At 43.3% G+C, this 72,089-nt stretch overlaps 2 protein-coding genes across 2 annotated transcripts; one reads left to right on the plus strand and one right to left on the minus strand.

Annotated features, from left to right (window-relative positions):
* Nucleotides 1-8,371: 8,371 nt before the first annotated feature.
* MAD2L1BP (MAD2L1 binding protein) lies at nt 8,372-23,706 on the plus strand. Its single transcript, XM_060244522.1, has 2 exons — nt 8,372-8,900; nt 21,313-23,706. The coding sequence occupies exons 1-2, from the start codon at nt 8,400-8,402 to the stop codon at nt 21,850-21,852; spliced, it is 1,041 nt and encodes a 346-aa protein (XP_060100505.1). The 5' UTR covers nt 8,372-8,399; the 3' UTR covers nt 21,853-23,706.
* LOC132575820 (epoxide hydrolase 1-like) lies at nt 23,697-38,812 on the minus strand. Its single transcript, XM_060244512.1, has 9 exons — nt 38,655-38,812; nt 29,657-29,867; nt 29,136-29,316; nt 28,771-29,001; nt 28,548-28,677; nt 26,343-26,557; nt 25,391-25,499; nt 25,029-25,154; nt 23,697-24,056 (listed from the first exon to the last, which is right to left on the minus strand). The coding sequence occupies exons 1-9, from the start codon at nt 38,681-38,683 to the stop codon at nt 23,855-23,857; spliced, it is 1,434 nt and encodes a 477-aa protein (XP_060100495.1). The 5' UTR covers nt 38,684-38,812; the 3' UTR covers nt 23,697-23,854.
* Nucleotides 38,813-72,089: the final 33,277 nt, after the last annotated feature.

A 72,089-nucleotide genomic window follows, 5' to 3' on the forward strand; every position in this document is an offset into this window, starting at 1 on the left:
TTCAGATATGCAGTACGTTTGTATATGCTGCCACAGTCATATAAATGCAAAATAAAAGGGTGGCCTAATAATTAAAGCAGCTGAACTACATATCCCATCATGCCATAAAAACATACAGATTGAGTTCCTTCCACCCTCACTGCTAGTGGGCGGCTTTGTTTTCAACATAGTCACATCTTCAGTATTTGTTCTGGACCCTGTCCAGTGTTCTGGCTTATTATAGATGGCAACATATTGCATCAGTTGGAAAAGATTGCTCTGATTAGTAAATTCATTGCATTAGTCTGATGCAATGAATGTACTAAACAGAGAAATCAGTGCTTAGTCTCAGTACAAGACTTTGGTTGCAATTACACACACAAAATAATGCACTTTCAATCCACTTGCAATGTACTTTCCAAATGAATTTTACTGTGTGAACTGGCAAAATCCAGCTAGAATTTGAAAGTGGACTGAAAGTGCATTATTTACTGTGTGTGACCTGCAGCCTTTCTCTATGCTGCTCAGTAGCCAAAACTAAGATGCCGACTATGTTTGTAGCTGCCACCAATTCCTGCAGCAACGAATTCCACGTGTTACTCTTTGGGTGAAGATGTATTTCTCTTTGTGTGAAGATGGGGTGAAAATGTATTTCCTTTTATCGGTTCTAAGCCTAGCCTTCCCAACCCTCCCGCTCTGGCGGGGGATGCCAGGTTTTCCACCCTCTTCCCCCGCTCCCCCCAAAAACAGAAGCGGGGGGAGGGGGAGAAACGGCGGGCACCCCATCCCAGAGCGGGCGACGCTGCCGCGCTGCTGCCGCCCCCTCCCTCCCCGCAGCTGCTCCTCCGAGATGGGCCCAGGCTGAGCCCATCTCGGAGGAGCAGCCAAAGCAGAGAAGGGGAGGGTGGAGGCGGGCCAGGAGCATGGCGAGCCACGAATCCGGGCCCCTCTAGGACCCGGACTTGCGGCTCGCCACGCTCCTGGCCCGCCTCCACCCCCCCCATTCCAACCCAGAGGCTGAGCGGAGCGCGCGACGCTGCTGCGCCGCCCCCCCCCCCCGGCAGCTGCTCCTCTGAGATGGGCCCAGCCTGAGCCCATCTCGGAGGAGCAGCCAAACCAGAGAAGGGGAGGGTGGAGGCAGGCCAGGAGCATGGCGAGCCACGAATCCGGGCCCCTCTAGGACCCGGACTCGCGGCTCGCCACGCTCCTGGCCCGCCTCCACACCCCCCCCATTCCAATGCAGAGACGGAGCGCGGGACGCCGCTGCGACGCCCCCCCCCCCCCGGCAGCTGCTCCTCCGAGATGGGCCCAGCCTGAGCCCATCTCGGAGGAGCAGCCACGGCAGCGCAGCGACGCTCCCCGGCGCCGTTTCCCCCCCTCCCCCTAGCTCCACCCCAGTGTCTCCTGGCTCCACCCCCAAAGTCTCCTGGCTCCACCCCCAAAGTCCCCAGATATTTTAAAAATGGGACTTGGCAACCCTATCTAAGCCTACTGCTCAATAATTTAATTGAGTGCTCATGTATAATTTCTCTGTCTTCTCTACTTGTGCATAATTTTGTAAGCCTCTATCGTGTGACATGTCACATGACAATAATCATTTCTCCAAGGTAAAGAGCCCTAACCTCTTTAATCTTTCTTCATAGGGAATGTGTTTAATTCCCCTTAATTATTTTAGTTGCCCTTTCCTGCATCTTTTCCAATGCTATAATATCTTTTTTGAGGTGCAGTGACCTGAACTGTAACACAGTATTCCAAATGAGGCTGCACTGTAGATTTATATGGGGCATTTATGATACTGATTTATTTGTATTCAATTCCCGCCCTAATAATTCCCAGCATAGCATTTGCCTTTTATTATTGCAGTTGCACACTGAGTTGGCATCTTCAGTGAGTTATCTGCCACATCTCCCAAGATCTCTCCTGGTTAGTTACCACTGCTTTGCATCCCATCAACTTATATTTATAGTTGTAAAGAACTCCAGCAGCCAGGAGCTAGGTGAAGTATCTCTTTGCTGCCTTGAACTCTCTCAGGGCTCTTTTTCTAGCAGGAGCTCCTCTGCATATTAGGCTGTGCCTCCCTGATGTAGCCAATCATCCTGGAGCTTACAGTAGGCCCTGTACTAAGAGCCCTCTAAGCTCTTTGAGGATTGGCTACATCAGAGGGACGTGGCCTAATAGGCAGAGGAGCTTCTTCTAGAAAAAGAGCCCTGATTGCATTAGTGAAGTCAGGTTATATTAGGAGCTAACGATCAATTCTTTTTTGCTTTACATTTTTTAGTGAGGCAAAAAATCCTGATAGTGCCTGATAGTGTGGCAGTATAAATAATATATTTTTAATGTTACCTCTGCTTCAAGAAGCTCAAGATAATATCCATATACACCCTTTGCTTTTTACAACAACCTTGTAACTTACTTTAAGATACTGGTATTGAACTTTAAGCCTTGTGTAGCCTGGGACCAATAGACCTGAAGGACTGCCTCTCGTCATATGCCCTTGGAGAGCCTTGTGCTCTGCCGATCAAGATCTGTTTGTGGTCCCTAGCCCAAGGGATGTCCGCTTAGCTTTGACCAGGGCCAGGGCTTTTTCCTGATGGAACATGGTCCAGTCTGAGATCAGAGCCCTGCAGGACTTGTAAAACAGAGCTGTTCCACCAGGCCTTTGGCAGAGGCAGTGAACATCCAACATTGAAGTTCAGGGGCCAGAGACCTTTTAGTATTGACGTTTAAAGCCTTGCGCGGCCTGGGAACGACATACCTGCGGGACCGTCTCTCCCTATATGAGCCCCGAAGGCCATTGCGATCGGCCGGCCAACATCTTTTGACCATCCCTGGCCCATCCCTGGCTATTCTGCCAGGTCTATGGTTGAGGCAAGTGGACGTCCTCACCCTACTACACCATCCAACTGGCCTCCCAGCAATGACTGCCACTTCATTCGGGGCCAATACTGTTAACATCTTGGGGCAACTTAGGCTGCCCATGATAATTACACCTCAAATGCTTATACCATCCATGCCATCTTAAATTATTGACTTAATGTATTGGTTTAATTGTTTTAATTAATTTTTTTAATTCTTTTGATGTTTTATTGTTGGTTTTAATGTTTTAGCTTGTTGGAATCCGCCCTGAGCCCTTCACAGGAAAAGGCAGCTATAAATGTACAAAATAAATAAATAAATAAATAAAAACCTGCCATCCCCTGCTGAATCTCACCTTTACATGTTCCAGATCAAGAAGACCTTAGAAGTCCAGTGGCACCAGCTTGTAAACTATGTACATATACAAATAGTGTGACCTGTTTTTAAATTATGTTGTTTTAAATTGTTTTTAACTACCTCATTAATGCTTGTTAGGGTTGCCAAGTCCAATTCAAGAAATAGCTGGGGACTTTGGGGGTGGAGCCAGGAGACATTGGGGGCGGAGCCAGGCGCAAGGGTGTGACAAGCATAATTGAACTCCAAGGGAGTTCTGGCCATCACATTTAAAGGAACCGCACACCTTTTAGAATGCCTTCCTTCTATAGAAAATAATGGATAGGGGCACCTTCTTTTGGGGCTCATAGAATTGGACCCCCTGGTCCAATCCTTTTGAAACTTGGGAGGTATTTTGGGGAAAGGCACTAGATGCTATACGGAAAATTTGGCACCTTTACCTCAAAAACAGCCCCCCCCCAGAGCCCCTGACACCCGCGGATCAATTCCCCATCATTCCCTATGGGAATCGTTCCTGGAGGTGCATAATGGCTGTGGGGGTGGAGCTTCCCCTGCCGGCCAGCTGGCTGGGGGAGGGGGGAAGCCTGTAAAACCAGGGGATCCCCCGCTGGGACCTGGGGATTGGGAAGCCTAATGTTTGTATTTTGATTTGAGAATTTATTCTGTGATCTGCACTGAGCCCACTCATGGGGTGGGTGGAATATAAATTGAAACAAACAAACAAATGAAAGGCTGAGAGACTGTTTCTGGCCCAAGATCACCCAGTGATTGCCAGCCTCCAGGTAGGGCCTGGAGATCTGCTTTTACAACCAGCCTTCAGCTGGCAGAGATCAGTTCCTCTGGAGAAAATGGCTGCTTTGAAGGGTGGACTCTATGGCATTGAACCATGCTGAGGCCCCTCCCTTCCCCAAACCCCAACCTCTCCCAGATCCATCCCCAAAGTCTCCAGGTATTTTCCAACACAAACCTGGTGACCCTAGCCCAGTCAAATTTATGGAACAAAGTAGGTATAAACCAGGTCTCCCTGGTCTAAGGCTAGTCATTACATCACCTTGGTTTCCTAAAACCAAACAATGGTTTTCAATAAGCAAAATAACTGCTAACCTCCCACCGTGACCATCTAATGAAAACTTCTCCAGGCTGCCCTATCTCTAGGGATCCTACGTGTGGAGGAGGAGGGTGTAATGTGCCTGCCCCTATCTGTGCATGCAATCCTGAGCAGAGTTATACTCTTCTAATTCCATGTAAGTGAATGGGTTTTAAAAGGTCTAACTCTGTTCAGGATGATACTGTTGCAGAACAGTGTTAAGCAGGTCTACATGGAATCCCTCAGGTCTGCTCAGTGGGGCTTGTTTCCAGGAAAGTGTTCTTAAGATTCACTTGAACAAAGTTCAAGTCCTCTGGCACCTTTAAGACTGACAAAGTTCTATTTATGTATAAGTTTTCATGTGAAATGGAAGTTGCCAGTCCATACATATATGTAGAGGCTGAGCAGCAAATTAATATACAGTATAATAAAGTTGTTTGACAGATGCAAGGACCAAACTGGAATGACAAGCTTAGTTTATATGGTCACCATTTGCCTGGATTTAATTCTGGGGGAAACTATAGTGAAGGAAATAAATATATAAAAATCAAAGATTTAAAGCCTTGACCTGGCTAGCCCAGGCAAGCCCAATCTCATCAGATCTCAGAAGCTAAGCAAGGGTTAACTCTGGCAAGTACTTGGTTGGGAGAACTCCTTGGAATATCAGAGCCCCACAGGCAGGCTTTATTCAGCTACCTCTCTGAATATCCTCCATGACCCCAGTAGGGGTCAGTCACCATAACCTTTCAGGTTCACACACACACATAAAAATACCAAAATATCAGCGATTGATGGGCAATGTACCCTTCTTATTTCTGGCCTGCTGAGAGTAATTAACTGACCCTGCTAGCATACTCCATCCGTCTCCTTTCAAGCATAAAGGAAACCTTAAAGCCAAGGGTCGTTTTGTAGAAAAAAAGGTGCAGAAGCTCAGTAGCATATCTCATTTGCATATGCCCTGGGATCTGTGTGCAGTGGGGAGAGAACTCCCCACTGCATGCAGACGCTGGCTGGAGGTTCAGGAGCTGCACTCCTATGAGCTCTTGCTGAATTCAAGCCCTGCTTACAGCATCCTATTTGAGGCGGGGCAGTTGGCTGTGCAGTGTATCTCATCTGCCTCTAACCAGAAAAATACATTCCAATATACCATTCCAAATTACATTAAGAACATAAGAGAAGCTATGCTGGATCAGACCAATGGCCCATCCAGTCCAACACTCTGTGTCACACAATGGCCAAAAAATTTATTTATATATACATACATATATATATATATATATATATATATATATATATATATATATATATATATATATATATATATATATATATATATATATATATATATATATATATATATACACACACACACACACACACACACACACACACACACACACACACACACTGTGGCTAATAGCCACTGATGGACCTCTACTCCATATTTTTATCTAACCGCCTCTTGAAGCTGTCTATCCTTGTAGCCGCCACAACCTCCTGTGGCAGTGAATTCCACATGTTAATCACCCTTTGGGTGAAGAAGTACCTCCTTTTATCCGTTCTAACCCGACTGCTCAGCAATTTCATCGAATGCCCATGAGTTCTTGTATTGTGAGAAAGGGAGAAAAGTACTTCTTTCTCAACTTTCTCCATCCCATGCATTATCTTGTAAACCTCTATCATGTCACCCCACAGTCGACGTTTCTCCAAGCTAAAGAGCCTCAAGCATTTTAACCTTTCTTCATAGGGAAAGTGTTCCAACCCTTTAATCATTCTAGTTGCCCTTTTCTGGACTTTTTTCAATGCTATATCCTTTTTGAGGTGCGGTGACCAGAATTGCACACAGTATTCCAAATGAGACCGCACCATCACTTTATACAGGGGCATTATGATACTGGCTGATTTGTTTTCAATCCCCTTCCTAATAATTCCCAGCATGGCGTTGGCCTTTTTTATTGCAATCGCACACTATCTTGACATTTTCAGTGAATTATCTACCATGACCCCAAGATCTCTCTCTTGGTCAGTCTCTGCCAGTTAACACCCCATCAACTTGTATTTGTAGCTGGGATTCTTAGCCCCAATGTGCATTACTTTGCACTTGGCCACATTAAACCTCATCTGCCACGTTGACACCCACTCACCCAGCCTCAACAGATCCCTTTGGAGTGCCTCACAATCCTCTCTGGTTCTCATCACCCTGAACAAAACTTGGCCACTTCACTGCTCACTCCCAACTCTAAATAATTTATGAACAAGTTAAAGAGCATGGGACCCAGTATTGAGCCCTGCGGCACCCCACTGCTTACCATCCTCCACTGCGAAGACTGCCCATTTATACTCACTCTCTGCTTCCTATTAATTAGCCAGTTTTTGATCCACAAGAGGACCTGTCCTTTTACTCCATGACTCTCGAGCTTTCTAAGCAGCCTTTGATGAGGAACTTTATCAAAAGCTTTCTGGAAGTCAAGGTAAACAACATCTATTGCGTCTCCTTTGTCCACATATTTGTTCACCCCCTCAAAGAAATGTAACAAGTTAGTGAGGCAAGATCTTCCCTTACAGAACCCATGCTGAGTCTTCCTCAATAACCCATGTTGATCAATGTGCCTACTCATTATGTCCTTGATAATGGTTTCTACCAACTTTCCCGGTATTGAAGTCAGACTGACTGGCCTGTAATTTACATTTACATTATATTCTACTATTCATTACATTATAATCTACTATTCTAATACACAGTTCCAAATTAGAAAAAAAATAAAGAGGATGTATAACTTTTCTGGGGGATTTTATTTATCCAAACTTTTAATAGGGTATCTTGGAGGGGTGTGTGTGTTATTTTGTTCATTATAAATTGAATTTATTTTAATTACAATTTGTAAGCCGCCATGAGAAAAGGTGGGTTGTCAATATTTTAATTAATAAATGAATAAATAAATACCAAAGACCATAAAGTAATTCTGAGGCTGAGGACAAACTTGAAAGCAGGTCTCATCCTCTCCTCAATAAATTCTCCAGCCATTCCATTTTGTTAGATTGGTCTACTGCACTTGATGGACTGGATCTTGTCATTTTGTTGCACTGCTCAGAACAAGGCTTTGGAGTGACCAGTACTGTCCTGTATTGGTTTTGGGCTTCTTAATCTCAGATAGATGACAGAGAGTTCCTTTTGAAAGGTTAATTTAGCACCAGTGAACAGACTTGTGATGGTTTTGAAGGCCTGGTGCTTTTGCCTGGTTATAGGAGCCCTATGGAAAAGATCCATCACCCCAAACTTTGTGGTTGGATGTCATCAATATGCTGATAACACAAAGCTATACATCTTTCTCAAAATCCACATGCTCCTGTTTGTCACATGCTAGTGTTTGAAGGTAAGGGTTAACAAGTTCAGGATGAATCCACATAAAGCAGAAATGTTGTTGACTGGGAAAGCTGATGTTCTTGAGGGAATTATCCTACCTCTGTTAGATAATCAACCCTGTCTGATTACGTGAAGAGACTGGGGGTGCTCCTAAATTCATTTGTGAACTTTGAAATGTAACTTTTTATGATCAACAGTGCTTTAAGTTGCATCTGGGGCATACTATTTAGGGTGGTTCAACGTCGGGGGTTTTTTATTTTTTTGTGGGGGGGGGGGAGACATGCAATTATCCGTTTATTCAGTGAATGTTTAAATATAATCCTTGTGAGATCCGCCCAAACAGAAGCTCTCGGTTCGAGAATTAGCGAATGTCGCCTTGAATGACAGTACCGAGTTTGAGAAGATACCATTTGGAGTGTTCCAGATCTCTTTTTGAGGTGCAGCGCTTTTTAAGGATCATTAATACCCGTGGTTATATTGGCTAATAAGGAACAGCGAACTTGGAACCAACTTCAGCCTCGTCCTAAACGATAAATAAAAGCAAATCCTATTTGTGTACGGCAGAATTCAAATACAATATGCAAAACCTCTTGAGACTATCATTTTGACTAGACAAAAAAATAAAGAGAACGAGACCTCATTCTGGGTCAAAGCTAAACTCCGCCGACCGGGGAGCGGGGGGGGGGGGAGAGAGAAAAACATTTACTTCCGCCTTAGACACCTACGGGGGCACGCCGGAACAGTGTCTGGAAGTGACGTATGCACATTCCCATGATGCTCAGGGAGGGCGGCCATTCAAATCGGAGAGAGTTTGAAAAGCAGAAAATGGCCGCTCAGAAGGCGAAGCCGGAAGAAAATGAGACCGAGAGGAACAATGGGGGCCCTGGCTGTGTCCTTTCTCACCCCCCCTCGACCTGCCCGGGCCCGCTGATCCCAGTGGGTCCCTTCTCGGGTCCGACGGACGACTCAGCTTCTCTCTCCGCTCCTTTTTCAGCCGATCTGCCCTTCGTGGCCGAGTCAGCCCCCCAATCTGACTCCGTTGCTATGACTGTGGCGTTAGCGCCCCCGCCTGTGGCTCCCACAGCGGGCGGTGCAGTCTCAGTGTCCGTGGCTTTTCCTGGCTTGGTAACTCGCGAGGGCTGTTTCCATTTTACTTGCGAGTTCCTGAAGCATGTCCTGTACCAGAGGCAGCAACTGCCCTTGCCTTACGAGCAACTTGCCTGCTTCTCCCGGAGGCAGCTCCTCGGGGCCTCGAGCCAGGTAAGAGACAGTGGGTGGTAGGAAGCTGATGCCGTGTTACCCCTCGGCAGTGCAGGGAGACATTGAGGAGTATGTTGGTTTCATGCGGCTCTATCGGGCATGTGGCCTAAATGTCCGTTTGTGTTTTCAAGTATCTCTTCGCTACCAAACGAATCGGACATCATGAACAACAACCACGTAAGGCCTGGTCTATGCCTGCGGGAGTGGGATGGTAGAATGGGTTGACCTCTGATACATTACAGGTGGTAGGCCATGTATTTAAATGTTCATCTATGGGGGGAGGGAATCTCTGAAAATAGTAAATTTACAAAATAGGTAAGGAATTTGGATGGAACCTTAATCCGCTGGGTTTATTTTATGAAGCCCTGGGTAGGTTTTGTTACATTAGGCAGCTTTTGTTTGTGATGTTTTCCAGTTCTGTAATCCTAGCCCTACTGCATAGTTTACTAGAGATCTTTCATATCTCATTGAATTGCTCAAAATGGGTAGCCGTGTTAGGCTGTTTGTAGCAGAAAAAGCAAGAGTCCAGTAACATCTAAAAGTCTAATAACATTTGTGGCAGAGTATGAGCTTTTGTGAGCCACTGCTCACATGAAAGCTTATACCCTGCCACAAATCGTTAGTCTTTAAGGTGCTAATTGACTCTTGCTGTTTTCTACTTTGCAATCAACCTCAAGCCTCAGTGAGAAAAGTGGGTTAAATATGAAATAAATAAAAGTTCTAGGGGAGTAAGAAAAGGCACTAGGGAAGAGAATTTCCCCATTATACCCTTTGGTATGTGGAGTCCACCAAAAGGCTATTCTCTCTCCAATGTTATTCAACATTTATCTCTGCCCTCTTGCTCAGTTGGTGCAGAGCAGGGACGACCAAACCTGTTTAATGTAAGAGCTGCATAGAATAAATGTCAGATGTTTGAGAGCTGCAAGACATGAACAAATATTACACACATGTCTTTATTAAAACTCTTAATAGTTTCTTTGCGCAGAAAGATAAAATACACTTTACAACAAACCATACTAGAAGGAAACTTTAAAAAAGAAGAAGCTGGGAGTAACAGTCCCAATAAGACTAATATAGGGAAAGGTTAGGGGATTATTTTTGCACCAGTTTGAGAAGGAAACACATATGTACCATATAAATCACTGGCCACTTTTTATCTCTCTTTGCCTTGACAGCAAAGTTTATTATTGACTGTGTAATATTAATACTCATTAATTTAATTGTTTGTGGGATTTTATGTTGTGAGCTGCCCTGAGCCTGCTTCGGCGGGGAGGGTGGGATATAAATCAAATAAATAAAATAAAATAAATTATACCTGTCTGAGGTCCCACCCCTCCTCAAATCCCACCTCTCCAGGCCCTCTGCTATTATCAAAAGTTGTGTTAAATGTTGCAAAACTGTTCATTGGCTTGGTCACCACTTTCAAAGCAGAGTTTTAAAGGGCTTTGTAACAGAGTTAAAATGCATGCGTTTTGTAGGGAGCTAGCAGTTTATGCTGAAGAAGAATTGCAGATTTATACCTCGCCCTTCTCTTTGAATCAGAGACTCAGAGCAACTTACAATTTCCTATATTTCCAGGGTTCACAAAACCTGTTAGTAATCCCCGGGCCAAAGGAGGCCTGCCTGAAATCCACCAGGGATCGGGCCTTCTCGGTAACGGCGCCTTACTGGTGGAACCAGCTGCCGGAAGAGGTGAGGGCCCTGCGGGACCTAGGGCAGTTCCGCAGGGCCTGTAAGACAGCCCACTTCCGGCAGGCCTACAACAACTAACTAATACTGAGAAATTTTTTGGATGGAACTAGAATGCATTTAATAGACCGCTGGTTTTTATGTCTTATTAATGTATTGTTTTAATCTTTATTATGTAAATGTTTTAAAGCTAAATTTATGTAAGTTTACTATGTTGTAAGCCGCCCTGAGCCACTTCGGTGGGAAGGGCGGGATATAAGTAAAAATATAAATAAATAAATAGTAAATTCAGCTCCTAGAAGAACTATGAAACTAAGGGGAACGAACTCTGCACCACCCTGTTTAATACAGTCCCTCCTTCCAGTGGCTCCCTCAGCTCTTCTGTTCACTTTCCCCTTTCCAGGTGTTTGAGTGACCTCTGTGGTGGAGAAAGTATGCGTGAAAAAGCTGCATGTGATTCTTGAGCCACAGTTTGGCTACCTCTGGTGCAGAGATTTACACTGGGTTGTCACTAGTGTTCCCTCTAAGCTCCACATCATTGTGAGCAGGAGTTCTACCTCATGAGCGTAAAAGCTTAGTAGCTTTAAAGTGGTGAGCAAGTCTATTTTTGACTATTGCATAAATTAGTTTTTAGATTACTTCCCTAGCCTTGTAAAAATCTCAAGATAAATTCTTTTAAATTATATTTAAATAATATTTTAAGAATAATTAAAACATTATAAGAGAAAACAGAATCAAGTCACACCACACCCTTTCCTTTCCACTATATTGGTAGACCTCGCACCTGGAGAACAGGTCTACCCACCTCTTTCCACTATATTGGTAGACCTGGTCTCAGACTGTTGCCCTGTAGTTTTTTAAATGAAGTATGACAACCGGCATTATAGGTCAAATATAACAGAGGAGGAACAATCAGAGTCAGAACCCTGCCTAACCTAAAAAGCCAGGAAGTTGTTTAAATATTATCAACCTGCCCAAACTACTTATTTATTCAAATATTTATATTCCACTTTTCCCTGTGACTCAAGACAGCTTACAAATAATACTGAAAAGTATAATAGGGGGTGTGAAAAAATTGTGTCCCCCTCCCCCCGCTCCATTGCAGCCTATCAGGGCCAATATAGTCAGTGGGCCCCGTAGGCTATAATGAATCTGGGGCTCGGGGGAAGGGAGGCTGGTCTTTGAGGTAGAGGCACCAAATGTGTAGCATAGCTTCTGGTGCCTCTTAAAAACCTCCCCAAGTTTCAAAAAGGTTGGATCAGGGGTCCAGTTTTATGGGCCCCAAAGGAGGTGCCCCCATCCTCAATCATTTCCAATGGGCTGAAGCAGTATCTGTGGGCAGAAGCAGAAATCCCTGAGCTACTTGTTAAAATTTTGTGTGCTAGTGCCCCTATGGCAGCTTAGTTGTGGTTGTCACCAGCATGCTGATGATACCCAGTTATATCTATTGATGGATGGCCATCCGGGCTCCACCCCTGAAAATTTGGCAGAGGGTTTGGGGCTGCATTGGCGTGGTTGAAGCAGAGTTGGCTGAAACTAAATCCAATAAAGATGGAGGTTCTGTGGTTGAACCTGGGAGTCCAGTCAACTCAACTCTTGATGCAGCACCTTTAACAACAACTCTAATGGTGAAGAGTCTGGGCGTGACACTGAAAGCCTCCCTTTCGGTGGAGGCTCAGATCACAAATGTTGCCAGACTGGCATTTCTACATCTGCGTCAAGTCAAGCAACTAGCCCCTTTCTTATCCCACCCTGACTTAGCCACAGTGATCCATGCAATGATCATGTCCAGACTACACTACTGTAACTCGGTCTACACAGGGCTTCCCTCAAGACTGACCCAGAAACATCAACTGGTTCAGAATGTGGCAGCACAAGTCCTTACTCGAACTCCAACCAGAGCACATATTTGGTGAGTGCTCTGCCAACTGCACTGGCTCCAGATTGAATTTCAGTTCAGGTTCAAGGTGTTGGTTTTAACCTTTAAAGCCCTACATGGTCTGGGAGCAGCATACCTTTAGGGGGCGCCTCTCCTGGTGTACCCCCACAAGAACATTATGCTCTCTGAACAAATATCTGATTGTTTGTGGGCTGAGAAAAATTTGGTTAGTTTTAACTAGAGCCTTCTCAGCTCTAGCCCCAGCCTGTTGGAACACTCTTTGAGCTGAGATCTGGGTTCTGTGGGACTTCTCACAGTTTCTCAGGACCTGTAAAACAGAGCTGTTCCACCAGGCCTATGGCCAGAGCTTTTGACTGAGGAGAATTACAACTGTCTTGATGTCTGCTCCCTTTTCCTCTCCTTCCCCCAATGTGGATATGACCAAATTCTCCATGATGAAATTGTATGTACCATCAGTATATTATAATTAGTTTTAAAATTGTTTTTATCATTATTAAAAATGTTTTATAAATATGTTGTTACTTGTCCTGAGACCTGTGATAGCAGGGGAGGGCAAATCATAAATCAAAATAAAGAAATAAATAAAAGCCCAAACTTTTAATTAAAGGTTGTTATGAAATAAATAATATTGGGAAAACTTAAAGATGTCTGATTAAAAATTTACCCAGCATAAAAAACATAGGCCATAAAAACAGCTCACTGACAACTTAAAAATAAGCTTCAAAACTAAAATAGTGTTTTAAAAACCCAATCTCTGGACCTGAATGAACAGAAATATTTTGGCATGGCACCTAAAAGAAAGCATGCAGGCACCAGGTGAGCCTCAGTGAGAAAGGCATTCAACAAACAAGGTGCTGCTTCTTAAAAAAACCCTTTCTCTGGTTCCACTCACTTCACCTTTAAATGAAGCACACAGACAGCAGGGCTTGTAAGGCAAATCTTAACTGATCAGTTGCACAATATGAGATGAGGCAGTCCTTCAGGTACTCTGGTCCCAACTCATTTAGGGCTTTAAAGGTAACAACCAGCAATTTAAATTATGCCTGGAAACAAATTAGTAGCCAAATGGGTCCTGTATTTAGTTTGGCTGATGCTTTCAGGATGAATAGTCTGGCTGATGCATTCTGGATGAGCTGAAGTTTCCAGACCCTTTTCAAAGACACTCCCATGTAATACATGTTACAGTAATCTAACTTGGGTGTAATCAGCATGGATCACTGTGGCTAAGTCACAGATCACCATGGCCAGATTACACTTTCTGAGGAAAAGCCATAGTTGGATTATCAGGTAAAGCTGATAAACAGCCTTAAGCACCACATAAGAGAATCTGGGCCAGAAGAGAAGAGATCTGGGCCTCCGACTGTAGACCAAGATCCAGCAATACTCCCAAGCTATGAATCTGTTCCTTCTCCCAAGCTATGGGTCTGAACAGGCTGCCTCCTCAGTCCTCAAATAGCTTTTTCATTGACCTACAGCAGCTTAGTCTAGGACTAAGCTACAATTTATTAACCCTCATCCATCCTATCACCATCTCCAAGTGCTTGTTCACAACTTCCACAGACTCAGCTATTAAGTAGAAGTAGAGCTGGGAGTCATCCACATACTGGTAGCATCTTACTCCAAATCTCCTGTCTCTCCCCAGCAGTTTCAATTGGGTGTTACACAGCATGGGGGACAAGGTGGAACCCTGTAGGACCCCACAGCATGAAATCCATGGTACAGAGCAGCAGTTCCCTAGCATCACTGGCTAGTCAAATAAGAGCAGTACTGCTGATGCACAGTACACCTCTCCAGCCTCTTCAGAAGGATAGCATGGTTGATATCAAATTTTCATGGACAATGCCCTAAGGGAGGAGACTTCAGTGTTACTAGTAAGGACACCTGAGTTAACCTGTATCTAGTTATCTGTGCCTTGTAAAAGTATTTTCCCACCCAAAGGAGAGATGCTCAAACTAAGTATATCTTCTGACAGAAGAAATAAAAAGGTCCAATCTTTGTGTAACTTTTCTAAATATTACTTACCGTAAATTCATTGCAACAGAAAGGTTTTACAATCATGGTTAGGGGATGGAAAAGGTATGGTAGAAAGAAGACAGAGTTTTTAAGGCTTTTGGTTTCCGTTTTGTAAGGACAAAGATACAACTTTCTGTAGTACAGCAATATTATTTTGACTTTAATAGTTCAAGCCAGGCATGCGGTCCTGCACATATATATAGACCAGGGGTCCCCAATATGGTGCCTGTGGATGTCCTGGCACCCACTGGCACCTTTCATGGCACCCACCAAATGCTTTTAGAAGGTGGTTGCAGTTGTTGCCTAGCAAGGCTTCTGGTTGGTCTTTGGAGATTTGATGGCTATGCAGTTTTTTAAAACTATTATGGGAGTAGCTGCAGCCACATCACAAGGATCTTTATTGTATGACTGAAGGTAAGCTATGGCAGTTGTTTTATGGCTGGCTCTGCCTTCTGCAGCAGCCATTTTACAGCTGTGCCCACCAAGGTGTGTCAGAATTCCAAAGGTGCCTCCAGTTTGAAAAGGCTTGGGGACCCCGATTTAGACCTTGATTCACACGCAGCTGGTTTGTCTCTGCTTTGAGGATTTTACTGAATAGTAAAATGTATTCTGGATCACAAGCAGAGAAAATCTATCAAGATTCACAATGGGAAATTCTAGTAGAGACCTATCTGTCACAGAACATTGCAAGGGGAATCAACAGGGACACCACTTCCCTGTCAATCTCCCAATAAAGGTCCATCTGTCAGGTGACTAGGGCCATTTCTGTCCTGCACCCAAGCCTGAATTCAGATTGGAACAAGTCTGGATAATCAGTCTCCTCCAAGATCGACAGGGGCTGCATGGTTACCACCAAAGTACCTTGCCCAGAAATTGAGGATTGGCCACTGGACAGTAGTTGTTCAGATCACTGGGGTCCTTCTTCACAAAGGTTCTTTCAAGAAGGGTGGAAAGACACTTTTCCACAGAGAGGCATTTTATTATCTCTTAGACCAATCCAGCTGAATTGAAGTTTGAGCTGCCTACATTCTTGCACAATTTTCCCTGTTAATAGCAGGGTAAATCTATCATTAGTATGAACAAGCCAATTAATGTATTTATGCTAATTTGCAGCAGTCAGGGGAAGGTTAAACTTTTTTCTTTATGGATTTCTTATTGCACTTATATCCCATGGCAGCAAAAACCATACATTGCTCAGAGCAGTTCAATATGCCTTCTGTTGGACGTTAGCAGGATAGCAAGGAGAGGGGAGGCTGAGAGGCATCCTCTACCTCAATTGAAGGTAACATAAGAACATAAGAGAAGCCATGTTGGATCAGGCCAATGGCCCATCAAGTCCAACACTCTGTGTCACACAGTGGCAAAAAATTTTATATACACACATACACTGTGGCTAATAGCCACTGATGGACCTGTGCTCCATATTTTTATCTAAACCCCTCTTGAAGGTGGCTATACTTGTGGCCGCCACCACCTCCTGTGGCAGTGAATTCCACATGTTAATCACCCTTTGGGTGAAGAAGTACTTCCTTTTATCCGTTTTAACCTTTCTGCTCAGCAATTTCATCGAATGCCCACGAGTTCTTGTATTGTGAGAAAGGGAGAAAAGTACTTCTTTCTCTACTTTCTCCATCCCATGCATTATCTTGTAAACCTCTATCATGTCACCCCGCAGTCGACGTTTCTCCAAGCTAAAGAGTCCCAAGCGTTTCAACCTTTCTTCATAGGGAAAGTGCTCCAGCCCTTTAATCATTCTAGTTGCCCTTCTCTGGACTTTCTCCAATGCTATAATATCCTTTTCGAGGTGCAGCGACCAGAACTGCACACAGTACTCCAAATGAGACCGCACCATCGATTTATACAGGGGCATTATGATACTGGCTGATTTGTTTTCAATCCCCTTCCTAATAATTCCCAGCATGGCGTTGGCCTTTTTTATTGCAGATGCACACTGTCTTGACATTTTCAGTGAGTTATCTACCACGACCCCAAGATCTCTCTCTTGGTCAGTCTCTGCCAGTTCACACCCCATCAACTTGTATTTGTAGCTGGGATTCTTAGCCCCAATGTGCATTACTTTGCACTTGGCCACATTGAACCGCATCTGCCACGTTGACGCCCACTCACCCAGCCTCAACAGATCCCTTTGGAGTTCCTCACAATCCTCTCTGGTTCTCACCACCCTGAACAATTTAGTGTCATCTGCAAACTTGGCCACTTCACTGCTCACTCCCAACTCTAAATAATTTATGAACAAGTTAAAGAGCATGGGACCCAGTACCGAGCCCTGCAGCACCCCACTGCTTACCGTCCTCCACTGCGAAGACTGCCCATTTATACTGACTCTCTGCTTCCTATTACTAAGCCAGTTTTTGATCCACAAGAGGACCTGTCCTTTTACTCCATGACTCTCAAGTTTTCTAAGGAGCCTTTGATGAGGAACTTTATCAAAAGCTTTCTGGAAGTCAAGGTAAACAACATCTATCGGGTCTCCTTTGTCCACATGTTTGTTCACCCCCTCAAAGAAATGTAACAGGTTAGTGAGGCAAGATCTTCCCTTGCAGAACCCATGCTGAGTCTTCCTCAATAACCCGTGTACATCAATGTGCCTACTCATTCTGTCCTTGATAATGGTTTCTACCAACTTTCCCGGTATTGAAGTCAGACTGACTGGCCTGTAATTTCCCGGATCTCCTCTGGAACCTTTTTTAAAGATGGGAGTGACATTTGCTACCTTCCAGTCCTCAGGAACGGAGGCAGATTTCAATGAAAGATTACAGATTTTTGTTAGAAGATCCACAAGTTCAACTTTGAGTTCTTTCAGAACTCTCGGATGTATGCCATCCGGACCCGGTGACTTATTAGTTTTTAATTTGTCTATCAGTTGTAGGACCTCCTCTTTTGTCACCTCAATCTGACTCAGGTCTTTCAACACCCCTTCCAAAATTAGTGGTTCTGGGGCGGGCAAAAAGTTCTCGTCTTCCACAGTGAAGACGGAGGCAAAAAATTCATTTAGCTTCTCAGCCATTTCCCTATCCTCCTTCAGTAATCCTTTTACCCCATGGTCATCCAAGGGCCCCACTGCCTCCCTGGCTGGTTTCCTACTTCTAATATATTTGAAGAAAGTTTTATTGTTGGTCTTTATGTTTTTTGCAATATGCTCCTCATAGTCCCTTTTTGCCTGCCTGATCACAGTCTTGCATTTGATTTGCCACAGCCTGTGTTCCCTTTTACTAATCTCACTTGGACTGGTTTTCCACCGCTTAAAGGAGTCCTTCTTACCTTTTACAGCTTCCATTACTTTGTTTGTTAACCATGCAGGCCTTTTCTTATGCCTGTTTGTGCCTTTCCTAACTTGTGGTATGTATTTTATCTGAGCTTCTAGGATTATAGTTTTAAATAGCGTCCAAGCTTCCCCAAGGGTTTTGACAGTATGTACCTTTCCTTTCAGTTTCCTGACAGTATGTACCTTTCCTTTCAGTTTCCTGACAGTATGTACCTTTCCTTTCAGTTTCCTGACAGTATGTACCTTTCTGGTGAACAGCTCTGTTTTACAGAGGCCCTGATTTCAATTGGGACCATGTTCCACCAGACTGAGGCCAGGGCAGAAAAGGCCCTGGTTGAGGCTAAGCAGATGCCTTTTGGGCCAAGGACTGCTGGTAGATGTTGGTCTACAAAGCTCTCTGGGGTATATATGGAGAGGGACAGTCCCGAAGGTATACTGGTCCGTGGCTGCATACGTCTGTAAAGGTCAGCACCATAATCTTGAAGCAGATCCGGTACTCATTTGGTCGCAGTGTTCCCTCTAAGCTGAGGTAGCATGAGCTAGCTGACAGATTTTTAGCCTCCAGTTCACACGTTTTTGTTTTAGCTCAGGAAGGATGACCTCAGAACACACTGATTTATGCAGTAGCTCATAACTTTAATGCCAGTAGCTCACAAAGTAGAATTTTTGCTCACAAGACTGCAGCTTAGAGGGAACGTTGGTTGGTAGCCAGTGCAGTTGATACAGCACTGGCTGAATGTGTGCCCGCACAGATGATACCGTGAGCAAGTGCACCGCTGCATTCTGCTCTAGCTGGAGTTTCCAGGTCAGGCTCAAGAGCAGCCCTGCATACAGTGAGTTACAGTAGTCCAACCTGGAAGTGACAGTTGCATGGATCACTGTTGCTAAGTCCTGGGAGGAGAGATGGGGAACAAGTTGTCTGATGATTGAAGGCAGATCTGGCAACAGCAGCGACCTGGACCTCCATTGAAAGTGAGGTATCAATGATCACCCCAAGGCTCCTTGCCCTTGGCACTGGCATCAGAGGTGCCCTGCCAAGCATTGGAAGCTGGATTTCTGATCCCAACCCACCATGATTCACATACAGGACCTCTGTCTTCATTGGCTTTGATCTCAACCAGCTCAGCTGTAAGCCTGTAACCATCCAGCCACGGCTTCTAACACCCTGTCTCAACTTATCTGAGGCAGAGTCCAGCCTGCCATCCATCATCAGCTTACTGGTATTTATGGGCTAATAAAGCTTGTGCAAAGCTTACAATTGTGTTTTTTTTTGGGGGGGGGGAGAATATATAAAGACCTTACTTTTGGTAACTGCTTTAAAATGGCTATTCCTGTCTAGTAGGCAGAACTTGTAACAGCCAATGTAGTCTCTATTTGGAAATTGCAATACCAAGTTCATAATTTTACAGAATGTTTCAATGCACCAAGTTCTCAACTACATGTTTGTAACCATGAAAGCAGCCCTGAATCAAAAGCCATGTTTAGGGTTCTTCTTTGTGACTTCACAGGCCATATGCTGTCTGAGACTGCAGAAGAGGTAGGCAACAGAGAAAAGCTGACTCTCAGGGAAGGGACGGGATTCCCCCAAAGGGCTAGATACTCCTTTGACAATAGTTCTATTATATGGCTTGCTTAGATCAATAATTAAAGAGCCAGGTTTTGCAGAAGAATAACTTTCCTTTTGGGACCATCCAGCCTTATAATGCAGAATTCTCTGGAAACCTAATCACAAGCGGGGCCAGGCCTATCAGCCATCTCCTCACTTTTGTTAATCAGGTTTACCACTCAAGTAATTTAATTAGAAGCATCATCAAACTTTCCCAGTTATTTGCTGAATGAGGCAAACTTGTATTCTGGGCAGATAATCATTTCAGGTAGACATTTCCCATATTTCCCCATATTTTTGAACATGGTTAATCATGCCCATATTTTGGAATTCATTCTACCTTCCACTTCTCTAAAATTGAAACCTTCCAGTGAGCTGGAACCCAGTTCCATCACAGCAGAGACACTGTCCTCTTCTCAATGCAATGACTAGAGTTGCATAGAAGTCACCTCTCAACACTCAAACCTTTGTAGGTAGTTTCTGGATCCTACCTGTTATTCCAGCCTAATTGTTGGTCTGCTTCATTGCTGAACTCACTGAATTTGGTCTTGGCTACAAACTGGATTGTAACTAAGGCTCCAACACATGGAATCCTTCCATCTAATTTCTATGCAGACTAAGACAGCTATATTTTTGCTCCTCATTTTGATCTATCTCCTGTTACTTTCTAACCCAAACTGCTGCACTATGCAGAGAGCTGGTATTTTGCTCCTCTGTGCTATTTAGGCCTTTCATCTGAAAGACTGGACTCTTTTGTCCCCATTTATATTTTTAAGCCTTAGCTCAAAAGTAATTCCTGCTCTAAAGTGAGATAGCTCTGATCAGTTTTTGGTTGTTATATTGTTAATTTGGGTAAGGAATGTGCTTTTTATTTGTGCTTTGATTTTAATATTTGCTCGTATTTGCTTAGGATGGCTTCTCCCCCCCCCCATCCCCTTATTGTCCCAAGTTCTTCAATAAACTCCATATTGCTTTTAAAATCTTTAAATCAGGTCTCTAGCATCCTTTTCCTAATGAAAACTCAGTACTCTCACAGCCACATCTTTAGGTAAAGGATCCTGGTTTTGTGCTTGTTACATAAATATGCAGGCTGATTCTTCATGTTGATCTGAATATATATTCATGTGTTTGTGTGAGTGTGGTAACATATAGATCTTGGTTGCAGTGTCTTTTTCCCCAAGGAGTTATCCTTTATCAACAGCCACTGTGAAAAGTAGGTTAGGATGAAAGAAAGATTTGCCTAACCCTACTTAGTGAATAGAATGGGGATCTTCTACATTCAAGTTTTAATATGCAGCAAATATAAGTATTTTAGCTATATGTACAATAGTCTCCTGAAGTTGGATTGATATCTTGTTTTCTTATAAACTGTTGAATAACTTAGAGTGAAACAGCAATTATAAAATTGTGGTCTCCATATCTAGTGACCAATATTCCCTCTAAGATGTGGAGTCTTGTGAGCAAAAATTCTACATTGTGAGCTACTGGCATTAAAGTTGTGAGCAGACAATTTGGCTGCTGCATAAATTAGTTTGCTCTGGGCCCATCCTTCCAGAGCTAAGATAAAAATGTGTGAGCTGGGGGCCAAAAAACTCTGAGCTAACTCACACTAACTCAGCTTAGAGGGAACACTGCTAGTGACGGTCTTAATTTGTGGAGAAATCTCTTAAAAGCACTGCAGTGTCAGAGTCCAAAAGGAGTGGTTATGGCAGACAGGTGTCAAGTTGTTTTGTTAGTAACTGGTGTACTCTTTTTAGGTCAGTACTGATCTAGTTTACTAGTATGCATGGACACAATGCATACTACATGTTGCCATGTAGGCCTTAAGGTAATGCATGTGAAGTGCTTGGACATAAAAGGTAAGTCTTGTTTCCCCTTTTAAAATATTTCTATTGTTTCTATTCTGTTTACTTCACAGGATGAAAATGTGATCAGAAAAGTCTATCCTAGAGATCCAGACAACAATAAGAAATGCCAGCAAGTGCTAGGTGACCTAGAGAGAGTGTTCCAGCACTTGGAAATGATGTTCAGTTTGACACTGGTCCCACGAGTTCTTGTCCTCCTTGGCGGTACTGCCATCAGCCCTAAAGAACTGTATGAGATCAACCTGCAGGGTATCTCTGTAGGTGGCACCAAGGAGAGCCTACAAACGGCAGCTTGTGTTCGCAAGCTTTTCCATTCACTTTTCCTGGCAGATGTCTTTAGTGATCTTAGAGCTGTCCCCACCCTGGGTGTCACTGTTATGGTTCAAGGACATCGCAACTGTGGAATTGACTGGTTCAGACCCAAACTAAACTACAAAGTGCCAGCTCGAGGGAGGAAGCTGACTGTCAACTTATCCTGCAGTGACCATGATGGTGCAACACTCCCTTCTAATACAGAAGTGAACTCTGCCTTGAATGATTATATATGGTTTCAAGCTCCGGTGACAGTGAAGGGTTTCCGTTACTTTTCTTGACAAGGTTTTGAAAAGGACATTCTTAACTTCATATAGATGTTACTCTGTGCTAAGTCTTTGATCATCTGCAGTTAGAAGTTTCTTGTTCAACTTTCTTTTCCAGAAGCACTTTAAGAACTATATTGAGCTGTACTGTGTTCTCTAGAGAGCTCTGTCTCCAAATCATAAAGCTTGGAAATAGTTCCAATATGTGCCTTTGGAGAACTGATTCAAAGGATAAAAGTGTGCCGTGGCAGCCATTAATCCATTTTCTCTTGTTTGGTTATCAAACAACACTTGAAACAATTGGTCTATTGTAGGAGCATTCTACAGAACATTACATTACCAGTAGGCTATATTCACTACTAGATCACTGTGTAGTGTTTACTGAATTACAGTCTCTTATCAAAGTTGATTTTTTTCCAAAAGGATATCATGAAAGCCATAATTTTCAGATTTGCCTGTGCAATGATAGATGCTGCAATAAGGGATTGTTGTGAGCGATGCCCAGCTTTAAACAAGTCCAACAAAATCCTTTCCCCTTGTTTGAAGGAATGATGACATTTAAAGCTCGAATCCCCCACTGCTGTAATGTTTCCATATGTGTTTTCTAGACACTGCCTGAAGACATTGAGAAGTATCTTTAAGAAGTGTGAGAGAGGAGACACATACACCCCCTTAAATTTTCAGCATGAGTAATATTTAAATACTTACTTTGCTTTCTTCACAATGGTTCTGCTTGACAAATTTTCCTTTTCGTATAGAGGTGAACATCCTAATAGTGCTTCTTATGGAAATTGTTCTTGATTGCAGAGCACTAAAACACTTCTGAAGGTATAGAAGTCACTTACCTCATCTTCCCTGGCTTTGACCAAAGCTAAACTAGACGTGAATGCATGTAAGATAGATGAAAGACTGACCTCCTATAGGCTACATTACATTTTGATACTGATCTGCTTTATTCAGTGCTTACATTAAGACAGGATAGGAACTTCTGGAGGACAAGCATTAACAAAGACTAGCACCTAGTCCCAAATAGATCACCTTTAGATACATTCAGCAAAGCCACTATTAGGGGTTGTATTGTTTTAAGGTCCAGTGAAAATACTGGACAAATTTGGGGAGAGTGGCTTTCCCATAGGTACACGGTTAGACTGCTGTCCTATAGCAAGGAAAAAATAAAGCTAGATGTGGATCAGCTGGATAGGATAGGTAGTTTCTGTGCCCTGAGAACAAGATTCTGTGTCAAGAAACTAAAATGGAGTAATGTAGAGCTGCAAAGTGGATTGTTTTGCTACCATGTTTCAGGACCTAGCAGTTCCTGCTGTATAAAGATTTATATGCACATGTTACGTGTCTGACTTCTGAATGCTATACAGACCAGTGTTGTACACTAACAGAATAGCTACAAACAAGAAATAGCTAAGGGAAGGGCTTTCCAAGCTCAGAGTGTTATAAGCTTTGTGGGACTTTGTACTGAATCACTTTCTGGGAGAAGTTGAACAAACATGCTTGTTCAAAGCAAATAAAACATTGCTGATATTCTGCTATTGGTTCACAAACTCTGGTCAAAAACAGTTATAAAAAAACCAAGGAATAGCTTAACAGATAAGAGGACATGGTCAGAGAGAAGCTGACAATTTCTAGTACTGGGCCTATAAAAGTAGATCTTTTATCCCTTAGAAGTACTTAAAAAATGAGCTGCAATTAATTCACTTTTTTAAAAAAAACCCACAATGTTGTATGAACTGTTTCTGTTTTGTGGAGGTGCTACTTCAATCAAATGTAAAATTAATCTATCTGCAACATGTCTGTAAAATTAAATGAGAGTAAGAATGATCTTTAAAATAAAAGAGGGGACATGATTCACATTGACATAGTATTTTTAACTTCTTTGTGTGATAACAGCCTCTTATCAGAGGAGCTTAAGCAGCAATTAAATTACAATATTTTGTTTTAACTACTGCAAGTTGCTCTAAGCTTCATGTTCTCTCGTTTTTCTGTGATGCTCATAGCATGCCATTCACAAATGCTCCACCTTCCTTACAAACTGTCTGATGTCTTGAGCCAAAAGCTCTGGTTCCTCAAAGGCGGCAAAGTGCCCACCACGGGGCATGTAGGAATAGGTGACAATGTTCTTAAACTTCTTCTTTGCCCAGGACCGAGGGGCATGGGTGAGTTCATTAGGGAAGGCAGCAAGACCAGTAGGAACATAAACAGCCATCCTGTAGATAAAGACATAGCACGTGAAAGCTTCTTAGGCAATGGTGAGAAATATCTTTTCTAAGGCGGTTTCAGAGGGTAGTCATGTTAGTCCACAGAAGGACAGCTGGAGGAGTCCAGGAGCACCTTAGAGACTAATAAGATTTTCAGGGAATAAGATTTTGAGCATCAAAGCTCCTTTTATCAAATGGTATCTAAGGAAAGAAGCTTTTGACTTTCAAAACCTTAAAACACTGAAAATCTTGTTGGTCTGTAAGGTGCTCCTGGATTCAACTCTAGCATTTCCAAATCAGTTTACAACACAGTAAATTAAATTTTCTTACAGTTTGCAGGCTTTTAGTAATTTTCCTATTTCTGATTGGTACACAAACTTTAGGGCTAGAGTGGCTAGCTCAATGAAGAGACAAAATCTATCACTGTGCTCTTGTATTAGGCTTGTAGACATAAGGGCTACCAAATCATAATTCTCAAAGTTTCGATTCTAATCTAGTATTTGGACTAGAGAAGCAAATTGCTGTGTATGAAGCTGTCACTTTGACATAGGGATGAGCTTGCTTTTTCAGGCAACTATGAAAGAAGCCACCATATGCAGTATATTCTCACTGTGAATGGAAAAGCATTTTAAAATACAGATCATGTTTCAATGAGATATATTGCCATGCACTCATTTGTAGAGTGGCATTGGGATCCACAACTATGTGATTTCAGAACTTATTTTTGAAAACGAACTGTCTTAACTACAGAATGTAAACTGTTCAAGTAAGTTTTGGGGAGGGGCGAAGATTTTCTGCTGAAGAAAGGGCTCAATTGTATTTGCATTATAGCAGCAGTATGGCCCGATATTACAGGGACCAAGTACGTAGCTCCTTGAAGAAAGGCAGCATAAGTGAAATACACAACACAAAGTAGTATGCAGATCACTTTTGCAGTGGGATAACTTATCTTAGAATGTTTTTCCAATACCTATTTCTTACCTGGCATCAGGAGCACTGGCAGGGTTCTGAGAAAAGTTCTCTTTGTAAAAGCGCATTGATGACACAATGGAGGAAGACACCCAATAAATCATGACATTGGTTAAAAGTTCATCGAGAGAGTATTTCCTGAATAAGAAAAGTATTAGCAGAGCAGAGTAATTAGCTCACATATAATTTAGCTTATCCATAATACAAGGTGGTGAGCTCATATACTATATATATTGTACAACTGATTAAATAAATGAAAGTAAAGTGCCAAAGACTTGGCTGCTGAGGTGAAAGCATGCTAGTATGTATTCTTTTTTATTACCCTGCGCCACCCACATGTTTTAAGCCACTGGTTGTTTTTCCAATGTGCTTACCTTTCCAGACCTCCATTGTCCAAGTTCAGGAATGATTTATCTGTCCAGGTGGAGAATTTCTCTAGAAGGTATGCAGCAAGGCCCACAGGAGAATTATTCAATCCACATCCTACGTCAGGAAACCAACATGACAGCTTTCAGTTAACTGCCTTCATAATTTCTAGCCTTGTGCGAGGAAGTAAACCAGGGAAGAGTCTTGTTCAGGGATCCAGAAAAGAATCTGGAATTTGTATTTCAACTAATTTGATACCATCCCATTCTGTTACAGATAACGTTCATGCAAATAATGGTAAACCTAATGGTTAGTCTTGAAAACAGCCAGACTCATCAAGTTGTAAGGGACCTCTAGGATCATCTAGTCCAGCTTCCTGCACAGTGCAGGAAATTCACAAATACTTTCTCCCCACCAGTTAACTTAAAGTGTACAAAACAAAAAAATATTACTGATTGCAAGGATTGCTACTCATTTTATTTTGGAATTTTCAGGTCATGCACTACGTTTCTCTAAGTACTCATGTACCAGGGAGCATTGCATGAACCTGTTTCCCCTGCAATCAGTTTCTTTGTTCTCTTTCCATAAAACTATGTGAATATACTACATTGCCCTGTTTTGGAAGATATCTAGCATGAAAGCCTTGGAGTATATTGACTAGAACTGAGGCGTTAACAGCTCAAATTTGTACATGTTTGAGTTTACAGATTTTTTAATGTTATGTTTGGCACCAATGCTAGGAAAGCACCTGGTTCTGGATTGATTTGTAAAATGTATTGAAAATCTTGTTGACTATTTTCAAGGGTGTTTACATATGGAATGTTTTTGAAGCTTGAATTTAATACAATTTTATTTTATCTGTTAACTTCTTTCATTTTAGCATCAGTAACTATTATGCAAGGGAAGGAACAGAGTGATCTGCAGACTCTAAACAGCCACAAGTAAAGTAAATTCACAAACCTGCTGTGTCTGGCTTGGTGGCCTGAATGTGCAGGTAGCCAGATTCGCGCAAGAGATCATATATGTGCTTCTTAAAGTATGGGAATAAGCGGCGTGAGTCTTCTCTGGTGAGACCCACCAACCATGGCACGTAGGCTCCCAGCAGTAAAGACACCAAGCCACTCCAACCAATTCTGGGCAGGAAGATCATGTTCAGGTGAAGGCCCTTTACAGATCTAAAACCAAGTACACAGGCTGATACCAACATATTTACTTGAGAATAAATCTCAGTGAGTTCAGTGGGTTTGACTTGCATACAAGTAGGCCTAAACTTTCCAAAAAACATTTGGTAGGCATCAGGAAAGGTGCTGGTAGGTGCCATGGCACCCACAGGCACCACATTGGGGACCTAGGTGCTAAGCCCTCCATCCCCACTTCCTTTCAAGGATTTCCCTTCTACTCTGATTCAACTTGCAGTACTGGAACTGACTGTGGAGAAAAATATTTGAACAACAGAACACACTGAGGTAAGAAAACAATTTGTCTTCCACATTCATGCCTGGCTTTTGGTGAAAAACAGAACCCCATCCTGCTTTGTGCATGTACTGGATAATATGTGAATATTCAAAGATGGATCCATACCTCCACCACATGTGTCTAGTTTAGAAGAGTGATAAGGTGAAGAGATGTGGGAGAAAGACATGCAGAGAGGACACAAAATTCACTGCCTGCACCCTCTGGCAGTGCTGTTATTTTATACAAGTTGTAGCAGTGGTGGTTGTAGTAGTTAACATTCCTCAGTTACTTCACTTATGTTCTGTCAGGAACTAATTCTGAATTTACTTCTGGGAAGTATCTTAGTTCTTTATGGGAATCTATAATAATAATTCCCCTATGGTGGTGGTCAAATGAAGGTCTCCCATTGGCTTACATGCACTCAACAAATAATTGGCCCATCACGGCTCACTCAGTATCACTGGCCTCCTCTGCCCGACTCCAGGCCCAGGAATACTGAACAAATCACCCAATCTTACCTCAGAGACAGATACATATCTAACTCTTCTCTGGGTCTTCTCTGTTAATCAGCCTCACAAAAAGTGTTGCCAGCAACAGACCTCTCTTGCCCCATCAATGGCCCACATTCCCAGAACACACACCCTCCCAGGCCGTGGAAATAGCCAGGTAACTGCCACCGCCATAATGCAACTAGACAGCAAGGCCTGGCCTGCTGGAAGTGTTTCCTCAGAGACTGCATAAGGGAAAGGCCTCTTTCCTGTCACTCCCTCCTCTTCTCAGCCTTGCCCCTAGCCAGAGGTTGTTGCTAGGCAACCAACTTCTGTTAGTAAAGAGAGAGGCCTCAAGTGAATAGAATTGCATACAGTCCACCCTCCAGAGCAGTTCTTTTCTCCGGAACGGAGAGAGATCTGTCATCTGGAGTTGTGACCTTAGGAGATCTTCAGGTTCCACCTGGGTGACTTGATGCCACCTGATTGGTGTGACTTAACTAGGTCTGTCTGCTTGCTCCTGTTCAGCAGCAGCCCCCCAGGACACCCAGTGTGACTTAGCAGTTGCCAACTCCAGGTTGGGAATTTCCTGAAGATTTGAGGGGTGGAGCCTGGAGATGGTGGGTTTGAGGAGAGGTGGGACCTCAGATAGGTACAATGCCATAGACTCCACCCTCTGAAACAGCCATTTCCTCCTGGGGAACCACTGTTGCCAATCGCCAGGTGAGGGCTGGAGATCACTCAGAATTACAACTGCTGTCCAAATGGCAGAGATCTGCTCCCCTGGAGGTGGGGGGGGGGAGGGTAAATGCCTTCACTTAGGTGGGTGGAAAGACAGCAAGGATTGGGGGCAATTGCCCAGAGCTTCTTTTGAGCCTGTTGTATTTTTCCTCACAATGGGCCTTATTCCTAGTAGAATGCATAATTCATATATCTGTTTTCAGTGGTTTTCCTGAATCCTATTTCTATAGGAACTGCTCTTAGATATTCAAGGGTTCCTTAAAATTAATAACTAAACTGGATTGTTTGAAGATAACTGATTTCTTAATCTTACTTAATGCAGAGTTGTTTGCAAACGACCATCACACCAAATGTACATGAAGGGAGGCTAGTGTGTGGGTGATCTTAAGTATGTAACATGGATGTACTTGGACACTAGTCTGTTGAATAAGAATGATGTCAGAGACTAAAAGAAAAAAAACAAAAGTCTTCTGCCACTCACTTTGGCAGCATCTGGGCCATGTTTGTGGTGATCTTAGCACCCCAGTCTCCCCCTTGTAAATAATACTCCTGGAAGCCCAGCCTCTGCATCAGCTTGTGAAAGATCCGAGCACAAGCTATCGAGTCAAAGCCTGTGAGAAGAAAGAATCAGATCATTAAAGACCTTTGAATGAACAAACAATTCCAATCTAGAAAAGTCTTTCACAGTCCTGTCTGTTGCATACCCTGCTGGTGGGGGGCCTCAGAGAAGCCATATCCTGGAATGGATGGACAGATGACCTCAAACACTATATCCTCATCACTCACTCTGTGACCAGCAGGGTCAGTAAGCAGTGGGATGATCTTGAAGAACTCATAGAAGGAACCAGGCCAGCCATGCACCATCAGCAGAGCCTTGGCTGGCAGGCCTCTCAGATTACGAGATGGTTTCACGTGGATGAAATGAATTTCAATCCCTGTCCAAAAAAACAACAGACAATATGGTGGATATCAATATAAAAAGCTCATTGAGGTAAATAGGAGAGGGTTTGATGGAAAGGATCAGTGCAAACACAGGAGAAAGGTATATGAGGACTAGTGAAGAATTCACCTTCAATGGTTGTTTTATAATGTGGATACTGGTTGAGGATTTTAACTTGCTTCTGCCAGTCAAACTGGTTCCTCCAATAGGAGATCACTCTCTGAAGATAGTTGGAGTTGAAACCATAGTTGAAAGCTGAACCCTCCAGTGGTGGGGTATAACGGGCCTGGTCAAGGCGCTGGTACAAATCCTGATGAGAGAGTCCCCGCAAAGCACTATCACTGGAGATATAGCAACTGTAATTTCAAAAGCTCATTGCTATGTGAAGGAGGCATCTCAACAGGGAAAAGCATCACTGGTAATCCCTGATATTCCTTATATGTGATTATTTATATAAACAGTGCTATATAAATGATACAAATACTACTAATTCAATTTTAGATTCAGGTGGGTAGCCATGTTGGTCTGAAGCAGTAGAACAAAGCAAACAAAAGCTTATTTCCTGAATAAAAGTTTGTTGGTCTTAAAGGTGCCACTGGACTAAAACTAATGCTGTTCTAGATTCATCCCTCCCACTTCCCCACTGGTACCTGAATTTCCTTCTCAGATGTTTTCACTTGGAAGGGTCTAATGCCTTCATCTTCTTTGTCTCTCGGTGACCTCACACCTGCACCCCACCATCCATCTCCCATTTCCAGAGTCTTCATCCTGTGCCTGGACAGCAGCCAATAAACCAAGAGGCCTCCACCTCCTAGCACACAAGAAGCTGCAATCACATTTCTCTGGGGTGAGTCATACGACCTAGGGAGGCAGGTAGACATTAAGAATCAGTGTCAAAGATTTTTGAATCTTAGGGTTAAACTAGATGTGACTGTCCTTGTGGCTACCATGAGGATGCTGCTGCCATTTTGAAGTGATTTAAAAATGCCTCAAGGAACCAATTCTGATTGGGCTCACAAAGTGGCATTTTTATTTCTCCCCAGTGCCTTTTTAAATGCTGAAATGACTGTGGGAGTGGTACTAGGATTGCCAACGTCCAGGTGAGGCCTAGAAATCTCTTGGAATTATAATTGATCTGTTGGTCCCAAGGATGCCATCACATCTAGCTGGGCCATTACAGAACACCTTTTATGAGCAGAAGATGATGAGTGCTTGATGTTTCCTTAGGATGAAACAGCAGAGGCCCTTAAAAAAAAAACCAACCTCTACGAATCTAAAAATTATAAAGTGAACTAAATAATTTCTGTAACGATATTTTAAGAGTAGGAATGCGAATTAGGGAATTTTCAGTCCTTTAGCCACTCTTTCATTACCAAGCTGTGGTGATTAAGTGGAATGGGCATCAAATCTGCAATACAGGAACAAGGAGTAAAAAGCTGTAGAAGTTATTCCATATAACCCATCTCCACTTGCTTGCAGGCTTTCCAGGTGACAATATTAGTCTGAAATGTAAAGTTGAAAACAGCTACTGTTCCCGTTGTGTGATGTACAAGTAACCATTCTGCTGAGAGCTTAAAAGAAACCAAGCAAGTAGGGTTGCCAGGCCCTCTGTGACTGGTGGGGGTGGAGGGGTAGGGGTAGGGCTGCCTGGTCCAGGTTGGGAAATTCCTGAAGATTTGTGGGTGGAGCCTGGGGAGGGCAGGGACCTCATAGTCCATCCTTCAAAGCATCCTTTTTCTCCCAGGAAACTGATCTCTGGAGGTGAACTGTAATTTTGGAAGATCCTCAGGTCTCACTTGGAGGCTGGCATCTCTACAAGAAAACAGACTGGATGGGTACAAATAACACAGCATTTTTGCCGAAGGAAGAGGCCCAGTTTGAGTTTGTATCCTGTAGCTAACTTATAGCCAAACAACACTTGATGCTGGGAATCCGGATCCTGCTTCCCAGGGATGTAGTTTACTTACAAAAAAGTGTCACCAAGGGGCCTAAGATAGATTGGGGCTGTGTTGGGGAAAAGGAGGAGCCTTGTTCTCCCATCCTGTTTCAAGGACTGAAAAGGGTTCCCTCCAGACACTATGGGAGCTTCTAGCTGTAGTAGGGAAAGAAAAAGAGAGAGGAAACCCATATTGTACCTGTCTCTTCTTCCCATTCCTAGTTTTAAACCAGCCTAGGTTAGCAGTAATTTTCAATTGTGGGAATAGAAGAGAAAGAAAGAATGCCCCCAACCTGATCTATATCACCCTCTTCCCCTTCCTCAGCTGCTGTTTGAACCCAGACTAGGCATGTGAGGATCTGAGCACAGATGTCATACATAGTTGGTTTAGTATCTGGGCCCCTTTTTAGCTGTGAAGTGATCTCTCTCAAAGTAGCCCTTGAACATACAGAATGAAAGTGGCGTGTTTTGTTTGTGTGCCAGGCTACAACAGGAGACTTTCTACTAGTTTTCCCTCTGACCTTACTCCGGAGCAACGTCCCTCTTCACCGCGCAGCGTCTGTGCGGATTTCCCACCAACTGCTGCGCACAACCAGGAAGAGCCGCGGCTTTTGCGTCGCAGATGTAAACTGGTTTTTAGCAGTTTACATCTGCGACACAAAAGCCGCGGCACTTCCTGGTTGTGCGCAGCAGTTGGTGGTAAATCCGCGCAGACGCTGCGCGGTGAAGAGGGACGTCACACCAGAGTAAGGTCAGTGGAAAAACGGCCGTACTACATAAACATTTTATTAGGCATCTTTCTTTCTTAAGTGGCTTACAATAGAAATAGAATACATAAAATACATAAAACCAAAATTTAAAATAAAAATTTAGAACCGTTTTAATCAAATGCAGTCCAAAATAAAAACATCTTCAACTGTGTCCTAAAGATTGAAAGTGAGGGGGCCAGGCACACCTCTCTGGGGAGAATGGTCCATAATTGTGGGGATGCCATTGAAAAGGCCCTCCCTCGTTTACCCACCAAGCAACCTTCTTTAATTGATGAAGAAGGTAAAAGGCCCTCTTTATTGGCCTACAGTCCCCACTACCCCTCAGCAAGGCATTTGGGAGGCAAATGGGCAGGAAAAGCATTTTGGCACTAATCCAATGCAAGCATGGACGTGATGTCACCATGTTGATGTGGCACTCTAGGATTCAGCTAGCACTCTGTTGTAAAACCATAGAGGGGTTTTTTTGGAGGGGGGGGATCCTAGTCATGCTGATGCCATGAAAGCCGTCCTGGGTTTGTGCCAGAAGTGATATTGTTCTGTTGGCACATTGTCATTTCCCCTCCCCCTATCCTTGTCAACCTCCCTTTCCCAACCCATGTGTATATAACCAAGGTCTTAATTAAGTAGTGCAAGGGATGGAAGTGCACCCCCAGGAAGAACTGGGGTGTAACATTTCTCACTTTAAAAAATCAACTTTCAACTTCATTTTAAAAACATGTCCTCCAATTTAAAGATTTTGAGCAAATGCTGGCTCTGAAGGGAGTAGGAGAGTCCAGTTGGGTGGAGCTGAGCTGAACAGGAGAGAGGAGAACCTGAACAGAGGAGACTGAGCAATTTGTCCAGTTTGATTATTACTTCTAGCAATGACTGAGCTACTACAGGAAGCCTGCTGATAAAGGGCCAGTATTTTTTGCCAAAGGAAGTCCATTGTTTGTTGTGCCCCCCCTCCCAACACTTGTAAATATGGTATAGTGTCAGAAGTGAAATGTAAATACCTACTGAGCTATAGTGCTTACTGGGTGGTCTAGAGGCAGTCACTAGGTCTCAGCTTAACCTATCTCACATGGTTATCAGAATAAAATGGAAAAGGGAGCCATGTATCCTTCTTTGAACTCCTTGGAGAAAAAGTGCACAGACATCATAATTTTGCCAGGCAGTTCAAATTATCTCTCACTCAGACACATGGAGAAGACAAGAAGTGGATGAACTGCTTCTTTCAGAAGCCTAAGGTTACCAGAGACTTGCTGGAAATTTAATGGAAACTATGCAAATAATTTAGGGGAGGAGCATGACAAAAATAAACTTCTGTTCCGCTGCCATATCCCATCCCCTCTCCATTTCTCTCCAGAGTTATATTTTTTTTTTCAATTCGTGGATTTTTAAAATTAATGAGCATTAATGAAAGTTATGGGGTTTGTGGACTGCAGATAGATTGGTATTGGTAATTTTCAAATGCAGAAGCCTTAGTAAGGGTTCTGTTGTTGCTATTCTTGCCCTAGGTACACATGCTGATTATAAAATGATGCTGCATGCTAGGCTTCATGAGTGAGGCAGGAACTGCCTTTTGCAGCTCTTTGCCCCTGCGGTCAATAGTGGCAATTTAAAAAGAGGGATAATGTGGCGATTCATGAAAATTGGTCTCTGTCCAGAAAAAAAGTACAGTTAACTTCTGTCTCCAAGGACAGCCAGTACAATACAGCAGCATGCTGCTTTTTCTCTTCTCCATCCCATTTTTTAGACTGAAGTCAGTGAGACTCAGTAAGAAACAGCTGCTTGAGCATCTCCAGTTGCTGGAGGTGAGTCTTCTAGTCTTGTTCAAAGCAGATCTGAAGAAGAGGCAAGCACTGCAGACTGCAGGGACAAAACAGCTTCTTTCAGCAACTAACACCAAGCTTAGAAGAGCCAGTTCACTGTTCTGTTGGGCTTAGGCCTTGGAGGAAAAGGAAGTTCTCTCTGAGTATCTTTCCCCATCCCAGTTCTACAAAAAGGTCTAGCATGGGCAAGTCCAGAAGGAATAAAACCCAGGCGGTGTCTATGTAGTGGGTTTAAAACACACACACACACACACAAACATATGAAGCTGCCTTATACTGATCAGATCCTTGGTCCATCAAAGTCAGTTTTGCCTACTCAGACTGGCAGCAGCTCTCCAGGGTCTCAAGCCAAGGTTTTTCATGCCTATTTGCCTGGACTCTTTTTAGTTGGAGATGCCGGGGATTGAACCTGGGATCTCCTGCTTACCAAACAGATGCTCTACCACTGAGCCACCATCCCGCCCCCCGCCCCCCCCCCCACCATAAAACCTGCAGCCGGCAACTGTTCTTCAGTAATGCATTTGAACCAAATACTGTAATAGTAAGATTCCCATGAGCAGCAGCATCCGTGTTGTGTGAAAGGAGCATCAGTAACTTGAAGTAATACTTGCTTTCAGCAATGTCTCAGACCTAACTGTCATCATTGGTTTTGCCAGCAAAGAGACTTTATCACGCAGAAATCTCTTCTACAAGCCAACATGGCTCCTTTGGACAGCTTGAGCTGATATACCAGATGTAATGGATGCCCGCTCTGAGTTGGGAAATGTTTGGTGGTTTGGGGGGATACAGCCTGGGGAGGGGCCTCAGCAAGGTGCAACAGAGTCCACCTTCCAAAGCAGTCATTTTCTTCTGGGAAGCTGATCTCTGTTGTCTAGAGGACAGCTCCAGAAGAGCTCCAGTTCCCCCACCCCCTAGAGAATGGCAACTCTAGATATAGCTGTTCCTTGAAAAGCATTATCTGGCAACTCTGGATATAGTTGTTCCTTGAAAAGCATCATCTGGCCACACTAATCCATGCTCTGATTGCATTCAGGTTAAATTATTATGATGCCCTGTACATGGCTGCCTGGATTAACCATTAAGCAAACTAAGTAGTGCTTAGGGCATCAAGGGAAAAGGGGCACCACAGGTTCCCACCCCAGCTGTCATGCTCTTAACTCTTTCACCACCAAATTTGACTTTAGTTGAATTTTTTTCTAATTGTCCTTGTCTCTGTGTTTGATTAAAAAAAAACCACCAAATTTTTTGGCATGGTGAACACATCTAATTTTAATATCTTGTCAGTTAAGCAACAGGGCCAAAGGGCACCAACGTTGGGCTGTGCCTAGGACATTGGCTGGCCTTCACCAATGGGATGGCACAATGGGATGCCTTTGAAAACTTCTCAGAAACATCAAATGGTCCAGAATGCAGTTGGCAGGCTATTATTCAGGGCTGGATACAGGGATTGTATTAGCATTGTGTTGAAAGATCTACACTGGCTGCCCACTTGTTTCCAGGCACAATTCAGAGTGTTGGTTCTTACCTATCCTATATAGCTGGCTCAAGGTTGACTCAGCTTTCCATCCTTCCGAGGTTGGTAAAATGAGTACCCAGCTTGCTGGGGGTAAAGTGTAGATGACTGGGAAAGGCGATGGCAAACCACCCCATAAAAAGTCTGCCATGAAAATGTCATGATGCAACATCACCTCAGAGTCAGAAACAACTGGTGCTTGCACAGGGGACTATATATATGCCAATATGTTAGGAGATATATATATCCTAACATCTTGGATTTTCCAGGTCTCCTATTGGCTGTGGTGAGTACCACATCAGCCATTAACTCATGAACCACCAGTCAAGACAACTTGCATGCCATTGGCTGGGTCCACTTCTCTCCCCTGCCCACTGCTGGGCCTGTGACAGACAAGGATTGGGCCACTGGGGAAACTGCTAGGCAGTAGCTATTGCTAGGTAACCAAATTTGCTTCTGTCATTAAATGCAACTAACCTTGGTTCTCTTGCTAAAAGGCAGGGGGAGGAGGCCCTTTCTAGTCTGCTTTTGGCCTTTAAGGGAGAACTCACTGGGCCTCAATGGGCTTGCCAGTTCCAGGTTGGTGGGAAATTCCTGGAGATTTTGTGATGGAGTTTGAGGAGGGCAGGGTATGGGGAGGGGAGAGGCCTCAGCTGAATATAATGCCAGAGTCCACCCTCCAAAGCAGTTATTTTCTCTAGGAGGAGACAGCCCTGTTGTCTGGAGTTCAGTTGTGATACCAGGAGATCTTCAGGCTCCACCTGGAGGCTGGCTACCCTACACCTGACTGCATGCTACTGCTGCTGGGAAGACGATAAGGTTGCCAACTCCAGGTTGGTAAATTCCTGGAGATTTGAAGGGTGGAGCCTGGAGAGTTTGCAGTTTGAGGAAGGGTGGGACTTCAGACAAGTACAATGCCATTGACTCCACCCTCCAAACCAGCTGTTTCCTCATGGGGAACCATTGCTACCAATTTTCAGGTGAGGGCTGGAGATCACTCAGAATTACAACTGCTCTCCAGATGACACAGAACCGGTTCCCAGGAGAAAATGGCTGCTTTGCAGGGTGGATTCTGTGTCATTATACCCTGCTGAGGCCACTTCCCTCCTGCTTTGACCCACACTGTGATTTCAGACCACTCACAGACTTTCAGCCTAACTTATCTCACAAGATCAAAAGGGGGAGAGGAGAATGATGTGAACTGCTTTGGTCTACACTGTGGAGAAAGACTGTCCTTTTCCTAGGTAGAGGCTGCAGCGAGGGGGGAGGAGATAGAAAGCTGAAAGTCAGATGAATTCCCCAACAGAAAACAGCCACTTTGAGTAGTGGGAAGACCCCAAGGTTGGGAGGAGCAAATGCATTCACTTGCTGGATAGAAAGACAGCAAGGGGGGGGGCACTCGCCCACAGCCTTCTTCTAGAGTCCATTGTATTTTCCATCACAACGGGCCCTAGTAAGACTATATATGTCTTGGAGTCAGGATACTTTAAAAACCACCTGCTTGTTGAGAGCTCTCCAGAAGCAAGGCAGATGGCGACCAGAGACAGAGCTTTCTTTTACTCATTTTTTAATGCACCAGGCCAAAACATTAATTTTTACCCAGGCTATTAATGAAGATGTTTTATAGTCTGCTCCTAACCTGAGGACTGTTTTATCAATATTATTTTAGTCTGCTCTATTTTATGTGCTGTTATGCCCCGACCTGGATGGCCCAGGCTAGCCTGATCTCACAAGCTCTCAGAAGCTATAAACAGGGTCTGCCCTGGCTAGTATTTGTATGAGAGACTTTCAAGGAATACCATGAGGCAGGCAATAGCATACCACTTCTGAAAATCTCTTCTTGAAAACCCTGTGGAGTCACCAAAAGTCAACTGTGATTTGATGGTACAAAAAATTTGCTCTGGATTGTTTTTGTTTGCATGATTGTTATTGATTTGGGATGTTTTATCAATATGTTTTTATTGGTACTTGTTTTTATTGTTTCAACTATTTGATTTTGTTTTATTGTTATGCTCTGCCTTGAACAGGTCTGGAGAGCCAGGATACCAGTTTCTAAATAAAGAAATGGTGAAGTTGGAGGCCTACAGAGAAGGGGGGCATAGTTTGTTCTCTGGACCTCCAGGGAAAAAAGTTGTGTATAGCCCTGTATGCAAATACATTCAAGCTTTCATTAAACATAGCACACCAGGAACTCTTGCCTCCTCCTTTTGTAGCCAAGAAATCAAACTTAGGAAGTGGTGTGACTGGCTATCAGTTGCACATTGCAAGGGGCAGTGGTAGGCTTGCAGCAAGGGTGGTCACTATTATCCACTTTAAACAAAACGGGAGCCAGAACACTCTGTGTTGCCAGAGAAGGGAAAGTTTGCCAAGGCGGCTGGAGGCAAATGAGTAACTGCACAGTAAACAAGAAAGTCACTCTGGAAAAACCCTGACTGATGGGACTGGGCAATGAGAGCTAGCAAGGCAAGTGTTGAATTCTCTCCTCTTAACACTGGCCCCTTTCTTTCCTGCACATTCTGGGAATATTGACCTAGTCTGTGGGTTTGGATTACAGATTCCTTTTATAAATGGTTAACTAAAACTCTGCCCTTTGCCCCAAAAGGAAAGAAAAGCTATCAACACAAATGTCACTTCAGTTCCTATCCAGGCACAGTAGAGAAATAGTAACAGTAACATTAAGCTTAAATTTCTATTGTGGCATTTAAAGTACTTTGCATATACATTATCTGGCAAGTATTACAACAACCCTGTAAGGTAGAAGAGCATATTATCCTCACACTGCAATGAGGATGTTGTGGCTAGAGGTTGGGGGGGCTTACCTAAGGCTGCACAGTAAATTCATGACTATAAAGGGTAAGGAATTTTCTGCAAGATCACAGTTTAGTTACATTTGACATGAGGAGCAGGTCTCCTAAGGTGTGCCTGAAACCCACCAAGGGAAAGCTAGATTTCTGAGGGCCAGTAAGAATCTTTCCCTTCCCCAGTTTTTTAGCTCCTTAGAAAGGTGAGCAGCTTATGCAACAGGTAATTGGACCTTCATGTGTTTCTCTGCTTGCAGGTCTTACAGTTGCAAAATATGGCTCAGATTCTGTGCCAAGCAGCTTTAGTCATGCTGATCTGCCTCAAGCTGGATCAGATCAGCAGCCTCTTGACTGACTTCCTTTACAAGAAGAATTCTAAGATTCCAGTCACACTCAACAATAATTGTCCATTACTTTCCCCTCAAAGATATTTTAAAGACCTGCTTGCATACTCTGTTGCAACGGTTGAAAAAAGGAAAATGGTTTTTCCTCAACTTCTAGGTGTGTTTATGTATGAAGTGGCTACTGTACATTCACCTCAGTGACTGAGAACACTACTGGTTGGTAACTATTCTATGTTTACTGCTGTGCAATCAGAGAATTTACCTTGTGCATCTCTCTCAGTTCTAATCTCACTTAGCTAGGGTGGCTGCCCTGGTTTTCAAACACTCCATGCAACCATTAAACCAGTGCTGAACTCTTTCTTCATCACCAGACCCCACCCTCTGTGCAGATTCCAGCTACAATCCATGTGCAATCCATCCCGACCTCATCAGCTCCCCCAGAAGCTTGTCTGCCGCCTCCGTACACTCACCGGACGCTCTGTAAGATCTGCTGCCACATGTCTGCAAGAAGGCCCTGTGAATAAGAGATCAGCTTGGCACAGTTCTAGTGCCGTGCAAAAGCCCTTCCAGGTTCATCTGGCTTCAGTTGCCTTCTAGCCTGTTACTCTAGGCTGGAGTAACAGAGATAGTACACACAAATAACAGTGCCACCTACTGCTCAAGACTCACATGGTTGCTTATTCTTTCCTCAGGATTATCCATTTCTTTCTTGAGGAACAAAGGAAAGTTATATTAGAGTGGGAGACGCCTTTCCATTTAGGCTTCTTTAGACATGGGGTTTATAGTGTCTTGCTCTTTTCTACTGCTACAGAAAGACTAACAAGGCTACCGATCTTGATCTACATCCTAAACTCAGTTACTTGCTTCTAAATTGATCGTGTAACTCTGGTTAGGATGATAATAGTGTGAGAAGAGCCCTGCTGGCTCAGAGCAGATGCCTGTCTGGTCCTGAATGGTATTTCCCAGTGGCCAACTGGATGCCATCAATAGCCCACAAACCAAGGCACAGAGGCCAAAGCTTCGATCTGCTGTTGAGCCCCAACAACTGGTATCTTCAGAGGTATATTACCTTTCAACATGGAAGTTCCACTTAGTCATCATGACTAATTGGTTTATAGAGATTCATGGAGAAAAGCCAACAAGTTGCCATTAATACATTCTGTGGCAATAAACCCACAAGTTTATTATGCATTGTGTAAAATAGTGCTTTATTTTGGCCCATCAACTCTACTTGATCCCTCAAAATTCTACTATTTTGGAAGAGAGAAAGAGAAAGTTTCTACTTTCTCTACACTATATAATTTAACTGCCTAATAATAAATCAGAACCTTGGTCCATCAAGGTCAGTATTGTCTATTCAGAAAAGCAACAGCTGTCCAGAGTCTGAAGCAGAGGTCTTCCACATCTTCTCTACCTGATCCTTTCAACTGGAGATTGAACCTGGGACCTTCTGTATGTCAAGCAGATGCTGTACCACTGAGCCATGGTCCCTCTCCTGAGACTCAAGGCAGTGAACAACCTCAATATGTCTTTTCTGATCTTTTATCACTACTGTGGACCCTATTAGTGAATATATAACATTAGGAATTTCTACCCTAATACGCAACTTTTATACTTGTTCACCTTGAACCTCATGTGCCACGCTGTAGCAGACTCACCCAATTTGAAAAGTTTCTCTTGTAGGGTTGCCACCCTCCAGGTGGTGGTTGGAGATCTTCCATTCTATCATAGCTATCAGTTCACTTGGAGAAAATAGTCGCTTTGGAAGGTGGACTTTATGGCCATTGAGGACCCTCCCTTCCCCCAAGCCTGCCCTCCTCAGGCTCCATTCCCCAGATCTCCACGTATCTCCCAACCCACCCTGGCAACCCTGTTCTCTAGAAATACTTGATAAACTGGTTTGCTTTTCTCTATCCTGAGTAATCTGGTGTTGCCTACAAAAGTTTGCCCCTGCACTGCTCACACTGACTTTGATCATGGATGAACAAATTAAATAGTGCAGGTGAGCTAGAGACTAAGAAATTGTGCTTAGAGGGAACATTGGTCCTAATACACAACAATATTTATTTATTTATTACTTTAAATTTCTATCCCTCCTTCTCCGCAAGCAGGCTCAATAGTTAATTAAGGAAAATTGTTTGTTTATGCCTGCTTCCTGTTATTTAACCAGTTACCAGCCTCTAAGAGAACAATCATCTTATTCCACGAAAGCTAAATTTATGCAAGATCGTTTGATGAGTCACTTTATTGAAAGTTTTTTGGAAGTTCAAATGTATTTCTACCAGCATGGCTTAATCCTTGCATTTTAGCCATTTTTCTATACCCAGCATGATTGTAACCATGCAAAGTTGGTATACCTATTGGAACAAAACCAAAACTATTTGCTGTTATGTTGCAACCCTTAGTGGTCAAACTGCTGAACTGCAGGCACAGTCATTTTTCTGAATATTGTAGCAATCCACACCTGAAGATGATGTATATTTTAAGCATCCACACATTACTGTGTCTATATGGTAGGGTTGCTTCCAGGTGATGGCTGGAGATCTCCTGGGATTCCAGTTTAACCCATACTTGCAAGTAATAGAGCAATTAACAGACAATATTTATTGCCTCATTCTCCCATTCTGACATGTTACTGTTTTATTGGTTTTCCATGCAAATGCTATCCAGACCAAATGTTCTTTCAATTTGTTAATTTTGCCATTGGTTTCTAAATTTCTACCACTTTGCATTCTTAACCACCAGCTATCCCCTACTGCAGGGGTGGTCAACGGTAGCTCTCCAGATGTTTTTGCCTACAATTCTCATCAGCCCCAGCCATTGGCCATGCTGGCTGGGGCTGATGGGAGTTGTAGCCAAAAAACATCTGGAGAGCTACCGTTGGCCACCCCTGCCCTACTGTACTATCCTACTGCACTGTTTCGCTGTATTATATTGTTACACCATCTCATTATACGGTCCTGCTGAACCATTCTGTTGGACTGAACATTGTAATCGGTTTTTATTGTTATGCTGTTGTGATTTTATTGTGATTTTATTATTTATGTTGTACTCCGCTCTGAGCTCCTATGGGGAACGGGCAGAATATAAATAAACTAATAATAATAATTTTTTAAAGAATAATATTGTTTTATTTAAAGTTTTCCATTTCAATACAAATACAAATAATGCCAAGAAAAGGTATTACATTTGTACAGTTATCACAGACTTATAATACACCAAATAATCTTAATCTATTTTATCAATAGGCTATAACCAATCTATAAATCAGTTTTTGATAATATGAGTTTTTTGGAAAAATACCATTTTCTGCGAAATAAGCAAGTACAGGATACCTCGTTGTAACAAAATGTCTTTCGTATTACTCATAAGAGGTGTCGTAAGAATTATATGCTATCTTGCACATGATAAAATTGTCCCAGACTCTATTTTGCCACATTTCAACCACAGGGATAGCTTTGTCTATCCAGAGAGATGCTATGACCATACTGGCTGTAGATATCAAAATATGAAAATAATAATAATAATGTAGCTCTGCTCACTGTACCCCATTCCATTGTCTGATGAAGTATGCACGCATACGAAAGCTTACATTCTGAATAAAACTTTGTTGGTCTTAAAGGTGCTACTGGACTCCTACTTTGTTCTGCTAGTCAGGTAGGTTACCACCAGCCCTTTTAAGTCTATCCCAACAGCTTCCCACCTTTCAGGGAAAGAAAGTCAACTCTGCAGGATGGGCCTGCAGAACGAGTTTCTGAAACACAAAACACTTACCTGGTACGTGGTCACTGGGTTAAAACACTAGAATTAGGGTTGACATCAGTTGAAAGCAAAAACCACAAGTAAAATTTAATTATTTTATTAAGGAGCAAATAATATTTTAAAAAGAACAAGATTGTGAGGGAAAATAAGAAACCTAATAATTAAAATACTAGCTAATACAGTAATATAATGATTCCGAGTTACCAGATGTTACTTCATCTCAGGCTGAAGGTTCTCAGCATCAAGTGGCTCTGTCTCTGGAGTTAGCCAGGGCCAGCAAGCTGTTCAGCCCTCCTGAGCAAGCAATCAAGATGGCTCCCCAAAGCAGCATACAGTCATGCACAAGCAACCACACTGAACTGAAAAAGCTAACTGACTTTATGCATAAGGGTCTAACATGGTTCCGGGCCTGAAGAACCCATGAAAACCCTTAAAGGCAGGGCTTTTTTTGTAGCAGGAACTCCTTTGCATATTAGGCTACACCCCACTGATGTCCGGAGGGGGGGTATAGCCTAATATGCAAAGGAGTTCCTGTAAAAAAAAAAAAAAGCCCCGCTTAACGTGACATAATTTCCTGTTCCTGGGCAGATGAGCTACACAGGGTAACTTGACCAGGATGAAAGGAAACCAAACTTACTGCAGATTTGTCTTGGGCCCATTCTCACAGATGGAACCCATAGACCTCAACAGATTGGAATGTGCTAATTGGAAGGTGGTGCTAAGTGCTCACTCCCCTACACAGCTGTGTGTTATTTAAGAATAACAAGGTCAGCTTGCTTTGCTAGCTGTGTCTCTTCTATCTTTGGGAACTCTCCCTAGGCTGCATTTGAGGCTTGAACCAAAGACTTTAAAATGATCAAAGTTTTTAAGGAACATTTTCTTCACAGCTTGTATCTCTAGTCTTCAAAGTTGGAAAATGATTTGAGAAGGTGCAGTAGCAAGTCAAAAGGAGCAAAATTGGGTAATATTGCCTAGTAGATGAAAAGCATACAACTAGTCCAAGCCTTTCAGGTACCTGAGGCCAGACCCTTCTTCTTCTCAAAATGGTTTAAGTAAAAATAGCCTCCTATAAATTTCAAAGTTAATCCTTTATTCAGGTACCAGAGGTGATGCTTGCAGACTTCAACTCCACTCTTTCCTCCATCCTCCCTCCGAGCCATAGATCCAACTCCCTTCTGAGATTAAACCCAACTCTGAAGGACAGTAAGGAAAACAAACAGACAAAAAGTTATATCTAAACAGACCCTCAAGATTTTTGTATGACCTCATATACTCCATGGATATTAGGGTTGCCAGGTCTGTGCTGGAAAATACCTGTAGACTTTAGGGGTGGATCCAGGAGAGGGTGGGGTTTGGGGAGTAGAGGGATCTCACTTAGCATGGCACAATGCCATAGAGTCCACCCTTCAAAGCAGCCATTTTCTCCAGGGGAACTGATCTCTGCCAGATGGAGATCAGTTGTAAAAGCAGGAGTTCTCCAGGCCCCATCTGGAGGTTGGCAACCCTAAATGGATCATATGAGCATTATAAGGGAAGATCTGAGAGAAAGCCATGTCGAAATGATGAGAGTGTAGACCACATGTCTCTCTGTTTATGTGGATCAGGGAAGGGAATTTTCATGGCATCTGATAAATTTTGATCACCATGTAGGTCTTGTTCATCTGGCTTTTATTCATACCCAAGGAAGCCACCCTGTTGTGTTCTTAAAAGAGCTAGGAAATATTTGTATTTATTTAGTTTATTTTTATCCCACTCTTCACTCAAGGAGCTCCGCAACTGACGTTCTCCTCCATTTTATCCTCACAACAAGTTTGTGAGAAAGAATGACTGGCCCAAGGATACCAAGGCTGAGTTCATACCACCAGCTCAGGGTGGCAGTGTGCTGACCCAGAAGTGAGCCAGCGGAAACTGGAGCACCTTAATTAAAATGCACCTCTTTGTTTTAATGGGATATATTTATGATAATGAATATATTGATTCTATATTTATTAGACACATTGATTGTAAACATGTTTTTGCCTCACCCTTCCTCTAAGAAGCTGAGAGCAACATGACGTCGCTGGACATTAGTCAAGTAATGCAGCTTTTGGTTTTTATTTTAACCTCATGAAGAACTTGGTATTCTCCAAAAGTTACTCTTCCAGCCTTTCAAATAATAGTTTTTCCTGGTAAAAATATTGCCTCACTCAGTACATTTCTGGTTTGTTGGTGTGTGTGTAGTGTGTGTGATAGGGAACTTTATAGCAGGCACTCACAAAAACAAGCAATTGGGGCAAGAAAATGCTTACTCAAGCCTAAAGAAAAACAGAATAGCTGAGAAGGTCCCATGCTGGCCAGTGTATGTAAATAGAGCCTCAAGCACATAACAGCTGCAGTGGCCTGCCTCCCAGGAACAGAGTGGACATATACAAAGAACATCTGCTCCTTTTTAACTTCTTGTTCCTTTGTATTTTGGATTGGAATTCATTCGTGCAGTCAGTGGTCCCTTCCTGGCCACTGCAAAGTCTTGTTCCTGAAGTGGAACCTTGGGGTCAATAGTGAGACATGAGTATTCCTTCATATTCAACAGGCACACTGAGAATACTCTGAAAAGCAACAGTATGTACCATGATGCACCTGATCCACTGGTTATATGTCAGTCTTCCATGCAGTATAGATCATTTCTTCTGTAAGAAGCTGGGTAGAATTTGTGAATGTTTTGGAATATTCCCAAGGGCTCTGATTACAAGCAACTCATGTCAAGACAACCTCCCAAGTGGTCCTCCCCTCATCCCGTCCCCACAAGCCATTAGCTATTCCTGCCTTTCTTCCCTGCACCTGTAGTGGTTTTGCCTGCAGGCAATCAGTATCTCAGCATTTTGATCATGTTGTTCAATAGATCCCATGGGAGGGGGGGGGGAACCAGAAATATATAATGGATGTTTAATCTCACAAATGTCCAGCAAAGGCCTTGCCAAACGTCCCCTCCAGCTGCCACCAGAAGCTCAGCTGGGTGCCAAGAGAAAAGCCAAGGAGAGGGTCCTTGCTGGGAGAACTAGTCACAGAATGTGTGGTATGATCCTCCTACTCCCCCCACTGGGGCCTCCCAGTGAAACCAGCTGTTTGTACAGCATCCCTACTGGAAAGGGGTACTTAACTAGACAGGAAATGTGAAATAACATGATAATTTCCTATCTGCTCTTTCATCCTGCCTCCTCTGAGATCATGGAGCCCAGAGCCCAGAGGAAGAAGAACACTGGCCAAATAGTCTACCTCCTTCCTCTGAGCAAGAAAGATATAGAGAGTCCTGCCATTCAATGTATTTTGTTAGCTGAGGTTTGAGATAACTTGCATTTGTAATAGTGCAGGAAGAAGAATAAGAAGCTTTGATAACAGGCAGGTTCTACGTGGAGAGACCCTTTAAAATAGATAGGGAATGTCAGACCTCAAATAATTATTATTACTGTTGCTATTACTGCAGATTTAGTCATCAGTTGAAGAGGTAACTTTTCCTCTAGTCTTTTGCTTAGTTAACTTCTAAAGAATTAATTTCAATGGGCACATAATGGGCACCAGAAGATATTTCTTTGAAGTTTTTCAGTGGCTGGTGGCTCTGAGCTTGCCTTTGGACTGTAAAGAAACAGTGTAAAGTTGGGGAAAGAGTCAGAAAAGAAGACAATTCTGTGTGTTTACAATTAGTTGGAAGAGAAAATCTTTGATAGGGTGTGTGTGCATGTACACACATGCTCTTTGCTTTTAAGGACACTGGTACAGTTTCAACAAGTTAACGATATCTGGTCTGCTCAGCCTATGTTTAACTATTATAGAATCATAGAGTTGGAAGGGACCTCCAGGGTCATCTAGTCCAACCCCCTGCACAATGCAAGAAACTCACAAATACCTCCCCCAGAATTCACAGGATCTTCATTGCTGTCAGATGGCCATCTAGCCTCTGTTTAAAAACCTCCAAGGAAGGAGAGTCCACCACCTCCTGAGGAAGCCTGTTCCACTGAGGAACCGCTCTAACAGTCAGGAAGTTCTTCATAATGTTGAACCAGAAACTCTTTTGATTTAATTTCAACCCATTGAAATTCTGGTCCTACCTTCCGGGGCCACAGAAAACAATCCCACACCATCCTCTATATGATAGCCCTTCAAGTACTTGAAGATGGTGATCATATCACCTCTCAGCCACCTCCTTTCCAGGCTAAACATCCCCAGCTCTTTCAACTTTTCTTCATAGGACTTGGTCTCCAGACCCCTCAAAATCTTGCTCTCCTCTGGACCCATTCCAGCTTCTCTATATCCTTCTTAAAACGTGGTGCCCAAAACTGAACACAATACTTCAGGTGAGGTCTTACCAGAGAAGAGTAAAATGATACCATCACTTCATGTGATCTGGACACTATACTTCTGTTGATACAGCCCAAAATTGCATTTGCCTTTTTAGCCACTGCATCACACTTTTGACTCATGTTCAGCGTATGATCCACTAAGACCCCTAGATCCTTTTCGCACATACTACTGCTAAGACAAGTCTCCCTCATCCTATAACCATGAATTGGATTTTTCCTACCTAAATGCAGAACTTTACATTTATCCCTGTTAAAATTCATTTTATTGGTTTTAGCCCAGTTTTCCAGCCTGTCAAGGTCATCCTGTATCCTGTTTCTGTCTTCTACTGTATTGCAATCTCTCCCAATTTAGTATCGACAAATTTAATAAGCATTTATAAAGATGTTGAACAAAACAGGTCCCAGGACAGATCCTTGAGGCACTCCACATATCACTCGTCTCCAAGAGGATGAGGAACCATTCACAAGCACTCTTTGGGTGCGATCTGTCAACCAGTTACAGATCCACCTAACGATAACAGGATCCAAACCACATTTTACCATCCTTGTCAACAAGGATAGTATGTGGAACCTTATCAAAAGACTTACTGAAATCAAGACAAACGTTGTCTACAGCATTCCCCTGATTCAACAAGGTAGTCACTTTCTCAAAAAAAGAAATCAGGTTAGTTTGACATGACTTGTTCTTGAGAAACCCATGCTGGCTCTTAGTAATCACAGCCATTCTTTCTAAATGTTCCAGGACTGTTTGATGATTTGTTCTAAAACCTTTCCAGGTATAGATGCCAAGCTGATGGGTCGGTAGTTACCCAGATCCTCCTTTTTCCCATTCTTGAAGATGGGGACAACATTTGCCTGCCTCCAGTCTTCTGGCACCTCTCCTGTTTTCCAAGAATTCTCAAAAATAATAGCCAGAGGCTCAGAAATTACATCCACAAGCTCTTTTAGAACCCTTGGATGCAGTTCATCTGGCCCCGAGGACTTAGTTTCATTTAAACAAACTACGTTGTTTATGTACTACCCCCATGCTGATCCTAGGTTGAAACTCCATTAGGCTTCCCAACCCTCCCGCCCTGGCGGGGGACCCCAGGATTTCCACCGTCTTCCCCCGCTCTCCAAAAAAATTGAAGCGGGGGGAGGGGGGAAACGGCGCCGGGGAGCATGGCGAGCTGCCCCATCCCGGAGCGGGCGAGGCCACCGCGCCGCGCCACTGCCGCCCCCTCCCCGCCCACCGCAGCTGCTCCTCCAAGATGGGCCCAGGCTGAGCCCATCTTGGTCACTCTGCAACATGGCTTAGACGGAGCAGAGCTATGGAGAGAAGTGGAGTATGATCACTCACGCTGCTAGCATTACTGGAAGCGGGACAAACAAATCTCTCCCCCTCCCCAAATCCCCTGCTATCCTCTTGTTGGTGACACCATCACTGCTATAAAGAAAGCTTTTCCATTTGTCTTGCTTGCTTGAATATAGGCTGGACTCGCAGCTTGCCACAAGGACCCGGAGGACCCGGACTTGCGGCTCGCCACGCCCCTGGCCTGCCTCCACCCCCCCTCCGATTCCACCACAGAGGCGGAGCGGGTGAGGCCACCGCGCCGCTGCCGCCCCCCCCCCCCGCCCCACCGCAGCTGCTCCTCCGAGATGGGCTCAGCCTGAGCCCATCTCGGAGGAGCAGCCACGGCGAGTGGAGAAGAGGCGGCAGCTGCGCAGCGGCGTCACCCGCTCAGAGGCGGGGCGGCTCACCACGCTCCTTGGCGCCGTTTCCCCCCTTCCCCCTAGCTCCACCCCAGTGTCTCCTGGCTCCACCCCCAAAGTCTCCTGGCTCCACCCCAAAGTCCCCAGATATTTCTGGGATTGGACTTGGCAACCCTAAACTCCATACACTCATTATATGTTCTGTTTTTGCCATGTTGAGCACTGTTTCCCTCAGAAGAGAAGACTGAGGAAAAGTAGGAATTGAGCAGTTCTGCCCTCTCTTGTTAGCATTTCACTTTCCTGCCCTCGCAATGGGCCTACGATGTCCTTGCTCTTTTTTTTTTACTCTGAACATAAGAAAAGAATCCTTTGTTGTTGTTTTTAGCATCTTTGGCCAGCCTAAGCTCATACTGAGCTTTAACTTTCCTAACTTTTTCTCTGCAAGCACTGGTGATTTGTTTATATTCATCCTTGATTATAAGGCCCTCCTTCCAATTCCTAAAGGAGTCTTTTTTATTTCTCAAGTCATTAGAGAGCTGTTTATGGAGCCAACTCAGCTACTTTAGGCTTTTTCCATTTTTTCTTTTCACAGGAATCGTCTGTGATTGTGCTTTCAGTATTTCGCTTTTAAGAAACTCCCACACCTCATGAACTCCCTTTTTCCTAAGTATTTCTGACCATGGGATTTTACTCAGCATAGTTTTAATTATATATACAATTATATTTATTATACTTATAATAAAATAAAATAATAAGTAATTATATTTATAAACAAACAGATGTAACAAAAAATGTAATAGAAGTATTTCTAAACCTGCCTTTCTATTTTGGCCAGATTATGTACAAAGCTATAATAATTTCTGTGTATCTCTTTTCCTGCTTTCTTCAACTTTTCCTTGCACTACTGTCTTTTCAAGTGACACTTGTCTTCACATAATAGCCTCGTTTTAGTCATTTAAGCTTCTAGACAGGCTTTATTTGATCTAGAACTATAAAACTCTCCTCCGACACCATATTTCAAATGAATCAACTTTCTTCCTGCCAGCTTTCTTCCTTGTCCAACTTTCACATCCATGCATAGTAATTAGGAATACTATGGCATGAATTAACTTTATCTTAGTCACCAGAGACAGACCCTTATGCTTAAGAATTTTTTCTAGCTCTATATAATCTCTATATGATCAGTGAAAATATAGCATTTTTTCAAACACAGCTATAGAAGATAGATCCAGGTGGGCAGCCATGTTGTCTGAAGCAATAGAACAAAGTAGGAGTCCAGTAGCATCTTTAAGACCAACAAAGTTTTGTTCAGAATGTAAGCTTTCGTGTGCTCTAAGCACACTTCATCAGACGAGGAATCAGGCACAGTGAGCAGAGCTACATATATGCCCACCAGCTATATGTAGCTCTGCTCACTGTACCTCATTCCTTTGTCTGAAGAAGTATGCATGCATACGAAAGCTTACATTCTGAATAAAACTTTGTTGGGCTTAAAGGTGCTGCTGGACTCCTACTTTGTTCTATAGCTATAGAAAGTAAGTAGCCCTTCTTGCTTTCCCCTGGTGCCTCATTGTACTAGCTTCACTAACTCTGCTAAATTCGTGGTTTGGTATTTGTAATAGCACAGGAATTGGCACAGCCCCCCTCTGGCTTGTGGGCATCTGTACACATAACACTTGACATTTTAAAAAATGTCTGGAAGCCTTCCTGTCAGTCAGAAATCAAGAGTACACATAGCAAATGTTTACAATTTGACAGATAAGAGAGCATCATCTTTCTATCTCTAAAATCAACAACCACTGCATTTAATTTTAAGAGGTAATTCTAAACAGGACATGATCAGTTCAAGTAGAAACCCATAACCACTTGTTCCAACAAAACATCCTGTGGCAAAGATCCTGTATAGCCCTAGAGCAATTGCCAGGAAAAATAAACAGGCATCAGCTTACAGTTCCTCCTCCAGCATAGCATCTGCCACTCCTTCAGATCCACCTCAGCTCACTTTCTGTTCTTTTTGTCTTGGCCAGATATAGAAGTTCAATAAGCAGGGTCTGTTAGCTTGGTGATGATGTGCAACAATAAAAAAACATTCTAGCCTCACACCCCCAAGTTGCTGAGGGGAATAGGAGAAGATAGGAATGAAGTTTCCTGCTGTTTTTATGTCTGTTGAATAGTGCCTCCAAGTCAAAGTTCAAAATCTGTTTATTAAGGTCACAGCCAAATAGTGATTAAAATACATTCCCACAGTGGCATTCACTCCCACTTCCTACATCTGATTTACATACATCTCTTCCCATAATAACTTCTCTCTCTTTAAGAGAACTGTTAAGCACACACATCAGCACCACATAAAAACATAAGAAAAGCCATGTTGGATCAGGCCAATGACCCGCCTAGTCCAACACTCTGTCACACAGTGACAAAAAAAAACTAGTGGGGCCAGAACACTAGAAGCCCTTTCACTGTTGTCCCCCCAAAACCAAGAATACAGATCATTACTTGCCCTAGATAGAGAGTTTCATCTATGACTTGGGCTAATAGCCATTGATGGACCTATGCTCCGTATACTTATCCAACCCCCTCTTGAAGCTGTCTATGCTTGTAGCCGCCACCACCTCCTGTGGCAGTGAATTCCATATGTTAATCACCCTTTGGGGTACTTCCTTTTATCTGTTCTAACCCAACTGCTCAGCAATTTCACTGAGTGCCCATGAGTTGCAGGGGGGTTTTATGCAGAAAAAGGAACTAATTTGCATATTTGGCCACACTGCTGACATCACCATTGTTTTGCACAGGGCTTTTCTGTAGAAAAAGCCCAGCAGGAACTAATTTGCATATTAGACCACACCCCGCATGGCAAGCCAGCTGGGACTGCGTTCCTGTGTGTTCCTGCTCAAAAAAGCCCTGAGTTATTGTATTGTGAGAAAGGGAGAAAAGTACTTCTTTCTCTACCTTCTCTATCCCATGCACAATCTTGTAAACCTCTATCATGTCACCCCTCAGTCAGCATTGCTCCAAGCTAAAGAACCCAAGCACTTTAATCTTTCTTCATAGGGAAAGTGTTCCAACCCTTTAATCATTATAGTTGCCCTTTTCTGCACTTTTCCCAATGCTATATCTTTTTTGAGGTGCAGTGACCAGAATTATTCACAGTATTCCAAATGAGGCTGCACCTTCGATTTATACAGGGGCATGATGATACTGGCTGATTTGTTTTCAATTCCCTTCCTAATAACCCCTAGTATAGCACTGGCCTTTTTTTTTGTTGTTGCAGTGGCACACTGTTTTGACATTTTCAGTGAGTTATCTACCATGACTCCAAGATCTCTCTCTGGTCAGTCTCTGCCAGTTTGGACCCCATCAACTTTTATTTATAGTTAGGATTTTTGGCCCCAATATGCATTACTTTGCACTTGGCCATGTTGAACCTCATTTGCCACATTGTACCACTCGCCCAGTCTTGACAGATCCCTTTGGAGTGCCTCACAATTCTCCCTGGTTCTCACCATCCTGAACAATTTAGTGTCATCCACAAACTTAGCCACTTCACTGCTTACTCCCAACTTCATATCATTAATGAACAAGTTAAAAAGCAACAGCCCCAGTACTGAGCCCTGTGGTACCCCACTGCTTACTACCCTCCACTGTGAAAATTGCCCATTTATACTCACTCTCTGTTTCCTATTAATTACCCAGTTTTTGACCCACAAGAGGGCCTGTCCTTTTACCCCATAACTATTGAGTTTACTTAGGAGCCTTTGATGAGGAACTTTATTAAAAACTTTCTGGAAATCAAGGAAAACAACCAGGGCCAGCGCATCCACCAGGCAACCTTAGGCCATCACCTAGGGCACAATGGTCCTTGGGGGTGCCAAATTGGGTGCCCCCAAGTGACTCTCAGCAGTGGGGGAAGGGGCTACCCGTTTCCTGCCTGGCCACCCATTTCCTGCCTGGCCCAGTGGTGTCTCTTTCCCTCCCTAGCTGGGACTTCCTCCTCCTCTTTGTGCTCCCACCTCTGACCATGGTGAACTGGTGAGCAGGAAGGAGTGGGGGAGCTGATGGGGGAAGCCCTCTGTGCCTCGTCAGGCCCTCACAAGCCTGGCTCAGCCCCAAGCCTCTTGCTGCTGCTACTTGCCTCCCTGTGCCTAGGCCAATGGCCCCCTCAGCAGGGGGCTGAGGGCTTGCCAGGGCCAATCTCAAGCTGGCAGTGTGCTGTGGTGCTTTGCAAGGCTGGACAGTGCCCTGCCTGGGGGAAGGAGAGGCTAGACCAGGGCAGGGCAGGGAGGAGTGTGGCCAGGACCTTCCTGCTCTTGGCCAGAGCTGCCAAGCCGGCACTATGTCCCCATCTTTACATCTGAGCATTCTGCTTTATGATAAGGGGGTGGGATGGTATCTCGACCATCAGTTCCCCAGGATATCTGCCAGTTTTTTCACCACCCTGTGTGACTAGGCAGCATCAATGAATGGGTAGAGTTCATCAATTCTATTATCTGCTAATGCCTGTACCGGGAACTTCCACTTTTCCTTTGACCTCCAGCAAAGACCCTGATTCTAAGAACTCTTCTTTTTAGCCACTTTTCCAAGAGATGCACAAAGGACTCCTTAATTCTCTTCCATTTGAACATCAACAAATGTTTTTTGGGGAATTGTTTATGGTGTTTGTTTCAGAGCACAAGCCAAGGGGTTTTTCATTTCTAGGGTTGCCAGTCCCCAGGTGGGGGCAGGGGTTCCCCCGGTTTGGAGATCTTCCTCCTGCTTCAGGGTCATCAGAAAGGGGGGGGGGAGGGAAATGTCTACTGGGTATTCTATTATTCCCTATGGAGAACAATTCCCATAGGGAATAATGGAGAATTGATCCACAGGTATCTGGGGCTCTGGGGGGGGGGTATTTTTTGAGGTAGAGGCACCAAATTTGCAGCATAGTATCTGATGTCTGTCCTCAAAACACCCGCCAAGTTTCAAAAGCATTGGACCAGGGGGTCAATTCTATGAGGCCCCAAAGAAGGCGCCCCTATCCTTCATTATTTCCAACGGAGGGAAGGCATTTAAATGGCATGCAGTACCTTTAAATGTGATGGCCAGAACTCCCTTTGGAGTTCAGTTACGCTTGCTCCAACCTTGCTCATTGCTCCACCCCAAAGTCTTCTGGCCCCACCTCCAAAGTCCCCAGATATTTCTTGAATTGGACTTGGCAACCCTATTCATTTCCCTTCCCTTACAAACAGCAGAAGATGCTCTGCTACAGGCAAGAATTATTCTGGGTAAACTTCAACAGCTTTTTGATTGCAGTGGAATAAGTTAAAAGAAAGTCTGTCCACTGTTAAAAATTAGTTGCTGACCCAGGTGCACCTGCCAAAATGCCTTTTTTCTTATTAACATTTAGAAGCCAGTGGCTTTTTTTTTTTTTTTGCTCTCTGTGCAGCTCTTAAAGAGACAGGAACCATTTCAAGCAACCGCAGTAACCACTTAAAAAAACATCACCACTCATACAATGCAAAGCTTTCATGGGGAGGGGGATCCTAAAAACCCAAGACAAAACCAGCAAGTCTTTGAACTATGCTAAAAAGCAATAAATCTTTCTTCTTTGTAGATTTAAGATTGTAGACTACCGTCAGTATGCCAAGAGAGTGAAAGAAGAGCCCAAGTCCTCTGAAGGGTGCCTCCTCCTTCTCCCTCACCAGTTCTTATAAGAGACTAGAACAGGAAATCTTATCAGATGTATATACAGCTATTAAAGGTACAGGGACCCTGGCCACTTTTGGTTATGGAGAAGAACATAAGGAGACACCTGCAGCATCAAAATAGGGGTCCATCTAGTTCTGCACCTGGTTTCACACAGTGGTCAACCAGTTGCACTGGAGCACCACCAAACAGGGCAGAGAGCCCAGTGTTAGCTCCTAGTTTAGGTATTTGGAGGTTTACTTCCTTTCAAGATGGAAGTCCCCACAAATGTCTGGTAGTCACTGATGGTACTTTCTATGTAATATACTTTCAGATCCATTTCTATAGCAGAAACTCGGCTTATGGCCATCAATATATCCACTGGCACTGAAGTTCACAACTCCGTGCCATATTTCTCCCCCTCGCCCCCCCCCCCCCCGGCAATGCCTAGGAAAATGCTCCCTTCTGTGCAACAGGAATTCTCTCTGGGTCTCACACTGGTAATTGTACTTTTTATTGGTAAGAGAGACAGAAATCCTTTGGAATGTAATACCCACCAGAGCTTGGGATGATGACTCCCATCAGCTAATGAGAAAGGACACAGCTGATGTAAGATCAGCTGCTAGAGTTATTGTTTGCTTCCAAAACATTCTGCTTGTACATTAAGTAAATAAAAAAGACATTAGGAAGGTTCCATTGCTCTTTCATCTGAAGGAAACTAACCCTGCAGTGCTGACCTTGGAATTTCTTGCTTTGGAGAACTTATAGCAATATATAGAAGTAGGATAATCTGTAGAAATTCAACAGGTGCAGCCTTATTCCTATGCATGCACCTTGAGATCCACATACACATCTCATTTTTTAACCTAAGATTGGTGATGTTGTTGTATTACTTATTCTCACAATTTTTTTTAAAAATAAAATTTAAAATTTAAAACCAATAAATTAAAAATTAAAATAGTTTCAAGTTTCGTGCTCTTCATTTTCCCTACATATCTTCTGTTTTTTAAGATTGGTTGGGAGGGGGGGCAAGTAGGTAGCCTCGCCTAGGACATCAAAAAGTGTTCTAGTAATTTACTGCCCGTGTAAACAACATATGTTGGGTTCCCCTTGTCCACGTGTTTGTTCACCCCCTCAAAGGACACTAACAGGTTAGTGAGGCAAGATCTTCCCTTACAGAACCCATGCTGAGACTTCCTCAATAGCTTTTGTTCATCAATGTGCCTACTAATTCTCTCTTTAATAATGGTTTCCACAATTTACCTAGTATTGACATCAGGCTGATGGGCCTGTAATTTCCTGGATCTCCTCTGAAACCCTTTTTAAAGATGGGGGTGACATTAGCTACCTTCCAGTCCTTGGGAATGGAGGCAGATTTTAATGAAAGATTACATATTTTTGCCGGAAGATCCACAAGTTCACCTGAGTTCTTTCAGAACTCTTGGACATATGCCATCCAGGCCTGGTAATTTATCAGTTTTTAAATTGTCTATCAGTCATAGGACTTTCTCTCTTGTCACCTTAATCTAACTCAGGTCTTTCAACACCCCTCCTGAGATCAGCGGTTCTGGATTGAGCAAACACTTCTCATCTTCTGCAGTGAAGACAGAGGCAAAAATGCATTCAGCTTCTCAGCCATTTCCCTATTGTTCTTCAGTAATCCTTTTACCCTCAACTTTGTCATCCAACCTAATTGAGTCAATTAAAACTTCAAGAGAAAAAATAAACAGTAAGGGAGAAAGGGGACAACCTTGTCTCGTACCCTTGGTAAGATGGACTTCTTCTGTTAAGTCACCATTAACGATTATCCTAGCAAACTGTTTGTCATATATAGCCCGTATATTTTCAACAAATTTTGCCCCACAATTAGATTTTTCCAAGAGTTCTAACATAAAATTCCATTCTAAATTATCAAAGGCCTTCTCCGCGTCGAGAAATAAAAAGGCTAACTGTTTATCCCTATTAAACTCCGAGTATTCAAAAAAATTAAATAACAGCCTAACATTTGTATGCATTTGTCTTTTTGGTAAAAATCCAGATTGATCAGTATGTATAGTTTCCCTCAGTACCTGTTTTAATCTACTTGCCAGAATTGACGTAAATATTTTATAATCTGTATTTAATAAAGATATAGGGCGATAGTTTCCAATATTATCAGGGTCTTTCCCAGGCTTGGGGATAAGAGCTACATTACTGTACCTCCACGACTCTGGGATTTTGGCCGAACACCAAACCTCGTCTAATAGATTTTTAAAAGGATCTATTATATTCTCCTTAAAGGTTATGTAATATTCTGGAGGAATACCATCAGGTCCAGGCGCCTTATTACTTTTAATTTTTGTCCAAGCTTCTACTATTTCACACATCGTAATTGGAGCCGTTAAAATTTCTTTCTGTTCATTAGATAATAAAGTCCGGACCCTGTTCTTCAAATAATCTTGTTGTTCAGACTCATGGTTTCCCTGTTTTCTATATAAATTCTTATAGAACTCCTGCACTATTACTTTCATTTCTTCTAAAACCGAGGTATTTTGCCCGTTCTTATCCTTTAACGATTTTATCACTTTTTTCCCTCTTTCCTTCCTGACTTTGTATGCCAGCCACTTACCCGGTTTATTGGCGTTCTCAAAAAAAAAGGCTTTGGAGTAGGCTATCTTTCTTTCTACCTGATCTGAAAAAATTAAATGAACTTTATGTTGGAGATTCCTAATCTCTGTCCTTAACTCCTTTAATGTGGGATTGGTTTTCAGCTGCGATTCTTTAATTTTAATTAATTCCGACCATTTCACCAAATTACTGCTGTCTTCCTTCCACTTTCTAGCACTATAACTGATGACCAGTCCCCTAAAATAGGCCTTGCTGGTTTCCCAAATAGTAGTATAAGAAACGCCACTCTGGATATTTGTGTGAAAAATTTTTTTCATTTCTTCCTCAATGTATCGGATAAATCTTTTATCCCTCATGAGACTTAGATTCATTCTCCATCCTGACTTCTTTTTAGAGGTACTTAAAGATAACATAATGGGTGAATGGTCGGCGATTGTGGAGGGGAGAATTTCAACTTCTTGCACCGCTTTCATTAATCCCAAAGAAATCCAGGTCGAGTCTATCCTGGACCATGAAGCATGTCTATTTGAGAAGTAGGTATAATCTCTAGTATTAGGATTAAGAGTACGCCAAGCGTCCAATAAGGCGAATTCCTCCACTGTTCTCAGAAAGATTTCAGGAAGAGTATTACCACTTTTGACTTTAGATTTCCTTTTATCTCTTATTGAACTTCTATCTAACTCAGGATTTTCAACCGCATTTAAATCCCCGATTATACATATATTATCGTAGTCAGCTTTGGAGACCCTAGAATACAAGTCCTTATAAAATAATCTTTGATTTTGGTTAGGTGCATAAACATTAATCAGAAGAAATTTTTTTCCATCCTTTATTATTTCGATTCCCTGCATTCTTGCCTCTTTACCTTCAAAAATCATTTCAGCCTGTATAAAGGTTAAAGGAGAAAACTATAAAATATTAGCTTACGCAGATGATATGGTTCTTGTGTTGCAAAATCCTTTGGACTCAATAGAGACGGTTTTGAATCATTTGGAAGAATATGGGAAGGTTGCCGGCTTAAAAATAAATAAAAGTAAGTCGAAGTGGCTAACCAAAAATATGACGGCACAGGCAATTGCGGATTTGGAAAGAAAATCAGGATTTCAAAGAGAGAAAAAAATCAGATATTTAGGTATAGTTGTTTCGGATAAATGCAGTGCCACTTATGAAAATAATTATGTTCCTCTATTAAAAGAAATAGAGTCTTTATTCAAATGTTGGGTTAATTTGAAACTTTCATTTATGGGCAGAGTGTCATTACTGAAAATGAATATTCTTCCCAAAGTTTTATTTTTGTTTCAATCGGTGAATTTTGCTATGAGGGCTCCTTTTCTTAAGAAATTAAATCAATTGGCTAGAAATTATGTTTGGCAAGGAAAGAAACCTCGAATAGGCTGGAAAATACTAGCTGACAAAAAAGAGAACGGAGGTTTAGGGCTACCTGATTTTGAGATTTATCATACTGCTTGTTCAATTTGTTGGTTGAAAGACTGGGTAATGTTAGAAAACACCCGTGTGTTAGCAATAGAAGGGGCCGATTTACAAGCCGGTTGGCACGCTAATATGTGGTATATTAAGAAACCACAAAATTACTTTAAAAATCATTTAATTCGTCAGTCTTTATTGCTAACTTGGACAAAAATAAAAAGGAAAATCTATGACAAAACGCCTAGGTGGATATCCCCAATGGAGGCATCTATTCGTCCACAACTGTGGTCTCCCGAAAAATCTCTAAGATATTCGTATTTATTAGATGAGAAGAATAAAATGAGGAGGAAGGATGACTTAGAACAAAGTGGAATTACTCTGGATTGGTGGGTAATGACCCAAATTATGGCTAAATATAATTGTGATAAAATTGTTGGGTTCACGAGAACAAATTTTGACTTTGACAAGTTAATAACAGATAAGACTGGGAAAACGATAAAGAAGGTTTATAATTATTTACTACAAATTAAATTGGAGGACGAATCGGTTAAAAACGTAATGGTGAAATGGTCATCGAATTTAAAATACAATATAACGTTGGAACAATGGGCAATGTTATGGCGGAATAATTTTAAGATCATAAAACCGGTTAATTACCGGGAGAATTTTTTCAAACTCTTTCACAGGTGGCATATTACACCGGTTTTAATAAACAAAATTAATCACGACTTCCCACCTAATTGTTGGAAATGCGGAGTGAAGATTGGAACCTACTATCATCTATGGTGGACATGTAAGGTGTCCAAAAAATACTGGAAAGGTATTCATAGAATTTTGACTGAAATTTTGAAGATTAATTTTCCGCTTAAACCGGAGTTTATGTTATTGTCCTTAGTACGTGGGATGGTTCCCAGAGAGGATGAATTCATTGTAGTTTACATTGTAACGGCGGCTAGAATGTTATTGGCTCAAAATTGGAAATCTAAAACATCCCCAAAAAGGGAAGAATTAATTTACAAAATTATGCAGTTAATGGAAACGGACATATTGGTTAACACAATACATGGAAAATTGAAGGAGGACGCAATAAAAAAATGGGAAAAGGTATATATATGGTTAGAGAAAAATTAAAAATAGGTTAGGATAAAAGATTATAATATTTTATATTCTGTATATTGGATAACGGTAGTACTGTTTAAATTAAAGTTATAATATAACATAATAATATATTGTTTAAATTAAAGTTATAACAAGTTGAATATTGGGAATTTTATGCCACAGTCATACCTTAACATGGATAAAGGAAGGGTGTTATAGGATAATGTTTATCCTATAAATTCTGTTACAGGGGTTGAATAAGTAATTTATGATTTGAGGATATCTAAGGAGGTATGTACTTTATTATTTTGTCGTATGTGTAATGTAAATTTGTTTGTGGTATCATTGTTTTGGTTTTTTATGTATTGCAATGGATGAATAAAATTATTGAAACTCAAAAAAAAAAAAAAAGAAAAAGAAAAAAAAAAGTAATCCTTTTACCCCTTGGACATCCAAGGGCCCCACTGCTTCCCTGGCTGGTTTCCTGCTTCTAATTTATTTGAAGAAATTTTTATTGTTGGTCTTAATGATTTTTGCAATATGCTCCTCATAGTCCCTTTTTGACTATCTGATCATAGACTTGCATTTCACAGACTAGCTTTCCACAGCTTAAAGTAATCCTTCTTACCCACATTTCTCCCCATTCTTAACCCATAACATATTCCTTTGTCCAAACAGGTGGTTCTCTTCTTCTTGCTTCTTTTTTCTCAACAGCTACAGCAGATGGTATATGTTGAGATGATGATGATGCTAATGTCTCTTGAGTCATATCTAAAGCTGTCAACAGAATATCTTAACTGACTCCATCATGATCAGGCCCAAATTCACTTTGTATTACTGGTAACAAAAAAGAGTCATCTGGCTCAGAACCAAATGAACTCAGAACCAGAGCCGCCCTGAGACACTTCGGTGAGAAGGGCGGGATATAAGTATAAATATAAATAAATAAATAAATAAATTTCACTCCCACTAGAATACATGGGTACCATATGGGAGATACTCCATACATGTCCAACAATCTATTAGTATATGGTCTTTTTTCTCTCCACAATCTTAAGAGGTGAGGTAAATTTACGTTCTTCTTTCATCAGGATCCCAGGTCTTTTTACTCTAGCAAATGAACTCTCTCGGCTTGGCTTTGCGAACGAAGATTTAAGAAGGGTGCAATAGTCCACGTTTGCTGCAGGCTCGCTGGTGGCTGACAAGACCAATGTGGGACAGGCAGGTCCGGCCACAGCGGCTGCAGGGAAAAGTCTGATTTAGGGTTGGTCCTGTAGCAGTGCGATTCTTCCTCAGTCTCCGTTTGTCCTCAAGACCAGCTATGCGTGTGTTCTCAAAGGAAGAGACAGCCTGGTGGATGGTGTGCCTCCATGCTTTGCGATCTGAGGCTAGGTCAGACCACTGGTGATGGTTGATGTGACAGGTGCTAAGGGATTTCTTCAAGGAGTCCTTGTACCTCTTCTTTGGTGCCCCTCTATTTCGATGGCCGGTGGAGAGTTCGCCATACAGGGCAATCTTGGGAAGGCGGTGGTTTTCCATCCTAGAAATATGCCCCGCCCAGCGCAGCTGCGTCTTCAACAGCAGTGCCTCGATGCTGGTAACCTCTGCCCGCTTGAGGACTTCAGTGTTGGTCACAAAGTCACTCCAATGGATGTTGAGGATGGTGCGAAGGCAGCGCTGATGAAAGCGCTCAAGGAGTCGCAGGTGATGACGGTATAAAACCCACGATTCGGAGCCATAGATGAGGGTTGTCATCACAACCGCTTTGTAAACATTGATCTTTGTGCCTTTTTTCAGATGCTTGTTGCTCCACACTCTTTTGTGCAGTCGGCCAAATGCACGGTTTGCCTTTGCCAGCCTGTTGTCAATCTCCTTGTCGATCTTGGCATCTGAGGAGATGATGCACCCCAGGTAGCTGAACTGCTGGACTGTCTTCAGAACTGATTCACCCACAGTGATACAGGGAGGGTGATAATCTTCCTGGGGTGCAGGCTGGTGGAGAACTTCTGTCTTCTTCAGACTAACTTCTAGGCCGAATAGCTTGGCAGCCTCTGCAAAGCAGGACGTCATATGCTGCAGAGCTGATACCGACTGGGAGACGAGTGCAGCATCATCAGCAAACAGTAGCTCTCGGATGAGTTTTTCCATTGTCTTGGAGTGTGCCTTTAGTCGCCTCAGGTTGAACAGGCTGCCATCGGTGCGATAGCGGATGTAGACACCATCGTCCTCATCTAGATCTACTGCGGCTCTTTGAAGCATCATGCTAAAGAAGATCGTAAAGAGAGTTGGCGCGAGAACGCAGCCTTGCTTTACACCTGTGCCTATTGGGAAGGGCTCCGAGAGGTCGTTGCAGTGTCTGACTTGGCCTCGCTGGTCTTCGTGTAGCTGGATGATCATGCTGAGGAACCTTGGGGGACATCCTAAACGTTCCAAGATTTGCCACAGGCCTTTCCTGCTAACGGTATCGAAAGCTTTGGTAAGGTCGACAAAAGTCACATACAGACCCTTGTTCTGTTCCCTGCATTTCTCTTGGAGCTGCCTGAGAACAAATACCATGTTCTGTTAGCTCTGAAGCCGCACTGGCTCTCTGGGAGGAGTTCTTCTGCAATGGTGGGCACCAGTCTGTTCAGGAGTATTCTGGCAAGGATTTTGCCTGCGATGGAGAGCAGGGTTATCCCCCGGTAGTTGGAGCAGTCTGACTTTTCCCCTTTGTTCTTGTATAGGGTGATGATGATTGCATCGCGAAAGTCCTGTGGTAATTTGCCTTGTTCCCAGCAGGTGACAAGTACTTTGTGAAGTGAGCTATGTAGTACTGTGCCCCCATGCTTCCAGATCTCTGGTGGAATTCCATCAACTCCTGCTGCCTTGCCACTTTTCAGTTGCTTGATGGCTTTAACAGTCTCTTCTAGGGTGGGGATCTCATCCAACTCTGTTTTCACCGGTTGAAGTGGGGTGAGGTGGATTGCTGAATCTTGAACTACGCGGTTGGCACTGAAGAGAACCTGAAAATACTCCGACCACCGGTTCAGTATGGATGCCTTGTCTGTGAGGAGCACTTGGCCATCTGCACTATGCAAGGGACTCTGAGCCTGATATGATGGACCATATACTGCCTTCAGGGCTTCGTAGAACCCTCTTAAATCACCAGTGTCTGCACACAGCTGGGTTCTCTCTGCAAGCTTGGTCCACCACTCGTTCTGAATGTCTCGAAGCTTGCGCTGGAGGTTGCTACATGCAGCGTGAAAGGTTGCTTTTTTCCCGGGACAGGAGGGCTGAGCAAGATGTGCTTGGTAGGCAGATCTCTTTTTTGCCAGTAATTCTTGGATCTCTTGATTGTTCTCATCAAACCAGTCCTTGTTCTTCCTTGTGGAGAACCCGAGGACTTCTTCAGAGATCTGCAGGACGGTAGTTTTTAGGTGTTCCCAGAGTGCTTCTGGAGAAGGGTCTGTGGGGCAACTGAGGTCCTCAATTCTTGACTGGAGTTTTGCCTGGAAGGCAGCTTTAACTTTGGCTGACTGGAGGCTGCCAACCTGAAACTTCCTCCGAGGGATACCTCCTCTCCTGGGTGTGGGTTTAAAGTGAAGACGGAGATCAGCGTACAAGACGATGATCCGTATGACATTCTGCGCTGGGCATTACTCGGGTGTGTAAGACATCTCGAAGGTCTCTCTGGCGCACCAGAATGTAGTCGATAAGGTGCCAATGCTTGGACCGTGGGTGCATCCAGGTTGTCTTCAGACTGTTCTTCTGCTGGAAGATAGTGTTGGTGATGGTGAGCTGGTGCTCCATGCAGAATTCTAGCAGGAGGCGCCCGTTGTCATTGCAGTTGCCAATGCCGTGTTTGCCAAGTACTCCTTTCCAGGCTTCCGAGTCTTTACCTACTCTGGCATTGAAGTCGCCAAGGATGATCACCTTGTCCTCTGTAGGGGTCTTCCGTACGAGGTTGCGTAGATCAGCATAGAACTTGTTCTTTTCTGCAGGATCTGCTTGAAGGGTTGGGGCATACACACTGAAGAGTGTTGCATGCTGCTTGTTTTGAAGTGGGAGGCGCATGGACATGATGCGATCTGAGTGACCTGTTGGAAGGTTTTCGAGTTTGGAGGCAATGGAGTTCCTGACCATGAAGCCAACGCCAGAAAGGCGGCTCTCAGCCTTTGACTTACCCGACCAGTAGAGGGTATAGCCAGCACCGTGTTCTTGAAGACTACCTTCCTCAGGGAAACTACCTTCCTCAGGGAACTACACTCAAATTTAACAACCTGATGTAACTGGCCAGCCATCTGTTTACAGGAAACTGAATTATTCTGTTTTTAATGTTTTAACTGTTTAAATATTTAACTGTTTTATACTTGAAATTGTTTAAATTTTATGTTTGATTGACTGTTGGAAGCCGCCCTGAGCCAAATAAATAAATAAATCCCAAATAAATAAATAAATAAAAACATCCTTAACACCTCTATGTTTATCTGTGCAAGCCTTATACTTCTCTTGCATATGAATTGCTCTTTCTCTCAAATTAGATTCAATATATCAGACTTTGTCTTTGATTTAATTTAGTAAGCAGCTCTGTTCCATGTAAAAGCAGCCCCGTGGTGCAGAGTGGTAAAGCAGCAGTATTGCAGTATTGTGGTCTGAACTCTCTGCTCATGACCTGAGTTCGATTCCAGCGGAAGCTGGATTCAGGTAGCCGGCCCAAGGTTGACTCAGCCTTCCATCCTTCCGAGGTCAGTAAAATGAGTACCCAGGTTGCTGGGTACATTTACATTCCCCCTGCCTAAATTTACATTTTTCCATGTTAAGCTTTAATCCAGCTGCACTAACACATCTCAATACAGACTGTAAATTTATCTCATGTTATTCAGGGGTCTTTCCAAATAGAATAATATCATCTAAATAACACTACACTCCCCTCTGACCTTTAAGTATCTAATAAATCTTCCTTTCAAAAGCAGCAGGAGCTGAAGCCAACCCATATGGAACATGTTTAAATCAAACCAATCTGTTGCGTGTAATAACTGCTGTAAGATCTCTACTCTCTTCATGCAATAGAATTTGATGATATGCACTCTACAAAGCAAGAGTAGAAAACTTTTTTGACATGCCAAATCAGAAAACACTTCTATATGTGGCAATGGGTGGCTATAAACAACAATAGCCTTATTTGGTTCTCTTAAATCTACATGAAGACATATGCTTCCATCTTTCTTTCTCACCGCAACTATGAGTGAAAACCATTCTGATGAACCAGTCTCTTTGATAATATCTTTCTGCATCAATTTCTTAAGCTCTTTTGACACAGCATCTCTCACCACCAATGGCAACCATCGTAACTGCTGTTGCACAGAGATCACATTAGACCTTATGAACTTATGAATAAATCCCTTTGCACAATCAGCTTCCTGTACAATATAGCAATTGCAATTCTGTTTCCACCTATAGCGCATTCTTAAAATTTTGCAAATAAAGTGCCTCAGATAATACAGAAACTGCTGGACCTGTATTTAGCATTAACTCAGTATCTCCTTCCCAAAAGGGGTAGCAAAAATCTCAACAGTGGCCGCAGACACACCATTTTGAGATGGCATTCCACACTCGCGCAAGTGCAGTACCGTGGGATATAGTGCTTGGTACCGTGGGATATAGTGCTGCCCCCCCATTTAAAAAGTTTATAAATAAAAGTTTATTTATTTTAAACACCCGGAAAGGAAGGGGAAGCCCAGGAGTTCTATTTGCTGTCTCTCCACCTGGCGGGGAGACAGCAAAGGTGGGGGATCTTCCTCCCCCCATTTAAACACCCCGCCGTGGTGTTTAAATGGGGGGGGGGGGAGCATGGCAACTCTCTTTGCTGTCTCTCCGCTTGGCAGGGAGACAGCAAAGGTGGGCGATCTGCCTCCCGCCCCATTTAGGAAAGGTCCCCTGTGCAAGCACCAGTCGTTTTTGACTCAGGGGTGATGCTGCTTTCACAAAGTTTTCACGGCAGACCTTTTACAGGGTGGTTTGCCATTGCCTTCCCTGGTCATTACACTTCCACCCCCAGCAAGCTGGGTACATATTTTACCGACCTCAAAAGGTTGGAAGGCTGAGTCAACAATTGCTGGCGCAATGATATCATTTGGAGTGGGCTCTTGTTGGGAAGCGGATGTGCGCTTGCGACGAGTCGGCTACAATGGAGCGTTCAAACATAGAAAGTACGTGCGGGAGTCGTCGGAAGCATTCTTATTCCGGATTTAATGTACTATCAAAAAAGTCCACGTGCCAGTTGTGGCAGTTCGGAACACGAATGAGCCAACGACCATTGCCAGATGCTGATGTTTGGACAACCGCATAAAATCCGACATGCATCTGGCTTTCATCCATGCCCATCTCGTCAGTTTATGTGCGTCTGACCTCGGCCCGTGTATATAATTATTTTTGCTACAGATACAGATCTACTCCCATCCACACTCAAAAAATTTACATCAGACACTTGAATTGGCTACAACAAGCCTTAGCAAAATGTCCAGTTTTCTTGCAACAGTTGCATTGTACTCCTTTTGCAGGACACTTAAGAAAACTTGCGAGAGCTGTACAGAACCACAACAAAAACACATTTTTATTGATGTTCTATTTCAGTGACTCCATAACTTTTCAGTATGTTCTTTCAGTTCCTTTGTAGCATCCTGAGTCTCTATTGGAGCTTTCTGCAACAAGTCCATGTTTTGTATTCTATTTTCAGTGCCCAAACTTATAATTTTACTTTAATTCAAAGCTGCCTTGGTTTAATTGCTATAGCTTTCTCCAGAGAGAGTCCTGGTTCCAAAAGCAACCATTTTCTTATCTGAGGCATATTTGTCTTTTCAACCAGCTGGTCTCTAGTCATCTCTTGAGTCAATGCTCCAAACTCACAGGGGCCAATTAAGTCTCTCTAAACAGCAATATATTGTAAAGTTGACTCCCCCGGCTTCTGTTCATGCAGATGAAATTTATGATGATTAGCTACCGCATTAACTCTGGGCACAAGAAAATCCTTCTATGCAGTAACAGCAGTCTCATATTTACCATCAGCAAGAGGAAAGGTATAAAAACACATTGCCCTTCTGCTCCCAAGGAGTGAATAAGCTGTGCAAATGTTCTTTCTTCAGACACATCTGTGCTGTTAACTGCAAGCAGATAATTATAAAAACTATGAATCCATGAAGTAAAAGCAATTGGAGGCTTTTCTGGACTTTGCAGTTCAAAGGCAAAAAAAGCCATCCCACCTTCATCACCAGTTTGTTGGGTTTGTTCATTAATGCCTCCAAGCAGGGCTTTTTTTGGTAGAAAAAGCCCAGCAGGAGCTCATTTGCATATTAGGCCACACCCCTGACACCAAGCCAGCCGGAACTGCGTTCCTGCGTGTCCCTGCTCAAAAAAGCCCTGCCTCCAAGTCAAATTCCAAAATCTGTTTATTAAAGTCTCAGCCAAAGAGCAGTTAAAACACATTCTTACAACTGCATTCACTCCCGCTTCCTATATCTGACTTATATACACCTTTTCCTACAACAACAGTTCTCTTAAGGAAACACATGTATACCTACACTACAGTTGTACCACTGCATTTTATGTACATGTGCACATGAGAATACATACATCTGTTTGAAAATGCTTTGATACGAAAATCAGCTGTGCCTCCAGGTTTTACGAGGTCAGATGGATAATGTGGGTGATATGTAGACTGAGAGGTGAAGCAGGAAACCCCTAGTTTACATCTAGTATCTGTCATAAATTTCCTAAGTGGCCTTAGACAAGCCTGTCCCTCTCAGACTCAGCTTCCTCATCTGCAGCATGGGAGCGATAATACTGACCTACATTAGAAGGCATGGTAAGGATTGCTCTGATAAGGTGTGTGGAGTGCTTTGAATGCTACAGATACACATTTGCTATTGTGTAGCTGGGGTGGTTTTTATATGAAGAAACTTGCAACATAACACGCACCTACCCATGTGAAATTTGAGGTGATCCCCAATAAAGGTCTGCACACCTTCAGTTATATAGGTACATTTGAACCTGCCCTTAGAGAGCTTAGGAAGAAACTTTACCTGTTAAAGCTTGCTGCACAGTCATGTAATTGCAACTGTGTAAACAAAGCATACATTTCAGTCAGTTCCTGCATGTATATTTAAGTCAGTTCCTGCATTCCACTTAAAACATCCTATTTAATGTATTTTGAACTTACAAACCAACAGGTTAGAGTGCCAGGCTAGGATCTTGGAGAACCAGTTTTGCATCTAACTCAGATTGAGGATAAAATGGAGGAGAGGAGAATTTATACCTGCCTTTCTCCACAGTGGGGGTCCAAAGTGCTGTAAGTCACTCTGGGCCCCCACTGCAAAGAAAGGCAGGTATAAATTAAGTAAACAAGTTTCTCCCATATTTAGGAAGAGAAAGGACAGAGGCAGAACAACTACACATAAAATATTTCTGTTTGTTGGCTTTGCCAAGTTGAAGTACCAGAGAGAGGCACCTTCTAGGGACATCTCTGCTGCTGCTTCCAGATGCTGGAGAACATGCAACCATTTATTGGGCTGCAATGAATACTCAGTTAGTCACTCATGTGCTCATCCATTTACTTTTGTTCTAACAGCGGCACAGAGCCTCTTCCTGCTCAGCAAACAGGCACATTGATGCCAGCCTTAGAGCTTCTATGATCTTCCATCCATTTAGGGACCCACAGTGCATCTGGCAAAAAAGGCACTTAAAAGACTTAAGGTCTGTCAATATTTGCCAAGCATGGCTCCACCTTTACCTAGCTGAAGCATGACGTTCTTGCCACTTTTTGCACTTGATGCTTCCACTGTGTAACATCAACATTAGAATGTGACGAGTGAGGAGGCTGAGTGGATGAATGAACAGAGGTCTGCAAACAAAGAACAGCAAATTCTTCCTGGGGTGAGGGTTGCTGGGAATGGGACACCTGCTGGGAAAACAAGTTCAGTATCAGGTAACTTCATTTAAAGCTGAATCTGGGGAAAGTGCATTTCAAAGTATAGAACAAAACAGTCCAATGGCACTGGTGATGAGGCCTCACAGGTGAGCTATTGTAGGAAATACATCAAAGGATTGTCCAAAGGTACATTGGAATGGAAGCAGTGTGGAACACAGGCATATGTTTCCAAATAATTTAATTGAAGAGGAAAATATACCATTCTGTTTATAAGTTCAAATCCCTTTTAGAGAGTATTATAAACAAAAGACTAAGAGATTTTTCACATATTTCATTTTTAGACGTATATTAAAATGTGAAAAGAAGAGTTGTCAGGGAGCAGGAATTGATCATAGCTCCTTGTCCAGAGTACACTCAAGTGCAGACCCAGACCAGTTTTGCACTGGGCTTGTTCCGGGCGAAGAGCGCTTTTGCTCCTGGCGCTTCTCTCCATTTTCACACAAGCTGCTGCGGAGCTGTGAGTTGATGTGCTGCTTTCCCACAGCAAGCAAGATCCTCTTATAAGCGGTTTCTGCTTGCTGCGGAAAAGTGGCATGCCAACTCACAGCTCCGCGGCAGCTTGTGTGAAAACGGAGAGAAGCTTTGGAGGCAAAAGGGCTCTCCACTTGGAACAAGACCTAGTGCAAAATCAGTCCCAGTGCCCACAGATGCCTCTTACAAAAGCCATTTGGCAGTAAGGTGGGAGCAGGGGAGATTGAATTCAGTCCCCCATACCCTCTTGTGAACCACCATTAGTTGATGTTCGACCTTTGAACACATGTTTCTTCATGTGCTTTGTTCCTCATGTGGCTACACATGTGGATGCCTGCTTCTTCACAAGTGCATCATCATGGATGGATGAGTTTGTTGACTATGAACAGATGAAGCAGAACTAACAGAATGGGGGAAATTCTAAATCAAGACACTGACCAAAATACCTTCATATTCTTTATGCTGTCCAGGGACATACAAGGTGCAAATCAGCACATTCCCTTTCTACAGAAGAGAGGTCGCAGGACTGAAAGGTATGACTTGGGAACTTTGGCTCCCATACTTGTTGGATATGTACAGGCCTACTTTTTCTCAATTTTGAAGATTGTACATGCTCAAATCTACTCTTTTCTTGATAATATCACAGGTATAAGTGGAACTTTTAATTGAATGGATAATATCTGACTTCCTCATTCCTTCCTGTCTTCTGCTGAGAACAACTTTTAAAACCAAGTGTGGGTTTTTTTCTTCTGCAAAGCCCAAATCTTGGAATAAAATGCATTTAGGCACATAGACAATGCCCCTACTTGTGTCTAAACACAGAACCTACCTCAGCTACTTTGCAAGAGCAAAACTATTCTCCTGGACCGGGCTAGGGTTGCCAAGTCCAATTCAAGAAATATCTGGAGACTTTGGGGGTGGAGCCAGGAGACATTGGGGTGGAGCCAGGAGAAAGGTTATGACAAGCATAATTGTCTTCTCTTACCATAGACCTCCTCTAATTGAACTCCAAAGAGAGTTCTGACCATCACATTTAAAGGGACCACACACCTTTTAAATGCTTTCCCTCCATTGGAAATAATGGACAGGGGCACCTTCTTTTGGGGCTCATAGAACTGGACCCCTTGGTCCAAACATTTTGGAACTTGGGGGGTACTTTGAGGAGAGGTGTTGAATGCTATGCTGCAAGTTTGGTGCCACTACCTCAAAAATTAGTCCCCCTCCCCGAGTCCCAGAAACCTGTGGATTAATTCTCCATTATTCCCTATGGGAATCAGTTCCCATAGGGAATAATGAGTGCCCAGCAGACATTTCCCCCCTTGCTTTCTAATGACCCTGAAGTGGGGGGAGGGCATCCAAACTGGGGGATCCCCATCCCCTGATGGGGATTGCCAACCCTAGACCAAACTGATTTTGCCTCCCCTTCTCAAGATATTGGTATTATCCAAGGGAACTACAGAACTCCCAACTACAATTCCTAGGGTTTTTCGGAGAAGCCAAGGAACAGATTTAAGAAGCCTACCTTAAACCTGAGCCAGCTCAAGATATTTTGCTGCCCTGCGCAAGCTTGGTTCTGACTTGGCCAGCAATGGTGCAGATGAGGAAGGCCAGTATAGTAGAGTTGCCTGGTCTGTACTGGAAAATACCTGGAGACTTTGGGAGTGGATCCAGGAGAGGGCAGAGTTTGGGGGAGAGAAGGGACCTCAGCATGGTACAATGCCATAGATTTCACCCTTCAAAGCAGCCATTTTCTCCAGCGGAGCTGATCTCTGCCAGATGGAGATCAGATGTAAAAGTGGAAGATCTCCCATCTGGAGGCTGGCAACTCTACATTATAGGCATTAGCATCTTCCTGTACTGCCACTGGCTGGGAGCAAGTTGAGGTCACTAGGGTGACCTCATGGTCATCTCGTGGGCTGGCTCACTGCCCTGGTGATCCAAGCAGTGCTTCAGGCACCAAATCTGCAAGGGGTGACCCTTGGGAAGAAGCAACAGATGTTGCTTGTGGATGTTATTACTTCACAGACTGGATCCAAGACCAACTGCAGTTCAGCATGGTGGAGAAGGTGCACACTCCTTCCAACTCATGCTGCAGTTGCTGGATTCCAGTGAGCTACAGAAAGACTCTTCAGTGCCCCTTGCAGCCAGGGCAGCACAAATGGAAGGCACAAATGTGGAGGGAACATGTACAAAGCAACCACAGACCTAGGCCACACTGTGTGCCACAGCTGCTCCAGTGGCATGTGGGCATCTTAAGGGCCAGCAGTGGCGCACAGCCAGAATGTAATGAGGGGAACAAGCCCTGTCCATCACCTCTTCTTGTATCACTGCCTGCTGGAAGCAAACTGAGGCTAACTACACCTTACCTGATATGTAATTTAGCCTTGAAATGAGTGGCAGAAGAAGGAATAGGGATCAGGATCGTGGGGAATGGGGTTTTTAACCTTTTACTCCATGTTGTTTTGCTTATTGAAACCTACTGACTCAGAGTTTTGCCCCAGGTAGGAAAAAGAAATTGGCACTGTCTCTTTCCATTAAGCCATGCTCTTTAATATTGTACATATTCTTTTTATTTATTTATTTATTTATTTATATTATTTATTTATTTTATGACTTCTATCCCGCCCTTCCCAACAAGTGGCTCAGGGCGGCTTACAACACAGGAATCGAACATAAATAGGCGTTAAACATAGAGCATTTAAATTTAAACATTAAACTATTTAAAACATTGAACCATTTAAAACATTTAAAACATTTAAAGCATTGGGGGCAGCAGACATCCAGTATAACTACGCTCAGTTTCTTGTACCAGCTAGTCATAGGCCAGCCGGAAGAGGGTTGTCTTACAGGCCCTGCGGAACTGGGCGAGGTCTTGCAGGGCCCTCACCTCTTCTGGCAGCTGGTTCCACCAGGAGGGGGCCATAATAGAGAAGGCCTGGTCCCTTGTCGATTTTAAGCGGGCTTCCTTTGGCCCGGGGATATCTAGGAGATTTTGAGTTCCCGATCTCAGTACTCTCTGGGGAACATGCGGGGAGAGACGGTCCTTCAGGTAGGCAGGTCCTAGGCCATATAGGGCTTTAAAGGTAATAACCAGCACCTTGTACCGGACTCGGTAAGCTATCGGCAGCCAGTGCAGGTCCCAGAGCCCTGGCCGGATGTGCTCCCTTCTTGGGAGCCCTAACAACAGCCGGGCCGCGGCATTCTGCACTAGCTGCAGCTTTCGGGTTTGGCACAAAGGCAGCCCCATGTAGAGAGCATTGCAGTAGTCCAACCTCGAGGTGACCGTGGCATGGATCACTGTTGCTAGATCGTCACGTTCCAGGAAGGGGGCCAACTGCCTTGCCCGCCTAAGGTGAAAAAATGCGGACTTGGCAGTGGCTGCTATCTGAGCCTCCATCGTTAAGGAGGGCTCCAATAGTACCCCCAGGCTTTTGACCTTGTCCGCCACTATCAGCAGCGCACCTTCAAAAGCTGGTAGGGAGATTTCCCTCCCTGGGCCCCGACGACCCAAGCAAAGGACCTCTGTCTTCGCTGGATTTAGCCTCAGCCCGCTCAGTCTGAGCCACCCAGCCACTTCCTGTAATGCCCGGTCTAGATTTTCTGGGGCGGAGGCTGGTCGGCCGTCCATAAGTAGATAGAGCTGGGTGTCATGAGCATACTGGTGCCAACCCAGCCCGTACCTTCGAGCAATCTGGGCAAGGGGACGCATATAGATGTTGAATAACATCGGGGAGAGAACCGCCCCCTGAGGCACTCCGCAATCAAGCGTTCGCCTCTGGGATAGCTCACCCCCAATCGCGACCCTTTGTCCCCGACCTTTGAGGAAAGAAGAAAGCCACTGTAAAGCCAACCCCTGAATCCCCGCGTCGGCGAGGCGGCAGGTCAGTAAC

This window comes from Heteronotia binoei, chromosome 1 (assembly GCF_032191835.1).
Source record: "Heteronotia binoei isolate CCM8104 ecotype False Entrance Well chromosome 1, APGP_CSIRO_Hbin_v1, whole genome shotgun sequence".
Classification (NCBI taxonomy): domain Eukaryota; kingdom Metazoa; phylum Chordata; class Lepidosauria; order Squamata; family Gekkonidae; genus Heteronotia; species Heteronotia binoei.

Coding starts and splice junctions, on each gene's coding strand:
- MAD2L1BP (XM_060244522.1), top strand. CDS start 8,400: ATGCACATTCCCATGATGCTCAGGGAGGGCGGCCATTCAAATCGGAGA. Junction 8,901..21,312: donor TCCTCGGGGCCTCGAGCCAG/GTAAGAGACAGT, acceptor TTTACTTCACAG/GATGAAAATGTGATCAGAAA.
- LOC132575820 (XM_060244512.1), bottom strand. CDS start 38,683: ATGTGGCAGCAGATCTTACAGAGCGTCCG. Junction 26,558..28,547: donor ATGGCCCAGATGCTGCCAAA/GTGAGTGGCAGA, acceptor ACTTGGTTTTAG/ATCTGTAAAGGGCCTTCACC. Junction 25,500..26,342: donor CACCAAGCCAGACACAGCAG/GTTTGTGAATTT, acceptor TTCCTGACGTAG/GATGTGGATTGAATAATTCT.